This window comes from Durio zibethinus, chromosome 16 (assembly GCF_047325235.1).
Source record: "Durio zibethinus cultivar Kanyao isolate XHJ-2024 chromosome 16, ASM4732523v1, whole genome shotgun sequence".
In the NCBI taxonomy this organism is placed as follows: domain Eukaryota; kingdom Viridiplantae; phylum Streptophyta; class Magnoliopsida; order Malvales; family Malvaceae; genus Durio; species Durio zibethinus.
In genome coordinates, this window is record NC_143177.1 from 15,204,007 (window position 1) to 15,276,095 (window position 72,089).

Genomic DNA, 72,089 nt, shown 5'->3' on the forward strand with positions numbered 1-72,089 from the left:
CCCAAACTTGGTAGACATGATCCTAGTATTTTTGTTGGCATGCACAAAAAAATTCAGCTAAACACTCGAAGTGTACAAGATTTTGTGACCATTTGAAAAAAGTGTGCCCATTTCAGACACTTTAATGGCTACTGGCAGCAAACCTGTAAAATCTCAAAAGCTCTTTAAGGGGGTGTGAGTTCTCGAGGTTTGATGAGGGATAGGGGGCCAATATAAAGGCCAAGTACCAGCACAAATCGTACATCATGTGCGCACACCCCCCACGGCCCCCCGATCGCCGGAACCCCAATGTCGCCGGCAAGGTTCTCCGGCGATGCTTCGGCGATGGTGCCGCGGTGAAGAAAAATACGGCACCAGCACATGCCCGAGCCCAGTATTTGCTGTTGAAACCCTCGGTCCGATCCGATCTTAGACTGGGAATGAACTCCGTAAGCCTAAGCCAATCGACGAAACAAGCGGGCAGACGGGCGGGCACTACGTCGGCCAGAGAGACGGGATGCGCAAGCCATGGATCGATAGGGTGGTAGGTTGGTTTAAGCACATCTTCATATTTATGCATGCCAATGCCATTTTTATTTCTTGTAAATTCATACAATTGTCCCTTAAGCCTTCACGTGATGTTTCATGGCAAGACGACTCGTTTTCTATTTTTCACGATTTTGAAAACTTTTTACGGTTCTAGAGTTTTTAAAAATTTTTCGGAAGGAGTTTTGGCCCCAAACTTGGTAGACGTGATCCTTGTATTTTTGTTGGCATGCAGAAAAAAATTCAGCTAAAAACTCAAAGTGTACAAGATTTTGTGACCATTTGAAAAAAGTGTCCCCATTTTAGGCACTTTAATGGCTACTGGCAGCAAACCTGTAAAATCTCAAATGCTCTTTAATGGGCTGTGAATTCTCGAGGTTTGATGAGGGATAGGGGGCCAATATAAGGGCCAAGTACCAGCACCCATCGCACATCATGTGTGCACACCCCCCCGGCCCCCCCGATCACCGAAGCCCCAATGCCGTCGGTCAGGTTCTCCGACGATGCTCCGACGATGGTGCCCCGGTGAAGAAAAATGCGGCACCAGCACATGCTCGAGCCCAGCATGTGTTGTCGTAACCCTCGGTCATATCTGATCTTAGACTGGGAATGAACTCCATATGCTTAGACTGGGAATGAACCCCGTATGCCTAAGTCAACCCATGAAACGGGCGTGCAGGCGCTTAGCCGGCTAGAGAGGCGGGATGTGCAAGCCGAGGATCGACCGGGTCCCCCCCTACGTGTTGCTAATCTTGCTGCCACAACCCTCAGTCCAGTCTGACCTCAGACTGGGAATGAACTCCGTATGCCTAAGCCAACCGACGAAATGAGCGGGCGGGTGGGCGGGCACAACGTCGGCCAGAGTGACGAGATACACAAGCCGAGGATCGATAGGGTGGTAGGTGGGTTTAGGCACATCATCATATTTCTGCATGCCAATGCCATTTTTATGGCTTGTAAATTCATACAATGGTCCCTTGAGCCTTCACGTGAAGTTTCAAGGCAAGACGACTCGTTTTTTATTTTTCACGATTCTGGAAACTTTTTACGATTCAGAATTTTTTTAAATTTTTTCGAAAGGAGTTTTGGCCCCAAACTTTGTAGACGTGATCCTTGTATTTTTTTTGGCATGCACAAAAAAATTCAGTTAAAAACTCGAAGTGTACAAGATTTTGTGACCATTTGAAAAAAGTGTCCCCATTTCAAACACTTTAATGGCTACTGGTAGCAAACCTGTAAAATCTCAAATGCTCTTTAAGCGGGTGTGAGTTCTCGAGGTTTGATGAGGGACAGGGGGCCAATATAAGGGCCAAGCACCAGCACCCATCGCACATCATGTGCGCACACACCTCCGGCCCCCCCGATCGCCGAAACCCCAATGCCGCTGGTCAGGTTCTTCGACGATGCTCCGACGATGGTGCCCCGACGAAGAAAAATACGGCACCAGCACATGCCCAAGTCTAGCATGTGTTGCTGCAACCCTCGGTCTGATCCGATCTTAGACTGGGAATGAACTCCGTATGCTTAGACTGGGAATGAACTCCGTATGCCTAAGTCAACCCACGAAACGAGCGTGCGGGCGCTCAGCCGACCAGAGGGGCGGGATGCGCAAGTCGAGGATCGGTCGGGTCCCCTTCTATGTGCTACCGATCCTACTGCCGTAACCCTCGATCCGATCTGATCTTAGACTGGGAATGAACTCCGTATGCCTAAGCCAATCGACGAAACGAGCGATCGGGCGGGTGGGCGGGCACTACGTCGGCCAGAGAGACGGGATGCGCAAGCCGTGGATCGATAAGGTGGTAGGTGGGTTTAGGCACATATTCATATTTATGCATGCCAATGCCTTTTTTATGGCTTTTAAATTCATACAATGGTCCATTAAGCCATCACGTGAAGTTTCATGGCAAGACGACTCGTTTTTTATTTTTCACGATTTTTGAAACTTTTTGCGGTTCTAGATTTTTTAAAATTTTTTCGAAAGGAGTTTTGCCCCTTAACTTGGTAGACATGATCCTTGTATTTTTGTTGGCATGCCCAAAAAGTGTATAAGATTTTGTGACCATTTGAAAAAAGTGTCCCCATTTCAGACACTTTAATGGCAGCAAACCTGTAAAATCTCAAATGCTATTTAAGGGGGTGTGAGTTCTCGAGGTTTGATGAGTGATAGGGGGCCAATATAAAGGCCAAGTACCAGCACCCATCGCACATCATTTGCGCACACCCCCCGGCCCCCCCAATCATTGGAACCCCAATGCCGTCGGTCTGGTTCTCCGACGATGTTTCGACGATGGTGCCTCGACGAAGAAAAATACGACACCAACGCATGCCCGAGCCCAGCATATGCTACCGCAACCCTTGATCCAGTTTGATCTTAGATTGGGAATGAACTCTGTATGCTTAGACTGCGAATGAACTCCGTATGCCTAAATCAACCCACGAAACAAGCGTGCGGGCGCTCAGTCGGCCAGAAGGGTGGGCTGCGCAAGCCGGGGATCGATCGGGTCCCCCTCTATGTTCTGTCGATCCTGCTACCTCAACCCTTGGTCCGGTCCATTCTTAGACTGTGAATGAACTCCGTATGCGTAAGCCAACCGACGAAACAAGTAGGCGGGCGGGCGGGCACTATGCCGGCCAGAGAGGCGGGATGCGCAAGCTGTGGATCGATAGGGTGGTAGGTGGGTTTAGGCACATCTTCATATTTCTACGTGCCAATGCCATTTTTATGGCTTTTAAATTCGTACAATGGTCCCTTAAGCCTTCACGTGAAGTTTCATGGCAAGGCGACTCGTTTTCTATTTTTCACGATTTTCAAAACTTTTAGCGATTCGGGATTTTTTAAAATTTTTTCGGAAGGAGTTTTGATCTCAAACTTGGTAGATGTGATCCTTGTATTTTTTTTGGCATGCACAAAACAATTCAACTAAAAACTCAAAGCGTACAAGATTTTGTGAGCATTTGAAAAAAGTGTCCCTATTTCAGACACTTTAATGGCTACTGGCAGCAAACCTGTAAAATCTCAAATGCTCTTTAAGGGGGTGTGAGTTCTCGAGGTTTGATGAGGGATAAGGGGCCAATATAAGGGCCAAGTACCAGTATCCATCACACATCATGTGCGCACAGCCCCCTGATCACCGCAACCCTAATGCTGTCGGTCAGGTTCTCTGGCGATGCTCCGACGATAGTGCCCCAGCGAAGAAAAATGTGGCACCAACACATGCCCGAGCCCAGCATGTGCTGTCGGAACCCTTGGTCCGATCCAATCTTAGACTGGGAATGAACTCCGTATGCCTAAGTCAACCCACGAAATCAGCGTGCGGGTGCTCAACCAGCCAGAGGGGCAGGATACGCAAGCCTGGGATCTATCGGGTCCCCCTCTGCGTGCTGCCGATCTTGTTGCCGCAACCCTCGATTCGGTCTGATCTTAGACTAGGAATGAACTCCGTATGCCTAAGCCAACTGACGAAACGAGCAGGCGGGCGAGCGGGTACTATGCCGGCCAGAGAGGCGGGATGCGCAAGCTGTGGATCGATAGGGTGGTAGGTGGGTTTAGGCACATCTTCATATTTCTATGTGCCAATGCCATTTTTATGGCTTTTAAATTCGTACAATGGTCCCTTAAGCCTTCACGTGAAGTTTCATGGCAAGGCGACTCGTTTTCTATTTTTCACGATTTTCAAAACTTTTAGCGATTCGGGATTTTTTAAAATTTTTTCGGAAGGAGTTTTGATCTCAAACTTGGTAGATGTGATCCTTGTATTTTTGTTGGCATGCACAAAACAATTCAACTAAAAACTCAAAGTGTACAAGATTTTGTGACCATTTGAAAAAAGTGTCCCTATTTCAGACACTTTAATGGCTACTGGCAGCAAACCTGTAAAATCTCAAATGCTCTTTAAGGGGGTGTGAGTTCTCGAGGTTTGATGAGGGATAAGGGGCAAATATAATGGCCAAGTACCAGTATCCATCACACATCATGTGCGCACAGCCCCCTGATCACCGCAACCCTAATGCTGTCGGTCAGGTTCTCTGGCGATGCTCCGACGATAGTGCCCCAGCGAAGAAAATGTGGCACCAACACATGCCCGAACCCAGCATGTGCTGTCGGAACCCTTGGTCCGATCCAATCTTAGACTGGGAATGAACTCCGTCTACTTAGACTGGGAATGAACTCCGTATGCCTAAGTCAACCCACGAAATCAGCGTGCGGGTGCTCAGCCAGCCAGAGGGGCGGCATACGCAAGCCTGGGATCTGTCAGGTCCCCCTCTGCGTGCTGCCGATCTTGTTGCCGCAACCCTCGATTCGGTCTGATCTTAGACTAGGAATGAACTCCGTATGCCTAAGCCAACTGACGAAACGAGCAGGCGGGCGAGCGGGTACTACGTCGGCCAGAGAGGCAAGATGCACAAGCCGTGGATTGATAAGGTGGTAGGTGGGTTTAAGCACATCTTCATATTTCTACGTGCCAATGCCATTTTTATGGCTTGTAAATTCATACAATGGTGCCTTAAGCCTTCACGTGAAGTTTCATGGCAAGACGACTCGTTTTCTATTTTTCACGATTTTTGAAACTTTGTAGGGCTCAGGATTTTTTAAAATTTTTTTGGAAGGAGTTTTGGCCCCAAACTTGGTAGACGTGACATGCCAACAAAAATACAAGGATCACGTCTACCAAGTTTTGGCCCAAAACTTGGTAGACGTGATCCTTGTATTTTTGTTGGCATGCACAAAAAAATTTAGCTAAAAACTCAAAGTGTACAAGATTTTGTGACCATTTGGAAAAAGTGTCCCCATTTCAGATACTTTAATGGCTATTGGCAGCAAACCTGTAAAATCTCAAATGCTCTTTAAGGGAGAGTGAGTTCGTGAGGTTTGATATGGGATAGCGGACCAATATAAGGGCCAAGTACCAGTACCCATCGCACATCATGTGCGCACACCTCCCCCGGCCCCCCCGATCGCCGGAACCCCTAATGCCGCCGGTTAGGTTCTCCGATGATGCTCCGACGATGGTGCCCCGGCGAAGAAAACTGCGGCACCAGTACATGCTTGAGCCCAACATGTGCTGCCGCAATCCTTGGTTTGGTCCGATCTTAGACTGGGAATGAACTTCGTATGCTTTGACTGGGAGTGAACTCCGTATGCCTAAGTCCACCCACGAAACTAGCGTGCGGGCGCTCAGCCGGCCAAAGGGGCGGGATGCACAAGTCAAGGATCGGACGGGTCCCCCTCTACGTGCTGTCGATTCTAATGTCACAATCCTTGGTCCCATACGATCTTAGACTATGAATGAACTCTGTATGCCTAAGCCAACTGACGAAAAGAGCGGGCGGGCGGGCGGGCACCACACCGGCCAGAGAGATGGGATGCGCAAGCCGTGGATCAATATGGTGGTAGGTGGGTTTAGGCACATCTTCATATTTCTGCATGCCAATGCCATTTGTATGGCTTGTAAACTCATACAACGGTCCTTTAAGCCTTCATGTGAAGTTTCATGGCAAGACGACTCGTTTTCTATTGTTCACGACTTTTAAAACGTTTTGTGGTTTAGGATTTTTTAAAATTTTTTCGGAAGGATTTTTAGCCCCAAACTTGGTAGACGTGATCCTTGTATTCTTGTTGGCATGCACAAAAAAATTCAGCTAAAAACTCGAAGTGTACAAGATTTTGTGATCATTTAAAAAAAGTGTCCCCATTTCAGACACTTTAATGGCTTCTGGCAGCAAACCTGTAAAATTTAAAATGCTCTTTAAGGGGGTGTGAGTTCTCGAGGTTTGATGAGGGATAGGGGGACAAATAAAAGGCCAAGTACCAGCACCCATCGCACATCATGTGCGCGCTCCCCCCGGCCCCCTGATCGCCGGAACCCCAATGCCGCCGGTCATGTTCTCCGGCGATGCTCCGATGATGGTGGTCCGATGAAGAAAAATGCGGCACCAGCACATGGCCGAGCCCAGCATGTGCTGCCGCAACACTCGGTCTGATCTGATCTTAGACTGGGAATGAACTCCGTATGCTTAGACTACGAATGAACTCCGTATGCCTAAGTCAACCCACGAAACGAGCGTGCGGGCACTCAGCCGGCCAAAGGGGCGGGATGCGCAAGTCAGGGATCGGTTGGGTCCCCCTCTACGTGCTGCCGAACCCACTACCACGACCCTCTGTCCGGTCCTATCATAGACTAGGAATAAACTCTGTATGACTAAGCCAGACAACGAAACGAACGGGCAGGCGGGCGGATGGGCACTACGTCAGCCAGAGAGATGGGATGCACAAGTCGTGGATCGATAGGGTGGTAGGTGGGTTTAGGCACATCTTCATATTGCTGTGTGCCAATGCCATTTTTATGGCTTGTAAATTCATACAATGGTCCCTTAAGCCTTCACGTGAAGTTTCATGGCAAGACGACTCGTTTTCTATTTTTCACGATTTTCAAAACTTTTTAAGGTTCAAGATTTTGTGACCATTTGACAAAAGTGTCCCCATTCAAACACTTTAATGGCTACTGGCAGCAAACCTGTAAAATCTCAAATGCTCTTTAAGGGGGTGTGAGTTCTCGAGGTTTGATGAGGGATAGGGGGCCAATATAAGGGCCAAGTACCAGCACCCATCGCACATCATGTGCGCACACCCCCCGGGCCCTCCCGATCGTCGAAACCCCAATGCCGTCGGTCAGGTTCTCCGATGATGATCCGGTGATGGTGCCCCGATGAAGAAAAATGCCGCACCAGCACATGCCCGAGCCCAGCATGTGCTGTCAGAACCCTCGGTCCGGTCTGATCTTAGACTGGGAATGAACTCCGTATGCTTAAACTAGGAATGAACTCCGTATGCCTAAGTCAATCCATGAAACGAGTGCGCGGGCACTCAGTCGACCAGAGGGGCGAGATGCGTAAGTCGAGGATCGACTGGGTCCCCCTCTGCGTACTGTCGATCCTACTTCCATGACCCTCGATTTGGTCTGATCTTAGATTAGCAACGATCTCCGTATGCCTAAGCCAACCGACAAAAAGAGCGGGCAAGTGGAAGGGCGGGCCTTACGCAGGCCAGAGAGATGGGATGCGCAAGCCGTGGATCGATAGGGTGGTAGGTGGGTTTAGGCACATCTTCATCTTTCTGCATGCCAATGCCATTTTTATGGCTTGTAAATTCATACAATGGTCCCTTAAGCCTTCTGGTGAAGTTTCATGGCAAGACGACTCGTTTTCTATTTTTCATGATTTTCAAAACTTTTTACGGTTCGAGATTTTTTAAAATTTTTTAGGAAGGATTTTTGGCCCCAAACTTGGTAGACATGATCCTTGTATTTTTGTTTGCTTGCACAAAAAAATTCAGCTAAAAACTCGAAGTGTACAAGACTTTGTGACCATTTGAAAAAAGTGTCCCCATTTTAGACACTTTAATGGCTACTGGCAGCAAACCTGTAAAATCTCAAATGCTCTTTAATGGAGTGTGAGTTCTCAAGGTTTGATGAGGGATAGGGGGCCAATAAAAGGGCCAAGTACTAGCACCCATCGCACATCATGTGCGCAACCCCACCGGCCCCCCCGATCGTCGAAACCCCAATGCCGCCGGTTAGGTTCCCGGTGATGCTCCAGCGATGGTGCCCCGGAGAAGAAAAATGCGACAGCAGCACATGCCCGAGCCCAGCATGTGCTATCGCAACCCTCGATGCGGTCCGATCTTAGACTGTGAATGAACTCCGTATGCTTAGACTGGGAATGAAATCCGTATGCCTAAGTCAACTCACGAAACGAGCGTACGAGCGCTCAGCCGGCCAAAGGGGCAGGATGCGTAAGCCGGGGATCGGTCGTGTCCCACTCTGCGTGTTGCCAATCCTGCTGCCACAGCCCTCAGTCTAGTTTGAACTTAGACTGGGAATGAACTCCGTATGCCTAAGCCAACTGACGAAACGAGCGGGCGGGTGGGTGGGCGGGCACTACGTCGGCCAGAAAGACAGGATGCGCAAGCCGTGGATCGATGGGGTGGTAGGTGGGTTTAGGCACATCTTCATATTTTTACATGACAATGCCATTTTTATGGCTTGTAAATTCATACAATGGTCCCTTAAGCCTTCACGTGAAGTTTCAAGGCAAGATGGCTCATTTTCTATTTTTCACAATTTTTCAAACTTTTTACGGTTTGGGATTTTTTAAAATTTTTTTGGAAGGATTTTCGGCTCTGAACTGGGTAGAGGTGATCCTTGTATTTTTTTTGGCATGCACAAAAAAATTCAGCTAGAAACTCGAAGTGTACAAGATTTTGTGACCATTTGAAAAAAGTGTCCCCATTTCAAACACTTTAATGGCTACTGGTAGCAAACCTGTAAAATCTCAAATGCTCTTTAAGGGGGTGTGAGTTCTCGAGGTTTGATGAGGGATAGGGGGCCAATATAAGGGCCAAGTACAAGCACCCATCACACAACATGTGCACACACCCCCCCGGCCCCCTCGATCACCGGGACCCCAATACCGCCGGTCAGGTTCTCTGACGATGCTCCGACGATGGTGCCCCGACGAAGAAAAATGCGACACCAGCACATGCCCGAGCCCAGCATGCGCTGCCACAACCCTCGGTCTGATCTGATCTTAGACTAGGAATGAACTCCGTATGCCTAAGTCAACCCACGAAATGAGCGTGCGCACACCTACCCCAGCCCCCCTGATCGCCGGAACCCCAATGCCGTCGGTCAGGTTCTCCGGCAAAGCTCTGGTGATTGTGCCCCGACGAAGAAAAATGCGGCACCAGCACATGCCAGAGCCCAGCATATGCTGTCGCTACCCTTGGTCCGGTCTGATCTTAGACTGGGAATGAACTCTGTATGCTTAGACTGGGAATGAAATTCGTATGCCTAAGTCAACTCACATAACGAGCGTACGGGCACTCAGCCGGCCAGAAGGGCGGGATGCGTAAGCCAAGGATCGGCTGGGTCTCACTCTGCATGCTACTGATCCTGCTACCACAACCCTTGGTCCGGTCTGATTTTAGACTCGGAATGAACTCCGTATGCCTAAGACCAATGAAACGAGCGAACGAGCGGGCAGGCGGGCACTACGTCGGCCAGAGAGACAGGATACGCAAGCCGTGGATCGATGGGGTGGTAGGTGGGTTTAGGACATCTTAATATTTTTGCATGACAATGCCATTTTTATGGCTTGTAAATTCATACAATGGTCCCTTAAGCCTTCACGTGAAGTTTCAAGGCAAGGCGACTCATTTTCTATTTTTCACAATTTTTCAAACTTTTTACTGTTTGGGATTTTTTAAAATTTTTTCAGAAGGAGTTTTGGCCCCAAACTTGGTAGCCGTGATCCTTGTATTTTTTTTGGCATGCACAAAAAAATTCAGTTAAAAACTCGAAGTGTACAAGATTTTGTGACCATTTGAAAAAAATATCCCTATTTCAGACACTTTAATAACTACTGGCAGCAAACTTGTAAAATCTCAAATGCTCTTTAAGGGGGTGTGAGTTCTCGAGGTTTGATTAGGGATAGGGGGCCAATATAAGGGCCAAGTACCTGCACCCATCACACATCATGTGCGCACACACCCCCCGGCCCCCCCGATCACCGGAACCCCAATGCCGCCAGTCAGGTTCTCCGATGATGGTGCCCCGGTGAAGAAAAATGCGGCACCAGCACATGCCCAAGCCCAGCATGTACTGCCGCAACCCTCGGTCTGGTCCGATCTTAGACTGGGAATGAACTCTGTATGCTTAGACTGGGAATGATCTCCGTACGCCTAAGTCAACCCACGAAAGGAGTGTGTGGGCGCTCAGCCGGCCAGAGGGGCAGGATGCGTAAGTCGAGGATCGGCAAGGTCCCCATCTACGTGCTGCTCATCCTACTGCCACAACAATCGATCCAGTCCAATCTTAGACTGGGAATGAACTCCGTATGCCTAAGCCAACCAACGAAACGAGCAGGCGGGCGGGCGGGCGGGCACTACGCCGGCCAGAGAGACGGGATGCGCAAGCTGTGGATCGATAGGGTGGTACGTGGGTTTAGGTACATCTTCATATTTCTATGTGCCAATGCCAAATTTATGGCTTGTGAATTCATACAATGGTCCCTTAAGCCTTCACGTGAAGTTTCATGGCAAGACGACTCATTTTTTATTTTTCACGATTTTTGATCCTTTTTACAGTTCGAGATTTTTTAAAATTTTTTCGGAAGGAGTTTTGGCCCCCAACTTGGTAGACATGATCCTTGTCTTGTTGTTGGCATGCACAAAACAATTCAGCTAAAAACTCGAAGTGTACAAGATTTTGTGACCATTTGAAAAAAGTGTCCCCATTTCAGACATTTTAATGGCTACTGGCAGAAAACCTGTAAAATCTCAAATGCTCTTCAAGGGGGTGTGAGTTCTCAAGGTTTGATGAGGGATAGGGGGCCAATATAAGGGCCAAGTACCAGCACCCATCGCACAACATGTGCGCACACCCCCTGGCCCCCCCGATCACCGGAACCCCAATGTCGTCGGTTAGGTTCTCCGACGATGCTCCGACGATGGTGCCCCGGTGAAGAAAAATGCGACACCAGCACTTGCCCGAGCCCAGCATACGCTGCCGTAACCCTCGGTCTGATTCAATCTTAGACTGGGAATGAATTTCATATGCTTGACTAGGAATGAACTCTGTATGCTTAAGTCAACCCACGAAACGAGCGTGCAGGCGCTCAACCGGCCAGAGGGGCGGGATGCGAAAGCCGGGGATCGACCGGGTCCCCCTCTGTGTCCTGGCGATCCTGCTGCTGCAACCCTCAATTCGGTCCGATCTTACACTGGGAATGAGCTCCGAATGCCTAACCCAACTGACGAAACGAGCGGGCAGGCAGGCGGGTGGGCACTACGTCGGCCAGAGAGACAGGATGCGCAAGCCATGGATCGATAGGGTGGTAGGTGAGTTTAGGCACATCTTCATATTTCTGCATGCCAATGCCATTTTTATGGCTTGCAAATTCATACAATGGTCCCTTAACCCTTCACGTGAAGTTTCATGGCAAGATGACTCGTTTTCTATTCTCCACGATTTTTGAACTTTTTATGGTTCGGGATTTTTTAAAAATTTTTTGGAAGGATTTTTGGTCCAAAACTTGGTAGATGTCATCCTTGTATTTTTTTTGGCATGCACAAAAAAAATCAGCTAAAATCTCGAAGTGTACAAGATTTTGTGACCATTTGAAAAAAGTGTCCCCATTTCAAACACTTTAATGGCTACTGGCAGCAAACCTATAAAATCTCAAATGCTCTTTAAGGGGGTGTGAGTTCTTGAGGTTTGATGAGGGATAGGGGGCCAATATAAGGGCCAAGTACCAGCACCCATCGCACAACATGTGCGCACACCCCCTGGCCCCCTCGATCACCGGAACCCCAATGTCATCGGTCAGGTTCTCCGACGATGCTCCGACGATGGTGCCCCAGTGAAGAAAAATGCGACACCGGCACTTGCCCGAGCCCAGCATGCACTGCCGCAACCTTCGGTCTGATCCGATCTTAGACTGGGAGTGAACTTCATATGCTTGACTAGGAATGAACTCCGTATGCTTAAGTTAACCCACGAAACGAGCATGCAGGCGCTCAATCGGCCAGAGGGGCGGGATGCGGAAGCCGGGGATCGACCTGGTCCCCCTCTGCGTCCTGGCAATCCTGCTACTGCAACCCTCAATTCGGTCCGATCTTACACTGGGAATGAACTCCGAATGCCTAAGCCAACTGACGAAACGAGCGGGCGGGCGGGCGGGCATTACATCGGCCAGCGAGACAGGATGCGCAAGTCGTGGATCGATAGGGTGGTAGGTGGGTTTAGGCACATCTTCATATTTCTGCATGCCAATGCCATTTTTATGGCTTGTAAATTCATACAATGGTCCCTTAAGCCTTCACGTGAAGTTTTAATGGCAAGACGACTCATTTTCTATTCTTCATGATTTTTGAACTTTTTATGGTTCGGGATTTTTTAAAATTTTTTTGGAAGGAGTTTTGGTCCAAAACTTGGTAGACGTCATCCTTGTATTTTTGTTGGCATGCACAAAAAAATTCAGCTAAAAACTCGAAGTGTACAAGATTTTGTGACCATTTGAAAAAAGTGTCCCCATTTCAGACACTTTAATGGCTACTGGCAGCAAACCAGTAAAATCTCAAATGCTCTTTAAGGGGGTGTGAGTTCTTGAGGTTTGATGAGGGATAGGGGGCCAATATAAGGGCCAAGTACCAGCACCCATCGCACAACATGTGCGCACACCCCCTGGCCCCCTCGATCACCGGAACCCCAATGTCATCTGTCAGGTTCTCCGACGATGCTCCGACGATGGTGCCCCAGTGAAGAAAAATGCGACACCGGCACTTGCCCGAGCCCAGCATGCACTGCCGCAACCTTCGGTCTGATCCGATCTTAGACTGGGAGTGAACTTCATATGCTTGACTAGGAATGAACTCCGTATGCTTAAGTTAACCCACGAAACGAGCGTGCAGGCGCTCAACCGGCCAGAGGGGCGGGATGCGGAAGCCGGGGATCGACCTGGTCCCCCTCTGCGTCCTGGCAATCCTGCTACTGCAACCCTCAATTCGGTCCGATCTTACACTGGGAATGAACTCCGAATGCCTAAGCCAACTGACGAAACAAGCGGGCGGGCGGGCGGGCATTACATCGGCCAGCGAGACAGGATGCGCAAGTCGTGGATCGATAGGGTGGTAGGTGGGTTTAGGCACATCTTCATATTTCTGCATGCCAATGCCATTTTTATGGCTTGTAAATTCATACAATGGTCCCTTAAGCCTTCACGTGAAGTTTTAATGGCAAGACGACTCATTTTCTATTCTTCACGATTTTTGAACTTTTTATGGTTCGGGATTTTTTAAAATTTTTTTGGAAGGAGTTTTGGTCCAAAACTTGGTAGACGTCATCCTTGTATTTTTGTTGGCAAGCACAAAAAAATTCAGCTAAAAACTGGAAGTGTACAAGATTTTGTGACCATTTGAAAAAAGTGTCCCCATTTCAGACACTTTAATGGCTACTGGCAGCAAACCAGTAAAATCTCAAATGCTCTTTAAGGGGGTGTGAGTTCTTGAGGTTTGATGAGGGATAGGGGGCCAATATAAGGGCCAAGTACTAGCACCCATCGCACATCAGGTGCGCACACCCCCTTAAGCCTTCACGTGAAGTTTCATGGCAAGACGACGAGGTTTGACGAGGGATAAGGGGCCAATATATGGGCCAAGTACCAGCACCCATCGCACATCATGTGCGCACATCCCCCCGGCTACCCCGATCGCTGGAACCTAATGCCGCCGGTCAGGTTCTCCGGTGATGCTCCGACGATGGTGCCCCGACGAAGAGAAATGCAGCACCAGGCACATGCCCGCACCTAGCATGTGCTGTTGCAACCCTCGGTTCGATCCGATCTTAGACTGGGAATGAACTCCGTATGCTTAGACTGGGAATGAACTCCGTAGGACTAAGTCAACACATGAAACGAGAGTGCAGGCGCTCAACCGGCCAGAGGGGCGGGATGCACAAGCCGGGGATTGACCGGGTCCCCCACTACGTGCTGTTGATCCTACTACCACAACCCTCGGTCCGGTCCGATCTTAAACTGGGAATGAACTCCGTATGCCTAAGCCAACTGACGAAACGAACGGGCGGGCGAGCAGGCATTACGCCGGCCAGAGAGACGGGATGCGCAAGCCGTGGACCGATAGGATTGTAGGTGGGTTTAGGCACAACTTCATATTTTTGCATGCCAATGCCATTTTTATGGCTTGTAAATTCATACAATGGTCCCTTAAGCCTTCATGTGAAGTTTCATAGCAAGATGACTCGTTTTCTATTTTTCACGATTTTCAAAACTTTTTACAGTTTGAGATTTTTTAAAATTTTTTCAGAAGGAGTTTTGGTCCAGAACTTCTTAGACATGATCCTTGTATTTTTGTTGGCATGCACAAAAAAATTTAGCTAAAAACTCAAACTGTACAAGATTTTGTGACCATTTGAAAAAAGTATCCCCATTTTAGACACTTTAATGGCTACTGGAAGCAAACCTGTAAAATCTCAAATGCTCTTTAAGGGGGTGTGAGTTCTCAAGGTTTGATGAGGGATAGGGGGCCAATATAAAGGCCAAGTACCAGCACCCATCGCACATCATATGCACACACCCCCCCCGGCCCCCTCGATCGCCGGAACCTTAATGTCACCGGTCAGGTTCTCCATATGCCTAAGCCATCCGACGAAACGGGCGGGCGGGCGGGCGGGCGGGTACTACGTCGGCCAGAGAGATGGGATGCGCAAGCCATGGATCGATAGATTTGTCGGTTGGTTTAGGTACATCTTCATATTTTCTGCGTGCCAATGCCATTTTTATGGCTTGTAAATTCATCCAATGGTCCCTTAAGCCTTCACATGAAGTTTCATGGTGAGATGACTCGTTTTCTATTTTTCATGATTTTCAAAACTTTTTGCGGTTCAGGATGTTTTAAAATTTTTTCGGAAGGGGTTTTGGCCCCTAGCTTGGTAGACGTGATCCTTGTATTTTTGTTGGCATGCACAAAAATATTCAGCTAAAAACTCGAAGTGTACAAGATTTTGTGACCATTTGAAAAAAGTGTCCCCATTTTAGACACTTTAATGGCTACTGGCAACAAACCTGTAAAATGTCAAATGCTCTTTAAGGAGGTGTGAGTTCTCGAGATTTGATGAGGGATAGAGGGCCAATATAAGGGCCAAGTACCAGCACCCATCGCACATCATCTGCGCACACCCCCCGGCCCCCCTGATTACCGAAACCCTAATGCCACCGATCAGGTTCTCCGACGATGCTCCGACGATGGTGCCCCAGCAAAGAAAAATGCAGTACAGCATATGCCCGAGCCCAGCATGTGCTGCCACAACCCTCGGTCCGATCCGATCTTAGACTGGGAATGAACTTCGTATGCTTAGATTGGGAATGAACTCCGTATGCCTAAGCCAACCCATGAAAACGAGCTTATGGGCGCTCAGCCGACCAGAGGGGCTGGATGCGGAAGTTGGGGATCGACCAGGTCTCCCTCTGCGTGCTGTCGATCCTCTGCCCCAACCGTCTGTCTGATCCATTCATAGATAGGGAATGAACTCTATATGCCTAAGCCAACCGATGAAATGAACGGGCGGGCGGGCGTGCGGGCACTACGTCGGCCAGAGAGACGGGATGCGTAAGCCGTGGATCGATAGAGTGGTAGGTGGGTTTAGGTACATATTCATATTTCAGCATGCCAAAGCCATTTTTATGGCTTGTAAATTCATACAATGTTCCCTTAAGCCTTCACGTGAAGTTTCATGGCAAGATGACTCGTTTTCTATTTTTCACGATTTTCAAAACTTTTTCCGGTTTGGGATTTTTTAAAATTTTTTTGGAAGGCGTTTTGGCCCCAAACTTGGTAGATATCATCGTTGTATTTTTTTTGGCATGCACAAAAAAATTCAGCTAAAAACTTGAAGTGTACGAGATTTTGTGACCATTTGAAAAAAGTGTCCCCATTTCAGACACTTTACTGGCTCCTGGCAGCAAACCTGTAAAATCTCAAATGCTCTTTAAGGGGGTGTGAGTTCTCGAGGTTTGATGAGGGATAGGGGGTCAATATAAGGGCTAAGTACCAGCACCCATCGCACATCATGGGCGCACACCCCCCCGACCCCCTCGATCGTCGGAACCCCAAAGCCACTGGTCAAGTTCTCCGACGATGCTCCGACGATGGTGCCCCGACGAAGATAAATACGGCACCAGCAGATGCCTAAGCCCAGCATGCGCTGTCGTAACCCTCGGTCTAATCTGATGTTAGACTGGGAATGAACTCCGTATGCTTAGACTGGGAATTAACTCCGTATGCCTAAGTCAACCCACGAAACGATAGTGCGGGTGCTCAGCCGGCGAGAGGGGTAGGATGCGCAACCCATAGTTCGGTTCGATCTTAGATTGGAAATGAACTCCGTATGCCTAAGCCAACCGATTAAATGAGCGGGCGGGCAGGCGGGCACTACACCAGCCAGAGAGGTGGGATGCGCAAGCCGTGTATCGATAGGGTGGTAGGTGGGTTTAGGTACATCTTCATATTTCTATGTGCCAAGGCCATTTTTATGGTTTGTAAATTCATACAATGGTCCCTTAAGCCTTCATGTTAAGTTTCATAGCAAGACGACTCGATTTCTATTTTTCATGATTTACGAAACATTTTACGATTCAGGATTTTTTAAAATTTTTTTGAATGGATTTTTGGCCCCAAACTTGGTAGACGTGATCCTTGTATTTTTTCTGGCATGCTGAAAAAAATTCAGCTAAAAACTCGAAGTCTACAAGATTTTGTGACCATTTGAAAAAAGTGTCCCCATTCCAAATACTTTAGTGGCTACTGGTAGCAAACCTATAAAATCTCAAATGCTCTTTAAGGGGGTGTGAGTTCTCGAGGTTTGATAAGGGATAGGGGGCCAATATAAGGGCCAAGTACTAGCATCCATCGCACATCATGTGCGCACACCCCCCAACCCCCCCGATCGTCGGAACCCCAATGCCACCAGTCAGGTTCTCCGGTGATGCTCCGACGATGGTGCCCTGGTGAAGAAAAATACGGCACCAGCACATGCCCGAGCCCAGCATGTGCTGTCGCAACCCTCGGTCTGGTTCGATCTTAGACTGGGAATGAACTCCCTATGAATAAGTGAACGCACGAAACGAGCGTGCCAGCGCTCAACCGACCAGAGGGGCGGGATGTGCAAGTCGGGGATCGGTCGGGTCCCCCTCTGCGTGTTGCCGATCCTGCTGCCGTAACCCTCAGTCTGTTCTGATCTTAGACTAGGAATGAACTCTGTATGCCTAAGCGAACCGACTAAATGAGCAGGCAGGTGGGCAGGCAGTATACCGGCCAGAGAGACGGGAAACGTAAGCCGTGGATCGATAGGGTGGTAGGTGGGTTTAGGCACATCTTCATATTTCTGCGTACCAATGCCATTTTTATGGCTTCTAAATTCATACAATGGTCCCTTAAGCCTTCACGTGAAGTTTCATGGCAAGACAACTCGTTTTCTATTTTTCACGATTTTTGAAACTTTTTACGGTTTGAGATTTTTTTAAATTTTTTCGGAAGGAGTTTTGGCCCCAACCTTTTAGATGTGATCCTTGTATTTTTGTTGGCATGCACAAAATAATTCAGCTAAAAACTCAAAGTGTACAAGATTTTGTGACCATTTGAAAAAAGTGTCCCCATTTCAAAAATTTTAATGGCTACTAGCAGCAAACCTGTAAAATCTCAAATGCTCTTTAAGGGGGTGTGAGTTCTTGAGGTTTGATGAGAGATAGGGGGCCAATATAAGGGTCAAGTACCAGCACCCATCGCACATCATGTGCGCACACCCCCCCGGCCCCCCCGATCACCGGAATCACAATGCCGCCGGTCAGGTTCTCTAGCGATGCTCTGGCGATGATGCACCGACGAAGAAAAATGCGGCACCAGCACATGCCCAAGCCCAGCATATGCTGTGCAACCCTTGGTCCGGGTCGATCTTAGATTGGGAATGAACTCCGTATGCCTAAGTCAACCCACGAAACGAGAGTGCGGGCGCTCAGCCGGCCAGAGGGGCGGGATGCGCAAGTCGGGGATCGGTCGGGTCCCCCTCTACGTGCTGCCGATCCTATTGCCGCAACCCTCAGTCCGGTCCAATCTTAGACTGGGAATGAACTCCGTATACCTAAGCGAACCGACGAAATGAGCAAGCGGGTGGGTAGGCAGTACATCGGCCAGAGAGACGGGAAGCGCAAGCCGTGGATCGATAGGGTGGTAGGTGGGTTTAGGCACATCTTCATATTTCTGCATACTAATGCCATTTTTATGGCTTCTAAATTCATACAATGGTCCCTTAAGCCTTCACGTGAAGTTTCATGGCAAGACGACTCGTTTTCTATTTGTCACGATTTTTGAAACTTTTTACGGTTTGAGATTTTTTTAAATTTTTTCGGAAGGAGTTTTGGCCCCAACCTTTTAGATGTGGTCCTTGTATTTTTGTTAGGGTGCACAAAAAATTCAGCTAAAAACTCAAAGTGTACAAGATTTTGTGACCATTTGAAAAAAGTGTCCCCATTTGAAAAATTTTAATGGCTACTAGCAGCAAACCTGTAAAATCTAAAATGCTCTTTAAGGGGGTGTGAGTTCTCGAGGTTTGATAAGGGATAGGAGGCCAATATAAGGGCCAAGTACTAGCATCCATCGCACATCATGTGCGCACACCCCCCGACCCCCCCGATCACCGGAACCCCAATGCCACCGGTCAGGTTCTCCGGTGATGCTCCGACGATGGTGCCCTGGCAAAGAAAAATGCGGCACCAGCACATGCCCGAGCCCAGCATGTGCTGCCGCAACCCTCGGTCCGGTTCGATCTTAGACTGGGAATGAACTCTGTATGAATAAGTGAATGCACAAAATGAGCGTGCGAGCGCTCAACTGGCCAGAGGGGCGGGATGTGCGAGTCGGGGATCGATCGGGTCCCCCTCTGCGTGCTGCCGATCCTGCTGCCGCAACCCTCAGTCTGTTCTGATCTTAGACTGCGCACACCCCCCCGATCGTCGGAACCCCCATGCCGTCTATCAGGTTCTCCGACGATGCTCCAGCGATGGTGCCCCGGTGAAGAAAAATATAGCACCAGCACATGCCCGAGGCCAGCATGTCCTGCCGTAACCCTCGGTCCAATCCGATCTTAGACTGGGAATGAACTCCGTATGCTTAGACTGGGAATGAACTCTGTATGCCTAAGTCAACCCACGAAACGAGCGTGCAGGCGCCCAGTCGGCCAGAGGGGCAGGATGCACAAGCTGGGGATCGACCGGGTCCCCCTCTGTGTGCTACCGATCCTATTGTCGCAACCCTCAGTCCGATTTGATCTTAGACTGGGAATGAACTCCATATGCCTAAGCCGACCGACGAAACGAGTGGGCGGGCGGGTGGGCGGGCACCACGCCGGCCAGAGAGACGGGATGCGCAAGCCGTGGATCGATAGGGTGGTAGGTGGGTTTAGGCACATCTTCATATATCTGCATGCCAATGCCATTTTTATGTCTTGTAAATTCATACAATTGTCTCTTAAGCCTTCACGTGAAGTTTCACGACAAGACGACTCGTTTTCTATTTTTTATGATTTTCAAAACTTTTTATGGTTCAGGATTTTTTAAAATTTTTTCAGAAGGAGTTTTGCCCCAAACTTGGTAGATGTGATCCTTGTATTTTTGTTGGCATGCACAAAAAAATTCACCTGAAAACTCGAAGTGTACAAGATTTTTTGACCATTTGAAAAAGTATCCCCATTTCAAACACTTTAATGGCTACTGGCAGCAAACCTGTAAAATCTCAAATGCTCTTTAAGGGGGTGTGAGTTCTTGAGGTATGATGAGGGATAGGGGGCCAATATAAGGGCCAAGTTCCAGTACCCATCGCACATCATGTGCGCACACCCCCCTGGCCCCCCCGATCGTCAGAACCCCAATGCCGCTGGTCAGGTTCTCCGACGATGCTCCGCCGATGGTGCCCCGATGAAGAAAAATGCGACACCAACAGATGCCCGAGCCCAGCATGTGCTGCCGAAACTGAATGAACTCCGTATTCTTAGACTGGGAATGAACTCTGTATGCCTAAGTCAACCCACGAAACGAGCGTTCGGGTGCTCAACCGGCCAGAGGGGGGATTCGCAAGCCGGGGATCGACCCGGACCCCCTCTACGTGCTGCCAATCTTGCTGCCACAACCCTCAGTCCGGTCCAATCTTAGACTGGGAATGAAGTTCGTATGCCTAAGCCAACTGACAAAATGAGCGGGCAGGCGGGCGGGCGGGCAGTACGCCGGCAAGAGAGACGGGATGCGCAAACCGTCGATCGATAGGGTGGTAGGTGGGTTTAGGCTTATCTTCATATTTGTGCATGCCAATTCCATTTTTATGGCTTGTAAATTCATACAGTGGTCCCTTATGCCTTCACGTGAAGTTTCATGGCAAGACGACTCGTTTTTTATTTTTCACGATTTTGGAAACTCTTTGCGGCCTGAGATTTTTTAAAATTTTTTCGAAAGGAGTTTTGGTCCCAAACTTGGTAGACGTGATCCTTGTATTTTTTTTGGCATGCATCAAAAAATTCAGCTAGAAACTCAAAGTTTACAAGATTTTGTGACCATTTAAAAAAAGCGTCCCCATTTCAGACACTTTAATGGCTACTGGCAGCAAACCTGTAAAATCTCAAATGCTCTTTAAGGGGGTGTGATTTCTCGAGGTTTGATGAGGGATAGGGGGCCAATATAAGGGCCAAGTACCAGCACCCATCACACATCATGTGCGCACACCCCCCCGGCCCCTCGATCACCGGAACCTCAATGCCACCGGTCGGATTCTCCGATGATGCTCCGGTGATGGTGACTCGGTGAAGAAAAATACGGCACCAGCACATGCCCGAGCCCAGCATGTGCTGCCGTAACCCTCGGTCTGGTCCGATCTTAGTCTGGGAATAAACTCCGTATGCTTAGGTTGGGAATGAACTCCGTATGCCTACGTCGACCCATGAAACGAGCGTGCGAGCGCTCAGCTGGCCAGAGGGACGGGATGCGCAAGACGGGGATCGGTCAGCTCCCCCTCTATGTGCTATCGATCCTGCTACCGCAACCCTCGGTCCAGTCTCATCTTAGACCGGGAATGAACTCCGTATGCATAAGCCAACCGACGAAACGAGCGATTGGGCGGGCAGACGGGCTGGTACTACGCCGGCCAGAGAGACGAGATGCGCAAGCCGTGGATCGATAGGGTGGTAGGTGGGTTTAAGCACATCTTCTTATTTCTATGTGCCGATGCCATTTTTATGGCTTGTAAATTCATACAATGGTCCCTTAAGCCTTCACGTGAAGTTTCATGGCAAGACGACTCGTTTTCTATTTTTCATGATTTTCAAAACTTTTTACGGTTCAAAATTTTTTAAAATTTTTTCGGAAGGCATTTTGGCTGGTAGACGTGATCCTTGTATTTTTGTTGGCATGAACAAAAAAATTCAGCAAAGAACTCGAAGTGTACAAGATTTTATGACCATCTGAAAAAAGTGTCCCCATTTCAGACACTTTAATGGCTACTGGCAGCAAACCTGTAAAATCTCAAATGCTCTTTAAGGGGGTGTGAGTTCTCAAGGTTTGATGAGGGATAGGGGGCCAATATAAGGGCCAAGTACTAGCACCCATCGTACATCATATGCGCACACCCCCCGACCCCCCTATCGTCGGAACCCCAATGCCGTCAGTCAGGTTCTCCGACGATGGTGCCCCGGTGAAGAAAAATATGACACCAGCACATGCCCGAGCCTAGCATGTGCTGTCGCAACCCTCGGTCCGGTCCGATCTTAGATTGGGAATGAACTCCGTATGCCTAAGTCAACCTACGAAACGAGCGTGCGGGGGCTCAGTCGGCCAGAGGGGCGGGATGCGGAAGCTGGCGAACGACCGGGTCCCCCTCTGCTTGCTGCCAATCTTGCTACCGCTTCCCTCGGTCTGGTCTGATCTTAGACTGGGAATGAACACCGTATGCCTAAGCCGACTGATGAAACGAGCGGGCGGGCAGGCGAGCGGACGGGCAGTACGCTGGCCAGAGAGACGGGATGCGCAAGCCGTGGATCGATAGGGCGGTGAGTGGCTTTAGGCACATCTTTATATTTCTATGTGCCCATGCCACTTTTATGGCTTGTAAATTCATACAATGGTCCATTAAGCCTTCACGTGAAGTTTCATGGCAGGACGACTCATTTTCTATTTTTCACAATTTTCAAAACTTTTTACGGTTCAGGATTTTTTAAAATTTTTTTGGAAGAATTTTTGGCCCCAAACCTCATAGACGTGATCCTTGTATTTTTTTTGGCATGCACAAAAAAATTCAGCTAAAAACTCGAAGTGTACAAGATTTTGTGACCATTTGAAAAAAGTGTCCCCATTTCAGACACTTTAATGGCTACTGGCAACAAACGTGTAAAATCTCAAATGGTCTTTAAGGGGGTGTGAGTTCTCGAGGTTTCATGAGGGATAGGGGGCAATATAAGGGCCAAGTACCAGCACCCATCGTACATCATGTGCGCACACCCCCCGACCCCCCCAATCATCGGAACCCCAATGCTGCCGATCAGGTTCTCCAGTGATGCTCCGATGATGGTGCCCCGGTGAAGAAAAATGTGGCACCAGCACATGCTCAAGCCTAGCATGTGCTGTCGCAACCCTCGGTCCGGTCCGATCTTAGACTGGGAATGAACTCCATATGCTTAAACTAGGAATGAACTTCGTATGCCTAAGTCAACCCACGAAACGAGCATGCGGGTGCTCAGCCGGCCAAAGGGGAGGGATGCGCAACCGGGGATCGATCGGGTCCCCCTCTGTGTGTTGCCGATCCTGCTACTGCAACCCTTGGTCTGGTCCAATCTTAGACTGGGCAGGCAGACGGGCGGGCAATACGTCGACCAGAGAGACAGGATGCGCAAGCCGTGGATCGATAGGGTGGTAGGTGGGTTTAGGCACATCTTCATATTTCTGCATGCCAATGCCATTTTTATGGCTTGTAAATTCATACAATTGTCCCTTAAGCTTTCACGTGAAGTTTCATGGCAAGACGACTCATTATCTATTTTTGATGATTTTCGAAACTTTTTGGGCTCGGGACTTTTTAAAATTTTTTTGGAAGGATTTTTGGCCTGAAACTTGGTAGACGTGATCCTTGTATTTTTGTTGGCATTCACAAAAAATTTCAGCTAAAAACTCGTAGGGTACAAGATTTTGGGAGCATTTGAAAAAAGTGTCCACATTTCAAACACTTTAATGGCTTCTGGCAACAAACCTGTAAAATCTCAAATGCTCTTTAAGGGGGTGTGAGTTCTCGAGGCTTGATGAGGGATAGGGGGAGAATATAAGGGCCAAGTACCAGCACCCATCGCACATCAGGTGCGCACACCCCCCCGACCCCCCCGATCGTCGGAACCCCAATGCCGCCGGTCAGGTTCTCCGACGATGGTGCCCCATCAAAGAAAAATACGGCACCAGCACATGCCCGAGCCCAGCGTGTGCTGCTACAACACTCGGTCCGGTCCAATCTTAGACTGGGAGTTAACTCTGTATGCCTAAGTCAACCCACAAAACGAGCGTGCGGACGCTCAGCCGACCAGAGGGGGGATGCACAAACCGGGGATCGGTCGAGTCCCCTTCTACGTGCTGCCGATTCTTCTGCCGTTACCCTCGGTCCGCTCTGATCTTAGACAGGGAATAAACTTCGTATGCCTAAGTCAACCCACGAAACGAGCGTGCGGGCACTCAGTCGGCCTGAGAGGCAGGATGCGCAGTCGAGGATCGGTCGGGTCCGCCTTTGTGTGCTGCCGATCCTGCTACCGCAACCCTCGGTCTGGTCCAATCTTAGACTGGGAATGAACTCTGTATGCCTAAGCCAACCGACGAAACGAGTGGGCGGGCGGACGGGCGGGCACTATGCCGGCCAGAGAGACGGGATGCGCAAGCCGTGGATCGATAGGGTGGTAGGTGGGTTTAGGCACATCTTCATATTTCTGCATGTCAATACCATTTTTATGGCTTGTAAATTCATACAATGGTCCCTTAAGCCTTCACGTGAAGTTTCATGGCAAGACGACTCATTTTCTATTTTTCAAGATTTTTGAAACTTTTTGGGGTTAGGATTTTTTAAAATGTTTTTGAAAGGAGTTTTGGGCCCAAACTTGGTAGACGTGATCCTTGTACTTTTCTTGGCATGCACAAAAAAATCAGCTAAAAACTCAAAGTGTACAAGATTTTGTGACCATTTGAAAAATGTGTCCCCATTTCAGACACTTTAATGGCTACTGGCAGCAAACCTGTAAAATCTCAAATGCTCTTTAAGGGGGTGTGAGTTCACGAGGTTTGATGAGGGATAGGGGACCAATATAAGGGCCAAGAACCAACACCCATCACACATCATGTGCGCATACCCCCCCGACCCCCCCGATCGTCGGAACCCCAATGCCGTCGGTCAGGTTCTTCGACGATACTCCGACGATGGTGCCTCGACAGAGAAAAATGCGGCACCAGCACATGCCCAAGCCCAGCATTTGCTGCAACAACTCTCAGTCTGATCTGATCTTAGACTGGGAATGAACTCCGTATGCCTAAGTCAACCTACGAAACGAGCGTGCGGGCGCTCAGCCGGCCAGAGGGGCGGGATGCGCAAGCCGGGGATCGACCATGTCCAACTCTACATGCTATCGATCTTGCTGCCGCAACCCTCCATCCGGTCCAATCTTAGACTGGGAATGAACTCCGTATGCCTAATCCAACCGATGAAACGAGTGGATGGGCGGGCGGGCACTATGCCGGCCAGAGAGACGGGATGCGCAAGCCGTGGATCGATAGAGTGGTAGGTGGGTTTAGGCACATCTTCATATTTCTACGTGCCAATGCCATTTTTATGGCTTGTAAATTCATACAATGGTCCCTTAAGCCTTCACGTGAAGTTTCATGGCAAGACGACTCGTTTTCTATTTTTCACGATTTTCAAAACTTTTTGCGGTTCAAGATTTTTTAAAATTTTTTCGAAAGGATTTTTGGCCCTAAACTTGGTAGACATGATCCTTGTATTTTTGTTGGCATGCACAAAAAATTTTAGCTAAAAACTCGAAGTGTACAAGATTTTGTGAGCATTTGAAAAAAGTGTCCCCATTTCAGACACTTTAGTGGCTACTGGCAGCAAACCTATAAAATCTCAAATGCTCTTTAAGGGGGTGTGAGTTCTCGAGGTTTGATGAGGGATAGGGGGTGAATATAAGGGTCAAGTACCAGCACCCATCGCACATCATGTGCGCACACCCACCCGGACCCCCCGATCGCCGGAACCCTAATTCTGCCGGTCAGGTTCTCCGGTGATGCTGCCTCGACGAAGAAAAATGCGGCACCAGCGCATGCCCGAGCCCAGCATGTGCTGCCGTAACCCTCGGTCAGGTCCAATCTTAGACTGGGAATGAACTCCGTATGCTTAGACTGGGAATGAACTCCGTATGCCTAAGTCAACCCACGGAACGAGCGTGCGGGTGCTCAGCCGGCCAGAGGGGCAGGATGCGCAAGCCGAGGATCGGTCGGGTCTCCCTCTGCGTGCTGCCGATCCTGCTGCCACAACCCTCGGTCCGATCTGATCTTAGACTGGGAATGAACTCCATATGCTTAGACTGGGAATGAACTCCGTTTGCCTAAGTAAACACACGAGACGAGTGTGCGAGCGCTCAGCCAGCTAGAAGAGCGGGATGCGTAAGCCAGGGATCGATCGGGTCCCTCTCTGCGTGCTGCCGATCCTGCTACCGGAACCCTCGGTCTAGTCCGATCTTAGACTGGGAATGAACTCTGTATGCCTAAGCCAACCGACGAAACGAGCGGGCGGGCACAATGCCGGCCAGAGAGACGGGATGCGCAAGCTGTGGATCGATAGGGTGGTAGGTGGGTTTAGGTACATCTTCATATTTCTGCCTACCAATGCCATTTTTATGGCTTATAAATTCATACAGTGGTCCCTTAAGCCTTCACGTGAACTTTCATGGCAAGACGACCCATTTTCTAGTTTTCACGATTTTTGAAACTTTTTACGGTTTGGGATTTTTTAAAATTTTTAGGAAGGAGTTTTGGCCCCAAACTTGGTAGTGTGATCCTTGTATTTTTGTTGGCATGCACAAAAAAATTCAGCTCAAAACTCGAAGTGTACAACATTTTGTGACCATTTGAAAAAAGTGTCCCCATTGTAGACACTTTAATTGCTACTGGCAGCAAACCTGTAAGGGATAAGGGGCCAATATAAGGGCCAAGAACCAGCACCCATCACACATCATGTGCGCACACCCCCCGGCCCCCCTGATTGCCGGAACCCCAATGCCGCCAGTCAGGTTCTCCAGTGATGATCCGACGATGGTGCCCCGACGAAGAAAAATACGGTACCAGCACATGCCCGAGCCCAGCATGAGCTACCATAACCCTCGGTCCTGTCCGATCTTAGACTGGGAATGAACTCTGTTTGCTTAGACTGGGAATGATCTCCGTATGCCTAAGTCAACCCACGAAATGAGCGTACGGGCGCCCAGCCGGCCAGAGGGGCGGGATGCGCAAGCCGGGGATCGGCCAGGTCCCCCTCTGCGTGCTGTCAATCCTGCTATCGCAACCCTCAGTCTGGTCCAATCTTAGACTGGGAATGAACTCCGTATGCCTAAGCTAACTGACGAAACGAGCGGGCGGGCGGGCACTACACCGGCCAAAGAGACCGGATGCGCAAGCCGTGGATTGATAGGGTGGTTGGTGGGTTTAGGCACATCTTCATATTTCTATGTGCCAATGCCATTTTTATGGCTTGTAAATTCATACAATGGACCCTTAAGCCTTCACGTGAAGTTTCATGGCAAGATGACTCGTCTTCTATTTTTCACGATTTTTGAAACTTTCTGCGGTTCGGGATTTTTTAAAATTTTTTCGGAAGGAGTTTTGGCCCCAAACTTGGTAGACGTGATCCTTGTATTTTTTTTGGCATGCACAAAAAACTTCAGCTAAAAACTCGAAGTGTACAAGATTTTGTGACCATTTGAAAAAAGTGTCCACATTTCAGACACTTTAAAGGCTACTGGCAGCAAACCTGTAAAATCTCAAATGCTCTTTAAAGCGGTGTGAGTTCTCGAGGTTTTATGAGGGATAGGGGGCAAATATAAGGGCCAAGTGCCAGCACCCATCGCACATCATGTGCGCACACCCCCCGGCCCCCCCGATCGTCGGAACCCTAATGCCGCCGGTCAGGTTCTCCGGCGATGCTCAGACGATTTTGCCCCGGTGAAGAAAAATGCGGCACCAGCACATGCCCGAGCCCAGCATGTGCAGCCGCAACCCTTGGTCTGGTCCGATCTTAGACTGGGAATGAACTCCATATGCTTAGACTGGGAATGAACTCCGTATGCCTAAGTCAACCCACGGAACAAGCGTGCGGGCACTCAGCCGGGCAAAGGGGCGGGATGCACAAGCCGGGGATCGGTCGGGTTCCCCTCTGCGTGCTACCGATCCCGCTGCTGCAACCCTTGGTCTGATCCGATCTTAGACTGGGAATGAACTCCGTATGCCTAAGCCAACCGATGAAACGAGCAGGCGGGCGGACGGGCGGGCACTACGTCGGCCATAGAGACAGGATGTGCAAGCTGTGGATCTATAGGGTGGTAGGTGGGTTTAGGCACATCTTCATATTTTTGTGTGCCAATGCCTTTTTTATGGCTTGTAAATTCATACAATGGTGCCTTAAGCCTTCACATGAAGTTTCATGGCAAGACGACTCGTTTTCTATTGTTCACAATTTTCCAAACTTTTTGTGGTTCAAGATTTTTTAAAATTTTTTCGGAAGGAGTTTTGGCCCCAAACTTGGTAGATGTGATCCTTGTATCTTTGTTGGTGTGCGCAAAAAAATTTAGCTAAAAACTCGAAGTGTACAAGATTTTGTGACCATTTGAAAAAAATGTCCTTATTTTGAACACTTTAATGGCTACTGGCAGCAAACCTGTAAAATCTCAAATGCTCTTTAAGGGGGTGTGAGTTCTCGAGGTTTGATGAGGGATAGGGGCCAATATAAGGGCCAAGTACCAGCACCCATTGTACATCACGTGCGCACACCCCCCTCGGCTCCCCCGATCACCGGAACCCCAATGCCGTCGGTCAGGTTCTCTGGCGATGCTCCGACGATGGTGCCCTGACGAAGAAAAATGTAGCACCAGCACATGCCCGTGCCCAGCATGCGCTGCAGCAACCCTCGGTCCGATCTGATCTTAGACTGGGAATGAAATCCGTAAGCTTAGATTGGGAATGAACTCCGTATGCCTAAGTCAACCCATGAAACAAGCGTGCGGGCGCTCAGTAGGCCAGAGGGGCGGGATGCGCAAGCTGGGGATCGACCGGGTCCCCCATTGCGTGCTGCCGATCTTGCTACCACAACGTTTGGTCTGGTCTGATCTTAGACTGAGAATGAACTCCATTGAATAAGCCAACCGAGAAAATGAGTTGGCGGGCGGACGGGTGGGCACTACGCCAGCCAGAGAGACGGGGTGCGCAAGCCGTGGATTGATAGGGTGGTAGGTGGGTTTAGGCACATCTTCATATTTCTGTGTGTCAATGCCATTTTTATACCTTGTAAATTCATACGATGGTCCCTTAAGCCTTCACGTGAAGTTTCATGGCAAGACGACTCATTTTCTATTTTTCACGATTTTTGAAACTTTTTGCGGTTAAGGGTTTTTTAAAATTTTTTTGGAAGGAGCTTTGGAACCAAAAGTACAAGATTTTGTGACCATTTGAAAAAAGTGTCTCGATTTCAGACACTGTAATGGCTACTGGTAGCAAACTTGTAAAATCTCAAATGCTCTTTAAGGGGGTGTGAGTTCTCGAGGTTTGATGAGGGATAGGGGGCCAATATAAGGGCCAAGTACTAGCACCCATCGCACATCATGCGCGCACACCTCCTCGGCCCCCCCGATCGTCGGAACCCCAGTGCCGCCGGTCAGGTTCTCTGGGATGCTCTGGCGATGGTGCCCCGACGAAGAAAAATGTGGCACCAGCACATGCCCGAGCCCAGCATGTGCTCCCGTAACCCTCGGTCCGGTCTGATCTCAGACTGGGAATGAACTCCGTATGCCTAAGTCAACCCACAAAACGAGCATACGGGCGCTCAGCCGACTAGAGGGGTGGGATGCACAAGTCGGGGATCGATCAGGTCCCCCTTTGTGTGCTACCGATCCTACTACCGTAACCCTCGATCTGATCCGATCATAGACTAGGAATGAACTTCGTATACTTAGGCCAATCGATGAAACCAGCGGGCGAACGGGCGGGCGGGCACTACGTCGGCCAGAGAGATGGGAGCGCAAGCCGTGGATCGATAGGATGGTAGGTGGGTTTAGGCATATCTTTATATTTCTGCATGCCAATGCCATTTTTGTGGCTTGTAAATTCATACGATGGTCCCTTAAGCCTTCACGTGAAGTTCCATGGCAAGACGACTCATTTTCTATTTTTCCCAATTTTTGAAAATTTTTACGGTTCAGGATTTTTTAAAATTTTTTTGGAAGGAGTTTTGGACCCAAACTTGTTAGCCGTGATCCTTGTATTTTTGTTGGCATGCACAAAAAAACTCAGCTAAAAACTCGAAGTGTACAAGATTTTGTGATCATTTGAAAAAAGTGTCCCCATTTCAGACACTTTAATGACTACTGGCAGCAAACCTGTAAAATCTCAAATGCTCTTTAAGGGGGTGAGAGTTCTTGAGGTTTGATGAGGGATAGGGGGCCAATATAAGGGCCAAGTACCAGCACCCATCGCACATCATGTGCGCACACCCCCCGGCCCCCCCGATCACCAGAATCCAAATGTCGTCGGTCAGGTTCTCCGGTGATGCTCCGATGATGGTGCCCCGGGGAAAAAAAATACGGCACCAGCACATGCTCGAGCCTAGCTTGTGCTGCCGTAACCCTCGATCTGGTCCAATCTTAGATTGGGAATGAACTCCGTCTGCTTAGACTGGGAATGAACTCTGTATGCCTAAGTGAACCCACGAAACAAGCGTGCGGGCGCTCGACCGGTCAGAGGGGCAGGATGCGTAAGCCGGGGATCGGTCGGGTCCCCCTCTGCATGCTACCAATCTTGCTATCAGAACCCTCGGTCCAGTCTGATCTTAGACTGGGAATGAACTCCGTATGCCTAAGCCAACTGATGAAACAAGCGGGCAGGAGGGCGGGCAGGCACTACGTCGGCCAGAGAGACGGGATGCGCAAGCCGTGGATCGATAGGATGGTAGGTGGGTTTAGGCACATCTTCATATTTCTGCATGCCAATGCCATTTTTATGGCTTGTAAATTCGCACAATGGTCCCTTAAGCCTTCACGTGAAGTTTCATGGCAAGACGACTCGTTTTCTATTTTTCACGATTCTCAAAACTTTTTACGGTTCGGGATTTTTTAAAATTTTTTGGAAGGAGTTTTGGCCCCAAACTTGGTAGACGTGATCCTAGTATTTTTGTTGTCATGCACAAAAAAATTCAGCTAAAACCTCGAAGTGTACAAGATTTTGTGACCATTTGAAAAAAGTGTCCCCATTTCAGACACTTTAACAGCTACTGGCAGCAAACCTGTAAAATCTCAAATGCTCTTTAAAGGGGTGTGAGTTCTCGAGGTTTGATGAGGGATAGGGGGCCAAGTACCAGCACCCATCGTACATCATGTACGCACACCCCCCGCCCCCCCGATGGCCAAAACCCCAATGCCGCCGGTCAGGTTCTCCGACGATGCTCCGGTGATTGTGCCCAGGCGAAGAAAAATGCAGCACCAGCACATGCCTGAGCCTAGCATGTGCTGTCGCAACCCTCGGTCCGGTCTGATCTTAGACTGGGAATGAACTCCGTATGCCTAAGTCAACCCACAAAACGAGCGTGCGGGCACTCAGCCGGCCAGAGGGGCGGGATGGGCAAGCCGTAGATCGATAGGGTGGTAGGTGGGTTTAGGAACATCTTCATATTTCTGTATGCCAATGCCAATTTTATGGCTTGTAAATTCATACAATGGTCCCTTAACCTTCACGTGAAGTTTCATGGCAAGACAACTCGTTTTTTATTTTTCACGATTTTTGAAACTTTTTACGGTTTGAGATTTTTTAAAATTTTTTCGAAGGGGTTTTGGGCCCAAACCTGGTAGACGTGATCCTTGTATTTTTGTTGGCTTGCACAAAACAATTCAGCTAAAAACTCAAAGTGTACAAGATTTTGTGACCATTTGAAAAAAGTGTCCCCATTTCAGACACTTTAATGGCTACTGGTAGCAAACCTATAAAATCTCAAATGCTCTTTAAGGGGGTGTGAGTTCTCGAGGTTTGATGAGGGATAGGGGGCCAATATAAGGACCAAGTACCAGCACCAATCGCATATCATGTGCGCTTACCCCCCCACGCCCCCTAACCGCCAGAACCCCAATGCCGCCGGTTAGGTTCTCCGGCGATGCTTCGACGATGGTGCCCCAACGAAGAAAAATGCGGCACCAGCAAATGCCCGAGCCCAGCATGTGCTGCCGCAACCCTCGATCCGGTCCGATCTTAGACTGAGAATGAACTCCGTATGCTTAGGCTAGGAATGAACTCCGTATGCCTAAGTCAACCCAGGAAATGAGCGTGCGTGCGCTCAGCCGGCCGAGGGGCGGGATGCATAAGACGGGGATCGGTCGAGTCCCCCTCTGCGTGCTACTGATCTTGCTGCCCCAACCCTCGGTCTAGTTTGATCTTAGATTGGGAATGAACTCCGTATGCCTAAGCCAACCGACGAAATGAGCGGGCGGGCGGAAAGGTACTACGTCGGCCAAAGAGACGGGATGCGCAGTCATGGATCGATAGGGTGGTAGGTGGGTTTAGGCACATCTTCATATTTCTGCATCCCAATACCATTTTTATGGCTTGTAAATTCATAAAATGGTCCCTTAAGCCTTCACATGAAGTTTCATGGCAAGACGACTCGTTTTCTATTTTTCATGATTTTTGAAACTTTTTACGGTTTGAGATTTTTTAAACTTTTTTCGGAAGGAGTTTTGGCCCCAAACTTGGTAGACGTGATCCTTGTATTTTTGTTGGCATGCACTAATAATTTCAGCTAAAAACTCGAAGTGTACAAGATTTTGTGACCACTCAAAAAAAGTGTCCCCATTTCAGACACTTTAATGGCTACTGGCAGCAAACCTGTAAAATCTCAAATGCTCTTTAAGGGGGTGTGAGTTCTTAAGGTTTGATGAGGGATAGGGGGCCAATATAAGGGCCAAGTACCAACACCCATCGCACATCATGTGCGCACACCCCCCCGAGTCCCCCGATCGTCGGAACCCCAATGCCGCCGGTCAGGTTCTCCGATGTTGCTCCGACGATGGTGCCCCGATGAAGAAAAATGTAGCACCAGCACATGCCCGAGCCCAGCATGTGTTGCCGCAACCCTCGGTCCATTTTTTATGTGATACTGGGAATGAACTCTGTATGCTTAGACTGGGAATGAACTCTGTATGCCTAAGTCAACTCACGAAACGAGCGTGCAGGCGCTCAGCTGGCCAGAAGGGCGGGATGCGCAAGCCGGGGATCGCTCGGGTCCCCCTCTGTGTGTTTTCGATCCTGCTATCGCAACTCTTGATCCCGTCTGATCTTAGACTAGGAATGAACTCCGTATGCCTAAGCCGACTGACGAAACGAGCGGGCGGGCGGGCGGGCACTATGTTGGCCAGACAGACGGGATGCGTAAGCCGTGGATCGATAGTGTGGTAGGTGGGTTTAGGCACATCTTCATATTTCTGCATGCCAATGCCATTTTTATGGCTTGTAAATTCTTACAATGGTCCCTTAAGCCTTCACGTGATGTTTCATGGCAAGACGACTCATTTTCTATTTTTCATGATTTTCAAAACTTTTTGTAGTTTGAGATTTTTTAAAATTTTTTCAGAAGGAGTTTTGTCCCCAAACTTGGTAGATTTGATCCTTGTATTTTTGTTGGCATGCACAAAAAAAAGCAGCTAAAAACTCAAAGTGTATAAGATTTTGTGACCATTTGAACAAAGTGTCCCCATTTTAGACACTTTAATGGCTACTGGCAGCAAACCTATAAAATCTCAAATGCTCTTTAAGGGGGTGTGAGTTCTCGAGGTTTGATGAGGGATAGGGGGCCAATATAAGGTCCAAGTACCAGCACCCATCGTACATCATGTGTGAACACCCCCCTCGGCCCCCCCGATTGCCAGAACCCCAATGTCGCCGGTCAGGTTCTCCGGCGATGCTCCGGCGATGGTGGCTTGGCGAAGAAAAATGCGGCACCAGCACATGCCTGAGCCCAGCATGTGCTGCCACAACTCTTGGTCTGATCCGATCTGAGATTGGGAATGAACTCTGTATGCCTATGTCAACCCATAAAACGAGCGTGTGGGCGCTCAGTCGGCCAGAGGGGCGGGATGTGCAAGCCGGGGATCGATCGGGTCCCCCTCTGCATGCTACCGATCCTGCTGCCACAACCCTTGGTCTGGTCTGACCTTAGACTGGGAATAAACTCCGTATGCCTTAGCCAACCGATGAAGCGAGAGGGAGGGCGGGTAGGCGGGCACTACGCCGGCCAGAGAGACGGGATGCGCATGCCGTGGATCGATAGGGTGATGGGTGGGTTTAGGCACATCTTCATATTTCTTCATGCCAATTCCATTTTTATGGCTTGTAAATTCATACAATGGTCCGTTAAGCCTTCACGTGAAGTTTCATGGCAAGACGACTCGTTTTGTATTTTTCACGATTTTTGAAAATTTTTGTGTTTCGAGATTTTTTAAAATTTTTTCGAAAGAAGTTTTGGCCCCAAACTTGGTAGACGTGGTCCTTTTATTTTTTTTTGGCATGCACAAAAAAATTCAGCTAAAAACTCGAAGTGTACAAGATTTTGTAACCATTTGAAAAAAGTGTCCCCATTTTAGACACTTTAATGGCTACTGGCAGCAAACCTGTAAAATCTCAAATGCTCTTTAAGGGGGTGGAAGTTCTCAAGGTTTGATGAGGGATAGGGGGCCAATATAAGGGCCAAGTACTAGCACCCATCGCACATCATGTGCGCACACCCCCCCCGGCCCCTCCGATCGTCGGAACCCAATGCCGTCGGTCAGGTTCTTCGACAATGCTCCGACGATGGCGCCCCAGCGATGAAAAATGTGGCACCAGCACATGCCTGAGCCCAGCATGTGCTGCCACAACCGTCAGTCTGATCCGATCTTAGACTGGGAATGAACTCCGCATGCTTAGACTGGGAATGAACTCCGTATGCCTAAGTCAACCCACAAAACGAGCGTGCAGGCGTTCAACCGGCCAGAGGGGCGGGATGCATAAGCCGAGGATCAGTCGAGTCCCCCTCCGCATGCTATCGATCTTGTTGCCACAACTCTCGGTCTGTTCTGATCTTAGACTAGGAATGAACTCTGTATGCCTAAGCTAACCGATGAAACGAGCGGGCGGACGGGCGTGCGGTCACTATGCCGACTAGAGAGACAGGAGGTGCAAGCCGTGGATCGATAGGGTGGTAGGTGGGTTTAGGCATATCTTCATATTTCTGCATGCCAATGCCATTTTTATGGCTTGAAATTCATACAATGGTCCCTTAAGCCTTCACGTCAAGTTTCATGGCAAGGCGACTCGTTTTTTATTTTTCATGATTTTCAAAACTTTTTGCTGTTCGGGATTTTTTAAAATTTTTTTGGAAGGTATTTTTGAGCCAAACTTGGTAGACATGATCCTTGTATTTTTGTTGGCATGCACAAAAAAATTCAGCTAAAAACTCGAACTGTACAAGATTTTGTGACCAATTGAAAAAAGTGTCCCAATTTCAGACACTTTACTGGCTACTGGCAGCAAACCTGTAAAATCTCAAATGCTCTTTCAGGGGGTGTGAGTTCTTGAGGTTTGATAAGGGATAGGGGGCCAATGTAATGGCCAAGTACCAGCACCCATCGCACATCATGTGCGCACACCACCCCCTGGCCCCTCCGATCGTCGAAACCCAAATACCGTCGGTCAGGTTCTCCGATGATGCTCCGATGATGGTGCCTCGGTGATGAAAAATGCAGCACCAACAGATGCCCAGCCCAGCATGTGCTGCCGTAACCCTCGGTCCGATCCAATCTTAGACTGGGAATGAACTCCGTATGCCTAAGTCAACCCACGAAATGCGCTTGTGGGCGTTCAGTTGGCCAGAGGGGCGGGATGCGCAAGTTGGGGATCGACGGGGTCCCCCTCTGCATGCTACCGATTCTACTACGACAACCCTTGATCCGTTCTGATCTTAGACTGGGAATGAACTCCGTATGCCTAATCCAACCGACAAAACGAGCGGGGGGCGGGCGTGCAGGCACTACGTCGGCCAGAGAGACGGGATGCGCAAGCCGTGGATCGATAGGGTGGTAGGTGGGTTTAGGCACATCGATAGGGCTTGTAAATTCATACAATGGTCCCTTAAGCCTTCACGTGAAGTTTCATGGCAAGACGACTCATTTTCTATTTTTTATGATTTTCAAAACTTTTTATGATTCGAGATTTTTTAAAATTTTTTTGGAAGGAGTTTTAGCCCCAAACCTGGTAGACGTGATCCTTGTATTTTTGTTGGCTTGCAAAAAACAATTCAGCAAAAAACATGAAGTGTACAAGATTTTGTGACCATTTGAAAAAAGTGTCCCCATTTCAGACACTTTAATGGCTACTGGTAGCAAACCTGTAAAATCTCAAATGCTCTTTAAGGGGGTGTGAGTTCTCGAGGTTTGATGAGGGATAGGGGGCCAATATAAGGGCCAAGTACCGCAACCCACAAAACGAGTGTGCGGGCGTTCAGCCGGCCAGAAGGGCGGGATGCGCAAGCCGGGATCAGTCGGACGCCCCTCTGCGTGCTGCTGATCCTACTGCTACAACCCTCAGTCCTGTCCCATCTTAGACTGGGAATGAACTCCGTATGCCTAAGTCAACCGACGAAATGAGCGGGCGGGCGGGCAGGCGGGCACTACGCCAGTCAGAGAGACGAGATGCGCAAGCCGTGGATCGATAGGGTGGTAGGTGGGTTTAGGCACATCTTCATATTTCTATGTGCCAATGCCATTTTTATGGCTTGTAAATTCACAAAATGGTCCCTTAAGCCTTCACGTGAAGTTTCGTGGCAAGACAACTTGTTTTCTATTTTTCATGATTTTTGAAACTTTTTACGGTTCGAGATTTTTTACAATTTTTTCAGAAGGAGTTTTGACCCCAAACTTGGTAGACGTGATCCTTGTATTTTTGTTGGCATGCACAAAAAAATTCAGTTAAAAACTCAAAGTGTACGAGATTTTGTGACTATTTGAAAAAAGTGTCCCCATTTCAAACACTTTAATGGCTACTGGCAGCAAACCTATAAAATCTCAAATGCTTTTTATGGGGGTGTGAGTTCTCAAGGTTTGATGAGGGATAGGGGGCCAATATAAGGGCCAAGTACCAGCACCCATCGCACATCATGTGCGCACACCCCCACCGGCCGACCCAATCGTCGAAACCCCAATGTCGTCCGACGATGGTGCCAAACTTGGTAGATGTAATCCTTGTATTTTTGTTGGCATGCAGAAAAAAATTCAGCTAAACACTCGAAGTGTACAAGATTTTGTGACCATTTGAAAAATGTGTCCCCATTTCAGACACTTTAATGGCTACTGGCAGCAAACCTGTAAAATCTCAAATGCTCTTTAAGGGGGTGTGAGTTCTCGAGGTTTGATGATGGATAAGGGGCCAATACAAGGGCCAAGTACCAGCACCTAATGCACATCATGTGCGCACACCCCCCCGGGCCCCCGATCGTCGGAACCCCAATGTCACCGGTCAGGTTCTCCGACGATGGTTCCCCGACGAAGAAAAATACGACACCAGCACATGCCCGAGCCCAGCATGTACTGCCGTAACCTTCGGTCCGGTTCGATCTTAGACTGGGAATGAACTCTGCAAGCTTAGACTGGGAATGAACTCCATATGCCTAAGTCAACCCACGAAACTAGTGTGCGGGCGCTCAGGCGGCCATAGGGGTGGGATGCACAAGCCGGAGATCGGCCGGGTCCCCCTCTTTGTGCTACCGCAACCCTCGGTCCGATTTGAACTTAGGCTAGGAATGAACTCCGTATGCCTATGCCAACCAACGAAACGAGCGGGCGGGCAGGCGGGCACTATGTCGGTCAGAGAGACAGGATGCGCAAGCCGTGGATCGATAGGGTGGTAGGTAGGTTTAGGCACATCCTCATATTTTTGCATGCCAATGCCTTTTTTATTTCTTGTAAATTCATACAATGGTCCCTTAAGCCTTCACGTGAGGTTTCATGGCGAGACGACTCGTTTTCTATTTTTCAAGATTTTTGAAACTTTTTACGGTTCGGGATTTTTTAAAATTTTTTCGGTAGGCTTTTTGGCCCTAAACTTGGTAGACATGATCCTTGTATTGTTGTTGGCATGCACAAAAACATTCAGGTAAAAACTCGAAGTGTGTAAGATTTTGTGACAATTTGAAAAAAGTGTCCCCATTTCAGACACTTTAATGGCTACTGGCAGCAAACCTGTAAAATCTCAAATGCTCTTTAAGGGGGTGTGAGTTCTTGAGGTTTGATGAAGGATAGGGGGCCAATATAAGGGCCAAGTACCAGCACCCATTGCACATCATGTGCGCACACCCCCCGGCCCCCCCAACCGCCGGAACCCCAATGCCGTCAGTTAGGTTCTCTGACGATGCTCTGGCGATCATGCCAGGGTGAAAAAAATGCGGCACCAGCACATGCCCGAGCCCAGCATGTGCTGTCGGAACCCTCGGTCCGATCCGATCATAGACTGGGAATGAACTCCGTATGCTTGATTGGGAATGAACTCCGTATGCTTAAGTCAACCCATGAAACGAGTGTGCGGGCGCTCAACCGGCCAGAGGGGCAGGATGCGAAAGCCGGGGATCGGTCGAGTCCCCCTCTACATGCTGCTGATCCAGCTGCCACAACCCTCAATCCGGTCCAATCCTAGACTGGGAATGAACTCCGTATGCCTAAGCCAACCGACGAAACAAGCGGGCGGGCGAGCACTACGCCGAACAGAGAGACGGGATGCGCAAGCCGTGGATCGATAGGGTGGTAGGTGGGTTTAGGCACATCTTCATATTTATGTGTGCCAATGCCATTTTTATGGCTTGTAAATTCATACAATGGTCCCTTAAGCCTTCACGTGAAGTTTTAGTGCAAGACGACTCGTTTTCTATTTTTTAAAACTTTTTGCGGTTCGGGATTTTTTAAAATTTTTTTGGAAGTAGTTTTGGCCCCAAACTTGGTAGACGTGATCCTTGTATTTTTGTTGGTATGCACAAAAAAATTTAGCTAAAAGCTCAAAGTGTACAAGATTTTGTGACCATTAGAAAAAAGTGTCCCTATTTCAGACACTTTAATGTTTACTGGCAGCAAACCTGTAAAATCTCAAATGCTCTTTAAGGGGGTGTGAGTTCTTGAGGTTTGATGAGGGATAGGGGGCCAATATATGGGCCAAGTACCAGCACCCATTGCACATCTTGTGCGCACACTCCCCCGACCCCCTATCATCGGAACCCCAATGCCGCCGGTCAAGTTCTCTGGCGATGGTGCCCCGGTGAAGAAAAATATGGCACCAGCACATGCCCAAGCCCGGCATGTGCTATCGCAACCTTTGGTTTGGTCCGATCTTAGACTAGGAATGAACTCCGTATGCTTAGACTAGGAATGAACTCCGTATGCCTAAGTCAACCCATGAAACGAGCGTGCGGGCGCTCAACCAGCCAGAGGCACGGGATGCGCAAGTCGGGGATCGACTGGGTCCCCCTCTATGTGCTGCCAATCTTGCTGCCGCAACCCTTGGTCCAGTCCGATCTTAGGCAGGGAATGAACTCTGTATGCCTAAGCCAACCGATGAAATGAGCGGGCTGGCGGGTGGGCGGGCACTATGCCGGCCAGAGAGGCAGGATGTGCAAGCCGTGGATCGATAGGGTGGTAGGTGGGTTTTGGCACATCTTCATATTTCTGCATGCCAATGCCATTTTTGTGACTTGTAAATTCATACAATGGTCCCTTAAGCCCTCACGTGAAGTTTCATGGCGAGACGACTCGTTTTTTATTTTTCATGATTTTTGAAACTTTTTGCGGTTCGAGATTTTTTTAAATTTTTTTGAAAGAATTTTAGCCCCAAACTTTGTAGACGTGATCCTTGTTTTTTTTTTGGCATGCACAAAAAAATTCAGCTAAAAACTCAAAGTGTACAAGATTTTGTGACCATTTGAAAAAAATGTCCCTATTTCAGACACTTTAATGGCTACTGGCAGCAAACCTGTAAAATCTCAAATGCTCTTTAAGGGGCTGTGAGTTCTCAAGGTTTGATGAGGGATAGGGGGCCAATATAAGGGACAAGTACCAGCACCCATCGCACATCATGTGCGCACACCCCCCGACCCACCCGATCATCGGAACCCCAATGCCGTCGGTCAAGTTCTCTGGCGATCCTTCGGCGATTGTGCCCCGACGATGAAAAATGCTTCACCAGCACATGCCCCAGCCCAGCATGTGCTGTCGCAACCCTTGGTCTAGTCTGATCTTAGACTGGGAATGAACTCCGTATGCTTAGACTGGGAATGAACTCTGTATGCCTAAGTTAACCCACGAAACGAGTGTGCGAGCGCTCAGCTGGCCAGAAGGGCGGGATGCGCAAGCCGGGGATCGGCCAGGTCCCCCTCTGCGTGCTGCCCATCCTACTGCCGTAACCTTTGGTCCGGTCTGATCTTGGACTGGGAATGAACTCCGCATGCCTAAGCCAACCGACGAAACGGGCAGACACTTTAATGGCTACTAGCAGCAAACCTGTAAAATCTCAAATGCTCTTCAAGGGGGTGTGAGTTCTCAAGGTTTGATGAGGGATAGGGGGCCAATATAAGGGCCAAGTACCAGCACCCATCGCACATCATGTGCGCACACCCCCCAGCCCCCCTATCGCCAGAACCTCAATGCCGCTGGTCAGGTTCTCCGGCGATGGTGCTCGACGAAGAAAAATACGGTACCAGCACATGCCCGAGCCCAGCATGTGCTGTCGCAACCCTCAGTCCGATCCGATCATAGGCTGGGAATGAACTCCGTATGCTTAGACTGGGAATGAACTCCGTATGCCTAAGTCAACCCACGAAACAAGCGTGCGGGCGCTCAGCCGACCAAAAGGGTGGGATGCGCAAGCCGGGTATCGGCCGAGTCCCCCTCTGCGTGCTACTGATCCTGCTATCCCAACCCTCAGTCTGGTCTGATCTTAGACTGGGAATGAACTCCGTATGCCTGAGCCAATTGACGAAATGAGCGGGCGGGCGGACACTACGTCGGCCAGAGAGATAGGATGCGTAAGTCGTGGATCGATAGGGTGGTAGGTTGGTTTAGGCACATCTTCATATTTTTGTGTGGCAATACCATTTTTATGCCTTCTTAATTCATAGAATGGCTCCTTAAGCCTTCACGTGAATTTTCATGGCAAGACGACTCGTTTTCTATTTTTCACGATTTTTGAACCTTTTTACGGTTTGGGATTTTTCAAAAATTTTTTGAAAACAGTTTTGGTCCCAAACTTGGTAGACGTGGTCCTTGTATTTTTGTTGGCATGCACAAAAAATTTCAGTTAAAAACTCGAAGTGTACAAGATTTTGTGACCATTTGAAAAAAGTGTCCCCATTTCAGACACTTTAATGGCTACTGGCAGCAAACCTGTAAAATCTCAAATGCTCTTTAAGGGGTGTGAGTTCTCGAGGTTTGATGAGGGATTGGGGGCCAATATAAGGGCCAAGTACCAGCACCCATCGCACATCATGTGCGCACACCCCCCGGCCCCCCCGATCGCCAGAACCCCAAAGCCGCCGGTCAGGTTCTCCGGCGATGCTCCGACGATGGTGCCCCGATGAAGAAAAATGTGGCAGCAGCACATGCCCGAGCCCAGCATCTACTGCTGCAACCCTCGGTCTAATCCGATCTTAGACTGGGACTGAACTTCGTATGCCTAAGTCAACCCACGAAATGAGCGTGCGGGCGTTCAGCCAGCCAGAGGGGTGGGATGCGCAAGTCGGGGATCGGTCGGGTCCCCCTCTACGTGCTATCGATCCTGCTACTGTAATGCTTGATCTGGTCCAATCTTAGACTGGGAATGAACTTCGTATGCCTAAGCAAATCGACGAAATGAGCGGGCGGGCGCTACGTCAGCCAAAGAGATGGGATGCGTAAGCCGTGGATCGATAGGGTGGTAGGTGGGTTTAGGCACATCTTCATATTTTTGCATGCCAATGTCATTTTTATGGCTTGTAAATTCATACAATGGTCCCTTAAGCCTTCACGTGAAGTTTCATGGCAGGACGACTCGTTTTCTATTTTTCACAATTTTCAAAACTTTTTATGGTTCGGGATTTTTTAAAATTTTTTTGGAATGAGTTTTTGCCCCAAACTTGGTAGACGTGATCCTTGTATTTTTGTTGGCATGCACTAAAAAATTCAGCTAAAAACTCGAAGTGTAGAAGATTTTGTCACCATTTGAAAAAAATGTGCCCATTTCAGACACTTTAATTGCTACTGGCAGGAAACCTGTAAAATCTCAAATGCTCTTTAAGGGGGTGTGAGTTCTCAAGGTTTGATGAGGGATAGGAGGCCAATATAAGGGCCAAGTACCAGCACCATTGCACATCATGTGCGTACACACCCTCGGCCCCCCCGATTGTCGAAACCCCAATGCTGTTGGTCAGGTTCTCCGGTGATGGTGCCCCGACGTAGAAAAATGCAGCACCAGCACTTGCCCGAGCAAAACATGTGCTGCCGCAACCCTATGTCCGGTTCGATCTTAGATTGGAAATGAACTCCGTATGCTTAGACTGGGAATGAACTCCGTATGCCTAAGTCAACCCAAGAAACGAGCGTGCGGGCGCTCAGCCGGCCAGAAGGGCGGGATGCGCAAGCCGGGGATCAATTTGGTCCCCCTTTGTGTGCTGCTAATCCTGCTACCGCAACTCCCATTCTGGTTCGATCTTAGACTGGGAATGAACTCCGTATGCCTAAGCCAACCGACAAAACGAGTGGGCAGGCGGGCGGGCGGGTACTACGCCGGCCAGAGAGACGGGATGCGTAAGCCGTGGATTGATAGGGTGGCAGGTGGTTTAGGCACATCTTCATATTTCTGCATGCCAATGCCATTTTTATGGCTTGTAAATTCATACAATGGTCCCTTAAGCCTTCACGTGAAGTTTCATGGCAAGACGACTCGTTTTCTATTTTTCATGATTTTTGAAACTTTTTACGGTTCGGGATTTTTTAAAATTTTTTCGAAAGGAGTTTTGGCCCCAAACTGGGTAGACGTGATCCTTATATTTTTGTTGGCATGCAAAAAAAAAATTCAGCTAAAAAGTCGAAGTGTACAAGATTTTGTGACCATTTGAAAAAAGTGTCCCCATTTCAGACACTTTAATGGCTACTGACAGCAAACCTATAAAATCTGAAATGCTCTTTAAGGGGTTGTGAGTTCTCAAGGTTTGATTAGGGATAGGGGGCCAATATAAGGGCCAAGTACCAGCACCCATCGCACATCATGTGCGCACAACCCCCCGACCCCACTGATCACCGGACCCCAACACCGTCGGTCAGGTTCCCCGGCAATGCTCCGGTGATAGTGCGTCGGTGAAGAAAAATGCGGCACCAGCACATGCCTGAGCCCAGCATGTGCTGCCATAACCCTTGGTCTGGTCTGATCTTAGACTGGGAATGAACTCCGTATGCTTATACTGGGAATGAACTCCGTATGCCTAAGTCAGCCCACGAAACGAGCGTGCGGGCGCTTAGCCGACCAGAGGGGCGGGATGCGCAAGTCGGGGATCGGTTGGGTCCCCCTCTATGTGCTGCCGATCCTGCTGCTGCAACCCTCGGACCGATCTGATCTTAGACTGGGAATGAACTCTGTATGCCTAAGCCAACTGATGAAATGAGTGGGCGGGCGGGCGGGCACTACGCCGGCCAGAGAGACGGGATGCGCAAGCCGTGAATCGATAGGGTGGTAGGTGGGTTTTGGCATATCTTCATATTTCTGCATGCCAATGCCATTTTTATGGCTTGTAAATTCATACAATGGTCCCTTAAGCCTTCACGTGAAGTTTCATGGCAAGACGACTCGTTTTCTATTTTTCATGATTTTCAGGACTTTTTGCTGTTCAGGATTTTTTAAAATTTTTTTGGAAGAAGTTTTTGAGCCAAACTTGGTAGACGTGATCCTTGTATTTTTGTTGGCACGTACAAAAAATTTCAGCTAAAAACTTGAAGTGTACAAGATTTTGTGACCATTTAAAAAAAGTGTCCCCATTTCAGACACTTTAATGGCTACTGGCAGCAAACCTGTAAAATCTCAAATGCTCTTTAAGGGGGTGTGAGTTCTCGAGGTTGATGAGGGATAGGGGGCCAATATAAGGGTGAAGTACCAGTACCCATTGCACATCATGTGTGCACAGCCCCCCAGTACCCTCGATCGCCGGAACCCCAATATAATCGATCAGGTTCTCCTCTGCGTACTGCTGATCCTACTGTTGGGGATGCCCGAGCCCAGCATGTGCTGCCACAACCCTCGGTCCGGTTCGATCTTAGACTGGGAATGAACTCCGTATGCCTAGACTGGGAATGAACTCCGTATGCCTAAGTCAACCCATGAAACGAGCGTACGGGTGCTCAGCCGGCCAGAGGAGCGGGATGCGCAAGCCGGGGATTGACCGAGTCCCCCTCTACTTGTTGCTGATCCTACTGCCGCAACCATCGGTCTGGTCCGATCTTAGACTGGGAATGAACTCCGTATGCCTAGGCCAACTAACGAAACGAGCGGGCAGGCGGGCGGGCACTACGTCATTCAGAGAGACGGGATGCGCACGCTGTAGATCGATAGGGCGGTAGGTGGGTTTAGTCACATCTTCATATTTCTGTGTGCCAAAGCCTTTTTTATGGCTTGTAAATTCATACAATGGTCCCTTAAGCCTTCACATAAAGTTTCATGGCAAGACGACTCGTTTTCTATTTTTCATGATTTTTGAAAATATTTACGGTTCGAGATTTTTTAAAATTTTTTCGGAAGGAGTTTTGGCCCCAAACTTGGTAGACGTGATCCTTGTATTTTTTTTGGCATGCACAAAACAATTCAGCTAAAAACTCAAAGTGTACAAGATTTTGTGACCATTCGAAAAAAGTGTCCCCATTTTAGACACTTTAATGGCTACTGGCAGCAAACCTGTAAAATCTCAAATGCTCTTTAAGGGGGTGTGAGTTCTCGAGATTTGATGAGGGATAGAGGGCCAATATAAAGGCCAAGTACCAGCACCCATCACACATCATGTGCGCACACCCCCCTCCCAGCCCCCCCGATCGTCGAAACCCTAATGCCATCGGTCAGGTTCTCTGGCGATGCTTCGACGATGGTGCCTCGACAAAGAAAAATGCGGCACCAGCACATGCCCAAGCCCAGAATGTGCTACCGCAATCCTCGGTCCGGTCTGATCTTAGACTGGGAATGAACTCCGTATGCTTAGACTGGGAAGGAACTCCGTATGCCTAAGTCAAACCACGAAACGAGTGTGCGGGGGCTCAGTCAGCCAGAGGGGTGGGATGCGCAAGCTGGGGATCGATCGGGTCCCCCTCTGCGAGCTGCCGATCCAGCTGCCACAACCCTTGGTCCGGTCCGATCTTAGGTTGGGAATGAACTCCGTATGCCTAAGCCAACTAACGAAACGAGCGGGCGGGCGGGCACTACGCCGGCCAGAGAGACGGGAAGCGCAAGCCGTGGATCGATAGGGTGGTAGGTGGGTCTAGGCACATCTTCATATTTCTGCATGCCAATGCCATTTTTATGGCTTGTAAATTCATACAATGGTCCGTTAAGCCTTCACGTGAAGTTTCATGGCAAGACGACCCGTTTTCTATTTTTCATGATTTTTGAAACTTTTTACAGTTCGGGATCTTTTAAAATTTTTTTGGATGGAGTTTTGGCCCCAAACTTCATAGACGTGATCCTGGTATTTTTTTTGGCATGCCCAAAACAATTCAGCTAAAAACTCAAAGTGTACAAGATTTTGTGACCATTTGAAAAAAGTGTCCCCATTTAAGACACTTTAATGGCTACTAGTAGCAAACCTGTAAAATCTCAAATGCTCTTTAAGGGGGTGTGAGTTCTCGAGGATTGATGTGGGATAGGGGGCCAACATAAGGGCCAAGTACCAGTACCGATCGCACATCATGTGCACACACCCCCCCGACCCCCCCGATCGTCGGAACCCCAATGCTGCCAGTCAGGTTCTCCGACGATGCTCTAGCGATGGTGCCCGAGCGAAGAATAATGCGGCACCAGCACATGCTAGAGCCCAGCATGTGCTGTTGTAACCCTCGGTCTGGTCCGATCTTAGACTGGGAATGAACTCCATATGCTTAGAATGGGAATGAAATCCGCATGCCTAAGTCAACCCACGACATGAGCGTGCGGGCGCTCAGCCGGCCAGAGGGGCGGGATGCGCAAGCCAGGGACCGGTCGGGTCCCCCTTTGCGTGCTGTCGATCCTGCTGCAGCAACCCTTGGTCCAGTCCGAGCTTAGACTGGGAATGAACTCCGCATGCCTAAGCCAACCGACGAAACAAGCGGGCGGGCGGGCGAGCTCTACGTCGGCCAGAGTGACGGGATGCGCAAGCCGTGGATCGATAAGGTGGTAGGTGGGTTTAGGCACATCTTCATATTTCTACGTTTCAATGTCATTTTTATGGCTTGCAAATTCATACAATGGTCCCTTAAGTCTTCACGTGAAGTTTCATGGCAAGACGACTTGTTTTCTATTTTTCACGATTTTCAAAACTTTTTGTGGTTCAGGATTTTTTAAAATTTTTTCGGAAGGAGTTTTGACCCCAAACATGGTAGACGTGATCCTTGTATTTTTATGGGCATGCAAAAAAGAATTCAGCTAAAAACTTGAAGTGTACAAGATTTTGTGACCATTTGAAAAAAGTGTCCCCATTTCAGACACTTTAATGGCTATTGGCAGCAAACCTGTAAAATCTCAAATGCTCTTTAAGGGGGTGTGAGTTCCCAAGGTTAGATGAGGGATAGGGGGCCAATATAAGGGCCAAGTACCAGCACCCAACGTACATCATGTGCGCACACCCCCGGCCCCCCCGATCGACGGAACCCCAATACCGCCGGTCAAGTTCTCCGGTGATGGTGCCCCGTCGAAGAAAAATGCGGCACCAGCACATGCCCAAGCTCAGCATGAGCTGCCGTAACCCTCGGTCTGGTTCGATCTTTGATTGGGAATGAACTTCGTATGCTTAGACTGGGAATGAACTCTGTATGCCTAAGTCAACCCACGAAACGAGCGTGCGGGCGCTGAGCCGGCCAGAGGGGCGGGGTGCGTAAGCCGGGGATAGGCGGGGTCCCCCTTTGCATGCTGCCGATCCTGCTACTGCAACCCTAGGTCCGGTCCGATCTTAGAGTGGGAATGAACTCTGTATGCTTAGACTGGGAATGAACTCCAAATGCCTAAGTCAACCCACGAAACGAGCGTGCAGGCGCTCAGTCGACCAGAGGGGCGGGATGCACAAGCCGGGGATCGATCGAGTCCCCCTCTGCGTGCTGCCAATCTTGCTGCCACAACCCTTGGTTCGGTCTGATCTTAGACTGGGAATGAACGCCGTATGCCTAAGCCAACCAACGAAACGAGCGGGCGTGCGGGCACTATGCCAGCCAGAGAGACGGGATGCGCAAGCCATGGATCGATAGGGTGGTAGGTGAGTTTAGGCACAGGTTCATATTTCTGCGTGCCAATGCCATTTTTATGGCTTGTAAATTCATAAAATGGTCCCTTAAGCCATGTGAAGTTTCATGGCAAGACGACTCGTTTTCTATTTTTCATGATTTTTGAAACTTTTTACGGTTCGAGGTTTTTGAAAATTTTTTGGAAGGAGTTTTGGCCCCAAACATGGTAGACGTGATCCTTGAATTTTTCTTGGCATGCACAAAAAAATTCAACTGAAAACTCGAAGTGTACAAGATTTTGTGACCATTTGAAAAAAGTGTCCCCATTTCAGACACTTTAATTGCTACTGGCAACAAATCTGTAAAGTCTCAAATGTTCTTTAAGTAGGTGTGAGTTCTCGAGGTTTGATGAGGGATAGGGGGCCAATATAAGGGCCTAGTACCAGCACCCATCGCACATCGTGTGTGCACACCCCCCGACCCCCACGGTCATCGAAACCCCAATGCCATCGGTCAGGTTCTCCGACGATGCTCCGGTGATGGTGCCCCGACGAAGAAAAATGCGGCACTAGCACATGCTCAAGTCCAGGATTTTCTATCGTAACCCTCGATCCGATCCGATCATAGACTGGGAATGAACTCCGTATGCCTAAGTCAACGCACGAAATAAGCGTGCGGGCGCTTAACCGGCCAGAGGGCGAGATGCACAAGCCGAGGATCGGTCGGGTCCCCCTCGGCGTGCTGCCGATCCTGCTGCAGCAACCCTCGGTCCAGATTGATCTTAGACTGGGAATGAACTCCCTATGCCTAAGCCACCCGACGAAACGTACGGGCAGACGGGTGGGCATTATGCCGACCAGAGAGACGGGATGCGCAAGCCGTGGATCGATAGGGTGGTAGGTGGGTTTAGGCACATCTTCATATTCTTACATTGCAATATCATTTTTATGGCTTGTAAATTCATAAAATGGTCCCTTAACCCTTCACGTGAAGTTTCAAGGCAAGACGACTCGTTTTCTATTTTTCATGATTTTTGAAACATTTTGTGGTTCAGGATTTTTTAAAATTTTTTCGGAAGGCATTTTGGCCCCAAACCTGGTAGACATGATCCTTGTATTTTTTTTGGCATGCACAAAAAAAATCAGCTAAAATCTCAAAGTGTACAAGATTTTGTGACCATTTGAAAAAAGTGTCCCCATTTCAGACACTTTAATGGCTACTGGCAGCAAACTTGTCAAATCTCAAAAGCTTTTTAAGGGGGGGTGAGTTCTCGAGGTTTGATGAGGGATAGGGGGCCAATATAAGGGCCAAGTACCAGCACCCATCGCACATCATGTGTGCAGACCCCCCGACCCCCCGATCGTCGAAACCCCAATGCTGCCGGTCAGGTTCTCCGGCGATGCTCCGGAGATGGTGCCCCGATGAAGAAAAATGCAGCACCAGCACATGCCCGAGCCCAGCATGTGCTGCTGTAACCCTCGATTAGGTCCGATCTTAGACTGTGAATGAACTCTGTATGCTTAGACTGGGAATGAACTCTATATGCCTGAGTCAACCCACGAAACGAGCGTGTGGTCGTTCAACTGGCCAGAGGGGCGGGATGCGCAAGCCGGGGATCGGCTGGGTCCCCCTCTGCGGGCTGCCGATCCTGCTACCGCAACCCTCGGTCCGATCCAATCTTCGACTGGGAATGAACTCCGTATGCCAAAGCCAACTGATGAAACGAGAAGGCCGACGGGCGAGCACTACGCCGGCCAGAGAGACGGGATACGTAAGCTGTTGATCGATAGGGTGGTACGTGGGTTTAGGCACATCTTCATATTTCTGCATGCCAATGCCATTTTTATGGCTTGTAAATTCATACAATGGTCCCTTAAGCCTTCACGTGAAGTTTCAGGGCAAGACAACTCATTTTCTATTTTTCACGATTTTCAAAATTTTTACGGTTTGGGAAGGAGTTTTGGTCCCAAACTTGGTAGACGTGATCCTTGTATTTTTGTTGGCACGCAAAAAAAAATTCAGCTAAAAACTCAAAGTGTACAAGATTTTGTGACCATTTGAAAAAAGTGTCCCCATTTCAGACACTTTAATGGCTACTGGCAACAAACCTATAAAATCTCAAATGCTCTTTAAGGGGGTGTGAGTTCTTGAGGTTTGATGACGGATTGGGGGCCAGTATAAGGGCCAAGTACCCGCACCCATCGTACATCATGTGCGCACACCCCCCGACCCCCCAATCGTCGGAACCCCAATGCCGCCGGTCAAGTTCTCCGACGATGGTGTCCCGGCGAAGAAAAATACGACACCAACAAATGCCCGAGCCCTGAATCTGTTGCCGCAACCCTTGGTCCGGTCCGATCTTAGACTGGGAATGAACTCAGTATGCTTAGATTGGGAATGAACTCCGTATGCCTAAGTCAACCCACAAAACGAGCGTGCGGACGCTCAGTCGGCCAGAGGGGCGGGATGCGTAAGCCGAGGATCGATCGGGTCCCCCTCTGCGTGCTACCAATCCTGCTACCGCAACCCTCGATTCGGTCTGATCTTAGACTGGGAATGAACTCCGTATGCCTAAGCCAACCGATGAAACGAGCGGGCGGGCATTACGTCGGCTAGAGTGACGGGATGCGCAAGTCGTGGATCGATAGGGTGGTAGGTAGGTTTGTGACCATTTGAAAAAAGTTTATAAGCTTGCGAGCGCTCAGTCAGCCAGAGGGGGGGATGCGCAAGTCGGGGATCGATCGGGTCCCCCTCTGCGTGCTATCGATCTTGCTACCACAACCCTCAGTCCGGTTCGATCTTAGACTGGGAATGAACTTCGTATGCCTTTAAGGGGGTATGAGTTCTCGAGGTTTGATGAGGGATAGGGGGCCAATATAAGGGCTAAGTACCAGCACCCATCGTACATCATGTGCGCACACCCCCCGACCCCCCGGATCGTCGGCCAGAGAGACTGGGAATGAGCTCCATATGCCTAAGCCAACCGATTAAATGAACAGGCTGGTGGGCAGGCAGGCACTAAGCCGGCCAAAGAGACGGGATGTGCAAGCCATGGATCGATAAGGTGGTAGGTGGTTTTAGGCACATCTTCATATTTCTTCATGCCAATGCCATTTTTATGGCTTGTAAATTCATACAATGGTCCCTTAATCCTTCACGTGAAGTTTCATGGCAAGACGACTCGTTTTCTATTTTTCATGATTTTTGAAACTTTCTACGGTTTGGGATTTTTTAAAATATTTTCAGAAGGATTTTTGGCCCCAAACTTTTTAAACGTGATCCTTGTATTTTTGTTGGCATGGACAAAAAAATTCAGCTAAAAACTCGAAGTGTACAAGATTTTGTGACCATTGCAAAAAAGTGTCACCATTTCAGACACTTTAATGGCTACTGGTAGCAAACCTATAAAATCTCAAATGCTCTTGCTCTTTAAGGGGTGTGAGTTCTTGAGGTTTGATGAGGGATAGGGGGCCAATATAAGGGCCAAGTACCAGCACCTATCGCACATCATGTGCGCACACCCCCGGCCCCCCCGATCGTCGGAACCCCAATGCCACCGGTCAGGTTCTCCGACAATGCTCCGGCGATGGTGCCTCGACGAAGAAAAATACCTCACCAGCACATGCCTGAGCCCAGCATGTGCTGCCGCAACCCTCGGTCTGGTCTGATTTTAGACTGAGAATAAACTCCGTGTGCCTAAGTCAACCCATGAAACGAGCGTGCGGGTGCTCAGCCGGCCAGAGGGAAGGGATGCGCAAGCCAGGGATCGGTCGGGTCCCCCTCTGTGTGCTGTCGATCCTGCTACCGTAACCCGTGGTTCGATCCGATCTTAGACTGGGAATGAACTCCATATGCCTAAGGCAACCGATTAAACGAGCGGGCGGGTGGGCAGGCGGGCACTGCATCGGCCAGAGAGATGGGATGCGCAAGCCGTGGATTAATAGGGTGGTAGGTGCGTTTAGGCACATCTTCATATTTCTGCATGCCCATGCCATTTTTATGGCTTGTAAATTCATACAATGGTCTCTTAAGCCTTCACGTGAAGTTTCGTGGCAAGACGACTCGTTTTCTATTTTTCACAATTTTTGAAACTTTTTACGGTTCGGGATTTTTTAAAATTTTTTTGAAAGGAGTTTTCACAACAAACTTGGTAGATGTGATCCTTGTATTTTTGTCAGCATGCACAAAAAATTCAGCTAAAAACTTGAAGTGTACAAGATTTTGTGACCATTTGAAAAAAGTGTCCTCATTCCAGACACTATAATGGCTACTGGCAGCAAACCTGTTAAATCTCAAATGCTCCTTAAAGGGGTGTGAGTTCTCGAAGTTTAATGAGGGATAGGGGCCAATATAAGGGCCAAGTACCAGCACCCATCACACATCATGTGCGCACAACCCCCCCGGCCCCCCCGATCGTCGGAACCCCAATGCCACCGGTCAGGTTCTCTAGCGATGCTCCGATGATGGTGCCCCGGCAAAGAAAAATGCAACACCAGCACATGCCCGAGCCAAGCATGTGCTGCCGTAACCTTCGGTCCAGTCCAATCTTAGACTGGGAATGAACTCCATATGCCTAGACTACGAATGAACTCCGTACGCCTAAGTCAACCCATAAAACGAGCGTGCGGGTGCTCAGCCAGCCAGAGGGGCGGGATGCGCAAGTCAGGGATCGATCGGGTCCCCCTCTGTGTTCGATCGATCCTACTGCTACAACCCTCAGGCTGGTCTGATCTTAGACTGAGAATGAACTCCGTATGCCTAAGCCAACCGACGAAACGAGCGGGCGGGCGGGCGGGCGGGCGGGCACTATGTCAGCCAAAGAGACTGGATGCGCAAGACGTGGATCGATAGGGTGGTAGGTGGGTTTAGGCATATCTTCATATTTCTGCATGCCAATGCCATTTTTATGGCTTGTAAATTTATACAATGGTCCCTTAAGCCTTCACGTGAAGTTTCATGGCAAGATGACTCGTTTTCTATTTTTCACGATTTTTGAAACATTTTGTGATTGGGGATTTTTTAAAATTTTTTCAGAAGGAGTTTTGGCCCCAAACTTGGTAGACATGATCCTTGTATTTTTGTTTGCATGCACAAAAAAATTCAGCTAAAAACTCAAAGTGTACAAGATTTTGTGACCATTTGAAAAAAGTGTCCCCATTTCAAACACTTTAATGGCTACAGGTAGCAAACCTGTAAAATCTCAAATGCTCTTTAAGGGGGTGTGAGTTCTCAAGGTTTGATGAGGCATAGGGGGCCAATATAAGGGCCAAGTACCAGCACCCATCACACATCATGTGCGCACACCCCCCGGCCCGCTCGATCACCGGAACCCCAATGCCGCCGGTCAGGTTCTCCGGTGATGCTCCGACGATGGTGCCCCGACGAAGAAAAATGCGACACCAACACATGCTCGAGCCAAGCATGTGCTGCCACAACCCTCGGTCTGGTCCAATCTTAGACTAGGAATGAAATCCGTATGCTTACACTGGGAATGAACTCCGTATGCCTAAGTCAACCCATTAAACGAGCCTGCGGGTACTCAGCCAGCCAGAGGGGCGGGATGCGCAAGCCGGGGGTCGGCCGGGTCCCCCTCTGTGTCCGGTCGATCCTGCTGCTACAACCCTCGGTCTGGTCTGATCTTAGATTGGGAATGAACTCCGTATGCCTAAGCCAACCAACGAAACGAGCGGGCGGGCGGGCGGGCACTACGTCAGCCAGAGAGACAGGATGCGCAAGACGTGGATCGATAGGGTGGTAGGTGGGCTTAGGCATATCTTCATATTTCTGCATGCCAAAGCCATTTTTATGGCTTGTAAATTCATACAATGGTCTCTTAATCCTTCACGTGAAGTTTCATGGCAAGACGACTCGTTTTCTATTTTTCATGATTTTTGAAACTTTCTATGGTTTGGGATTTTTTAAAATATTTTTGGAAGTATTTTTGAACCCAAACTTTTTAAACGTGATCCTTGTATTTTTGTTGGCATGCACAAAAAAATTCAGCTAAAAACTCAAAATGTACAAGATTCTGTGACCATTGGAAAAAAGTGTCACCATTTCAGACACTTTAATGGCTACTGGCAGCAAACCTGTAAAATCTCAAATGCTCTTTAAGGGGTGTGAGTTCTCAAGGTTCGGTGAGGGATAGGGGCTAATATAAGGGCCAAGTACCAGCACCCATTGCACATCATGTGCGCACACCCCCCCAGCCCCTCCGATCGCTGGAACCCCAATGCCACCAGTCAGGTTCTCCGACGATGATCCGCCGATGGTGCCCCAACGAAGAAAAATGCGGCACCAGCACATGCCCGAGCCCAACATGTGCTGCCGCAACCCTCCATCCGGTCAGATCTTAGACTGCAAATGAACTCCGTATGCTTAGACTGGGAATGAATTCCGTATGCCTAAGTCAACCCACGAAACGAACGTGCGGGCGCTCAGTCGGCCAGAGTGGCAGGATGCACAAGCCGAGGATCGATCGGGTCCCCCTCTACGTGCTGCCAATCTTGCTGTCACAACCCTCAGTCCGGTCCAATCTTAGACTGGGAATGAACTTCGTCCGCCTAACCCAACCGACGAAACGAGCGGGCGGGCAGACGCGCGGGTGGGAACTACGTTGGCCAGAGAGACGAGATGCGCAAGCCATGGATCGATAGGCTGGTAGGTGGGTTTAGGCACATCTTCTTATTTCTACATGCCAATGCCATTTTTATGGCTTGTAAATTCATACAATGGTCCCTTAAGCCTTCACGTTAAGTTTCATGGCAAGACGACTCGTTTTCTATTTTTCACGATTTTTAAAACTTTTTATGATTCGGGATTTTTTAAAATTTTTTCGTAAGGAGTTTTGGCCCCAAACTTGGTAGACATGATCCTTGTATTTTGGTTGGTCAGCACAAAAAAATTCAGCTAAAAACTCGAAGTGCACAAGATTTTGTGACCATTTGAAAAAAGTGTCCCCATTTCAGACACTTTAATCGCTACTGGCAGCAAACCTGTAAAATCTCAAATGCTCTTTAAGGGGTGTGAGTTCTCGAGGTTTGATGAGGCATAGGGGGCCAATATAAGGGCCGAGTGCCAGCACCCATCGCACATCATGTGTGCACACCCCCGGCCCCCCGATCGCCAGAACCTCAATGCCGCCGGTCAAGTTCTCTAGCGATGCTCTGGCAATGGTGCCCCGGTGAAGAAAAATACGACACCAGCACATGCCCAAATCCAGCATGTGCTGCCGCAACCCTCGATCTAGTCTGATCTTAGGCTGGGAATGAACTCCGTATGCTTAGACTGGGAATGAACTCCATATGCCTAAGTCAACCCACGAAACGAGTGTGCGGGCGCTCAGTCGGCCAGAGGGGAGGGATGCGTAATCCGAGGATCAGTCGGGTCCCCCTCTGCATGCTGCCGATCCTACTACCGTAACCCTCAGTCTGGTCCAATCTTATACTGGCATTGAACTTCATATACCTAGGCCAACCGACGAAAAGAGCGGGTGGGCAGGCGGGCGGGCACTATGTCAGCCAGAGAGACGGGATGCGCAAGCCGTGGATCGATGGGATGGTAGGTGGGTTTAGGCATATCTTCATATTTCTATGTGCCAATGCCATTTTTATGGCTTGTAAATTCTTACAATGGTCCCTTAAGCCTTCACGTCAAGTTTCATGGCAACACGTATCGTTTTCTATTTTTCATGATTTTTGAAACTTTTTACGGTTCGAGATTTTTTAAAATTTTTTCAAAAGGATTTTTGGCCCCAAACTTGGTAGACGTGATCCTTGTATTTTTGTTGGCATGCACAAAAACATTCAACTAAAAACTTGAAGTGTACAAGATTTTGTGACCATTTGAAAAAAGTGTCCCCATTTCAGACACTTTAATGGCTAGTGGCAGCAAACTTGTAAAATCTCAAATGCTCTTTAAGGGGGTGTGAGTTCTCGAGGTTTGATGAGGGATAGGGGGCCAATATAAGGGCCAAGTACTAGCACCCATGCACATCATGTGCACACACTCCCCCCGCCCCTCCGATCGTCGGAACCCCAATGCTGTCGGTCAGGTTCTCCGGTGATGCTTCGACGATGGTGCCCTGGTGAAGAAAAATACGGCACCAGCACAAGCCCGAGCCTAGCATGTGCTGCCATAACCCTCGATCCGGTGCGATATTAGACTGGGAATGAACTCCGTATGCTTAGAATGGGAATGAACTCCGTATGCCTAAGTCAACCTACGAAATGAGCGTGCGAGCGCTCAGCCAGCTAGAGGGGCGGGATGCATAAGTCGGGGATCGGTCGGGGCCCCCTCTACGTGCTATCGATTCTGCTGCCGCAACCCTCGATCCAGTCTGATCTTAGACTGTGAATGAACTTCATATGCCTAAGCCAACCGACGAAACGAGCGGACGGGTGGGCGGGAGGGCGGGCACTATGCCAGCCAGAGAGATGGGATGCGCAAGCCGTGGATTGATAGGGTGGTAGGTGGGTTTAGGCACTTTCAAAACTTTTTACGGTTCAGGATTTTTTAAAATTTTTTCGGAAGGAGTTTTGGCCCCAAGCATGGTAGACGTGATCCTTGTATTTTTGTTGGCATGCATAAAAAAACTCAGCTAAAAACTCGAAGTGTACAAGATTTTGTGACCATTTGAAAAAAGTGTCCCCATTTCAGACACTTTAATGGCTACTGGCAGCAAACCTATAAAATCTCAAATGCTTTTTAAGGAGTGTGAGTTCTCGAGGTTTGATGAGGGATAGGGTGCCAATATAAGTGCCAAGTACCAGCACCCATTGCACATCATGTGCGCATTCCCCCCCGGTCCTCCCGATCGCCGGAACCCCAATGCCGCCCGTCAGGTTCTCCGGCGATGCTCCGACGATGGTGCCCCGACAAAGAAAAATGTAGCACCAGCACATGCCCGAGCCCAGCATGTGGTGCCGCAACCCTCGATCCGGTCTGATCTTAGATTGGGAATGAACTCCGTATGCTTAGATGAGGAATGAACTCCGTATGCCCAAGTCAACCCACGAAACGAGCGTCCGGGCGCTCAGTAGGCCAGAGGGGCAGGATGTGCAAGCCGGGGGTCGGTTGGGTCCCCTTCTACGTGCTACCAATCTTGCTGCCACAACCCTCGATCCGATGCGATCTTAGACTGGGAATGAACTTCGTATGCCTAAGCCAACCGACAAAATGAGCGGGCGGGCGGGCGGGAATTACTCTGGCTAGAGAGACGGGATGCGCAAGCCGTGGATCGATAGGGTGGTAGGTGGGTTTAGGCACATCTTCATATTTCTACTGCCAATGCCATTTTCTATGGCTTGAAAATTCATACAATGGTCCCTTAAGCCTTCACGTGAAGTTTCATGGCAAGACGACCCGTTTTCTATTTTTCATGATTTTGAAACTTTTTAAGGTTCAGGATTTTTTAAAATTTTTTTGAAAGGAGTTTCGGCCCCAAACTTGGTAGACGTGATCCTTGTATTTTTGTTGGCATGCACAAAAAAATTCAGCTAAAACTCAAAGTGTACAAGATTTTGCGACCATTTGAAAAAAGTGTCCCCATTTCAGACACTTTAATGGCTACTGGCAGCAAACCTGTAAAATCTCAAATACTCTTTAAGGGGGTGTAGTTCTCAAGGTTTGATGAGGGATAGGGGGCCAATATAAGGGCCAAGTACCAGCACCCGTCACACATCATGTGCGCACACCCCCTGGCCCCCCCGATCGCCAGAACCCCAATGTTGCTGGTCAGGTTCTCCGGCGATGCTCTGGCGATGGTGCCCAGATCAAGAAAAATACGGCACCAACACATGTCGGAGCCCAGCATGTACTACCGCAACCCTCGATCCGGTCTGATCTTAGACTGGGAATGAACTCCGCATGCTTAAACCAGGAATGAACTCTGTATGCCTAAGTTAACCCATGAAAGGAGCGTGCGGGCGCTCAGCTGGCTAGAGGGGTGGCATGCGCAAGCCGGGGATCGGTCGGGTCCTTCTCTATGTGCTGCCAATCCTACTGCTGAAAACCTCGATTTGATCTAATCTTAGACTGGGAATTAACTCCGTATGCCTAAGCCAACCAACGAAACGAGCGGGTGGGCAGGCGGCCACTATGCCGGCCAGAGAGACGGGTTGCGCAAGCCGTGGATCGATAGGGTGGTAGGTGCATTTAGGCACATCTTCATATTTCTGTGTGCCAATGCCATTTTTGTGGCTTGTAAATTCATACAATGGTCCTTTAAGCCTTCATGTGAGGTTTCATGGCAAGACGACTGGTTTTCTATTTTTCACAATTTTTGAAAGTTTTTGCGGTTTGGGATTTTTTAAAATTTTTTCTGAAGGATTTTTAGCCCCAAACTTGGTAGACGTGATCCTTGTATTTTTGTTGGCATGCACAAAACAATTCAGCTAAAAACTCGAGGTGTACAAGATTTTGTGACCATTTGAAAAAAGTATCCGCATTTTAGACACTTTAATGGCTACTGGCAGCAAACCTGTAAAATCTCAAATGCTCTTTAAGAGGGTGTGAGTTCTCGAGGTTTGATGAGGGATAGGGGGCCAATATAAGGGCCAAGTACCAGCACCCATCGTACATCATGTGCGCACACCCCCCCGATCGTCAGAACCCCAATGCCATCGGTCAGGTTTTCCGGCGATGCTCCAGCAATGGTGCCTCGGCAAAGAAAAATGCGGCACCAGCACATGCTCGAGGCCATCATGTGCTGCCACAACCCTTAGTCCGATCCGATCTTAGACTGGGAATGAACTCCGTATGCCTAAGTCAACCCATGAAATAAGCGTACAGGCGCTCAACCGGCTAGAGGGGCGGGATGCGTAAGTCGGGGATTGATCGGGTCCCCCTCTACGTGCTGCCGATCCTCTTGTCACAACCCTCGGTCCGGTACAATCTTAGACTGGGAATGAACTCCATATGTCTAAGCCAACCAACGAAACGAGTGGGCGGGCGGGCACTATGCCGGCTAGAGAGACAGGATGCGCAGGCCGTGGATCGATAGGGTGGTAGGTGGGTTTAGGCACATCTTAACATTTCTACATGCCAATGCCATTTTTATGGCTTGTAAATTCATACAATGGTCCCTTCAGCCTTCACGTGAAGTTTCATGGCAAGACGACTCGTTTTCTATTTTTCATGATTTTTGAAACTTTTTGTGGTTCGGGATTTTTTAAAATTTTTTTGGAAGGATTTTTGGCCCCAAACTTGGTAGACGTGATCCTTGTATTTTTTTTGGCATTCACAAAAAAATTCAGCTAAAAACTCGAAGTGTACAAGATTTTGTGACCATTTGAAAAAAGTGTCCCCATTTCAGACACTTTAATGGCTATTGGCAGCAAACCTATAAAATCTCAAATGCTCCTTAAGTGGGTGTGAGTTCTCAAGGTTTGATAAGGGATAGGGGGCTAATATAAGGGCCAAGTACCAGCACCCATCGCACATCATGAGTGCAGACCCCCCCGATCGTCGGAACCCCAATACCGTCGGTAAGGTTCTCCGGCGATGCTCTGGCAATGGCGCCCCGGCAAAGAAAAATGCGCCCCGATCTTAGACTGGGAATGAACTCCGTATGCCTAAGTCAACCCAAGAAATGAGCGTACAGGTGCTCAACCAGCTAGAAGGCCGAGTTGTGCAAGTCGGGGATCGGCCGGGTCCCCCTCTACGTGCTGTCAATCTTGCTGTCGCAACCCTCAGTCTGGTCCAATCTTAGACTGGGATTGAACTCCATATGTCTAAGCCAACTGACAAAACGAACGGGCAGACGGGCACTATGCCGGCTAGAGAGACCAGATGCGCAAGCATGGATCGACAGGGTGGTAGGTGGGTTTAGGCACATCTTCATATTTCTGCATGCCAATGCCATTTTTATGGCTTGTAAATTCATACAATGGTCCCTTAAGTCTTCACGTGAAGTTTCATGGCAAGATGACTCGTTTTCTATTTTTCACAATTTTCAAAACTTTTTACGGTTCGGGATTTTTAAAAAATTTTTCGGATGGAGTTTTGGTCCCAAACGTGGTAAACGTGATCCTTGTATTTTTGTTGGTATGCACACAAAAATTCAGCTAAAAAATCGAAATGTACAAGATTTTGTGACCATTTGAAAAAAGTGTCCCCATTTCAGACACTTTAATGGCTACTGGCAGCAAACCTGTAAAATCTCAAATGCTCTTTAAGGGGGTGTGAGTTCTCGAGGTTTGATGAGGGATAGGGGGCCAATATAAGGGCCAAGTACCAGCACTCATCGCACATCATGTGCGCACACCCCCCGGCCCCCTCGATCATCGGAACCCCAATGCCGTCGGTCAGGTTCTCCGATGATGCTCTGGCGATCGTGCCCGGGCAAAGAAAAATGCGATACCAGCATATGCTCGAGCCCAGCATGTGCTGTCACAACCCTCGGTCTGATCCGATCTTAGAATGGGAATGAACTCCGTATGCTTAGACTGGGAATGAACTCTGTATGCCTAAGTCAACCCACGAAATTAGCGTGTAGGCGCTCAGCCGGCGAGAGGGGCGGGGTGCGCAAGTCCAGGATCGGTCGGGTCCCCATCTACGTGTTGCTGATCCTGGTGTCGCATCCCTCGGTCTGGTCCGATCTTAGATTGGGAATGAACTCCGTATGCCTAAGCCAACCGACAAAACGATCGGGCAAGCGGACGGGCGGGCACTACGTCGACCAGAAAGACGAGATGCGCAAGCCGTGGATTGATAGGGTGGTAGGTGGGTTTAGGCACATCTTCATATTTGTGCATGCCAATGCCATTTTTATGGCTTGTAAATTCATACAATGGTCCCCTAAGCCTTCACGTGAAGTTTCATGGCAAGACAACTCGTTTTCTATTTTTCACAATTTTTGAAACTTTTTGAGGTTCGGGATTTTTTAAAATTTTTTCAGAAGGAGTTTTGGCACCAAACTTGGTAGATGTAATCCTTGTATTTTTGTTGGCATGCACAAAAAAATTCAGCCAAACACTCTAAGTGTACAAGATTTTGTGACCATTTGAAAAAAGTATCCCCATTTCAAACACTTTAATGGCTACTGGCAGCAAACCTGTAAAATCTCAAATGCTCTTTAAGGGGGTGTGAGTTCACGAGGTTTGATGAGGGATAGGGGGTCAATATAAGGGCCAAGTGCCAGAACCCATCGCACATCATGTGCGCACACCCCCCCCGGCCCCCCGATCGTCGGAACCCCAATGTCACCGATTAGATTCTTCGGAGGTGCTCCAGCGATGGTGCCCCGACGAAGAAAAATACGGCACCAGCACATGCCCGAGCCCAGCATGTGCTGCCGCAACCCTTGGTCTGATCCAATCTTAGACTGGTAATGAACTCCGTATGCTTAGACTAGGAATGAACTTCCTATGCCTAAGTCAACCCACGAAACGAGCGTGCGGGCGCTCAGCAGGCCATAGGGGCTGGATGCGCAAGCTAGATTGGCTGGGTCCCCCTCTGCGTGCTGCTGCAAACCTTGGTCTGGTCTAAACTTAGACTGGGAATGAACTCCGTATTCCTAAGCCAACCAATGAAATGAGCGGGCGGGTAGGCGGGCACTATGTCGGTCAGAGAGACAGGATGCGCAAGCCGTGTATCGATAGGGTGGTAGGTAGGTTTAGGCACATCTTCATATTTCTGCATGCCAATGCCATTTTTATTTCTTGTAAATTCTTACAATGGTCCCTTAAGACTTCAAGTGAAGTGTCATGGCAAGACGACTCGTTTTCTATTTTTCATGATTTTCGAAACTTTTTACGGTTCGTGATTTTTTAAAATTTTTTCAGAAGGAGTTTTCACCCCAAACTTGGTATACATGATCCTTGTATTTTTGTTGGCATGCACAAAACAATTCAGCTAAAAACTCGAAGTGTACAAGATTTTTTGACCACTTGAAAAAAGTGTCCCCATTTCAGACACTTTAATGGCTACTGGCAGCAAACCTGTAAAATCTCAAATGCTCTTTAAGGGGGTGTGAGTTCTCAAGGTTTGATGAGGGATAGGGGGCCAATATAAGGGCCAAGTACCCGTACCCATCACACATCATTTGCGCACACCCCCCCGGCCCCCCCGATCGCCGAAACCATAATGTCACCGGTCAAGATCTCCGGCGATGCTCCGACGATGGTGCCCCGACGAAGAAAAATGAGGCACCAGCACATGCCCGAGCCCTGCATGTACTGCCATAACCCTCGGTCCGATCCGATCTTAGACTGGGAATGAACTCCGTAAGCCTAAGTCAACCCATGAAACAAGCGTGCGGGCGCTCAGCCGGCCAGAGGGGCGGGATACGCAAGCCAGGGATCGGTTGAGTCCCCCTCTACGTGCTGCAGATCCTGCTGGTGCAACACTCGGTCTGGTCTGATCTTAGACTGGGAATGAACTCCGTATGCCTAAGCCAACCGACGAAATGAGCGAGCGGGCGGGCACTACGCTGGCCAGATAGACAGGATGCGAAAGCCGTGGATCGATAGGGTGGTAGATGGGTTTAGGCACATCTTCATATTTCCGCATGCCAATGCCATTTTATGGCTTGTAAATTCAAACAATGGTCCGTTAAGCCTTCACGTGAAGTTTCATGGCAAGACAACTCGTTTTCTATTTTTCATGATTTTCGAATCTTTTTACAGTTCGGGATTTTTTTTAATTTTTTGGAAGGATTTTTGGCCCCAAACTTGGTAGACGTGAACCTTGTATTTTTGCTGACGTGCACTAAAAAATTCAGCTAAAAACTAAAAATGTACAAGATTTTGTGACCACTCGAAAAAAGTGTCCGCATTTAAGACACTTTAATGGCCACTGGCAGCAAACCTGTAAAATCTCAAATGCTCTTTAAGGGGGTGTGAGTTCTCAAGGTTTGATGAGGGATAGGGGGCCAATATAAGGGCCAAGTACCAGCACCCATCACACTTCATGTGCGCACACCCCCCGGCCCCTCCGATCGTCGGAACCCCAATGCCATCGGTCAGGTTCTCCGGCGATGCTCTGACGATGGTGCCCCGACGAAGAAAAATGCGGCACCAACACATGCCCGAGCCCAACATGTGCTGGTGCAACCCTTGGTCCGGTCTGATCTTAGATTGGGAATGAACTCCGTATGCCTAAGTCAACCCACGAAACGAGCGTACGGGCGCTCAGCCGGCGAAAGGGGCAGGATACGCAACCTGGGGAATGATCGGGGCCCCCTCTGCGTGCTACCGATCCTGCTACTGTAACCCTCGATACTGTCTGATCTTAGACTGGGAATGAACTCCGTATGCCTAAGCCAACCGACGAAACGAGCGGGCGGGCGGGCGGGCACTACGTCAGCCAGAGAGACGGGATGCGCAAGCCGTGGATCGATAGGGTGGTAGGTGGGTTTAGGCACATCTTCATATTTCTACGTGCCAATGCCATTTTTATGGCTTGTAAATTCATACAATGGTCCCTTAAGCCTTCACGTGAAGTTTCTTGGCAAGACGACTCATTTTTTATTTTTCACTATTTTCGAAACTTTTTACGGTTCGGGATTTTTTAAAATTTTTTTGGAAGGAGTTTTGGCCCCAAACTTGGTAGACGTGATGCTTGTATTTTTGTTGGCATGCATAAAAAAATTCAGCTAAACCTATACAAGATTTTGTGACCATTTCAAAAAAGTGTCCCCATTTCAGACACTTTAATTGCTACTGGCAGCAAACCTGTAAAATCTCAAATGCTCTTTAAGGGGGTGTGAGTTCTCGAGGTTTGATGAGGGATAGGGGCCCAATATAAGGGCCAAGTACCAGCAACCATCGCACACGCACACCCCCCGGCCCCTTCGATCGCTGGAACCCCAATGCCGTAGGTCAGGTTCTCCGGTGATGCTCCGGCGATGCTCCGACGATGGTGCCCCTACGAAGAAAAAAGCGGCACCAGCACATGCTCGAGCCCAGCATGTGCTACCGTAACCCTCAGTCTGGTTCGATCTTAGACTGGGAATGAACTCTGTATGCCTAAGCCAACCGATGAAACGAGCCGGCGGACGGGTAGGCGGGCATTACGTCGGCCAAAGAGACGGGATGCGCAAGCCGTGGATCGTTAGGGTGGTAGGTGGGCTTAGGCACATCTTCATATTTCTGCGTACCAATGCCATTTTTATGGCTTGTAAATTCATACAATGGTCCCTTAAGCCTTCACGTGAAGTTTCATGGCAAGACGACTCGTTTTCTATTTTTCACGATTTATGAAACTTTTTACGGTTCGAGATTTTTTAAAATTTTTTCGGAAGGAGTTGTGGCCCCAAACTAGACGTGATCCTTGTTTTTTTTTGGCTTGCACAAAAAAATTCAGGTAAAAACTCGAAGTGTACAAGATTTTGTGACCATTTCGTCGATCACCGGAACCCCCGGCCCCCCGATCACCGAAACCCAAATGTCGCCGGTCAGGCTCTCCGACGATACTTTGACGATGGTGCCGCGGTGAAGAAAAATGCAGCACAAGCACATGCCCAAGCCTAGCATGTGCTGCCGTAACCCTCGGTCTGGTCCGATCTTAGACTGGGAATGAACTCCTTATGTTTAAGCCAACCCACGAAACGAGCGTGCGGGCGCTCAGTCGGCCAGAGGGGCGGGATGCGTAAGCCGGGGATCGGTCAGGTCCCCCTCTGTGTGCTACCGATCATGCGGCCAGAACCCTTGATCCGGTCCAATCTTAGACTGTGAATGAACTTCGTATGCCTAAGCCAACCGAAGAACGGACGGGCGGGCGGGCACTGCGCCGGCCAGAGAAATGGGATGCGTAAGCCATGGATCGATAGGGTGGTAAGTGGGTTTAGGCACATCTTCATATTTCTATGTGCCAATGCCATTTTTATGGCTTGTAAATTCATAAAAGGGTCCCTTAAGCCTTCATGTGAAGTTTAATGGCAAGACGACTCCTTTTCTATTTTTCAGGATTTTTGAAACTTTTTGCGGTTTGGGTTTTTTTAAAATTTTTTCAGAAGGAGTTTTGGCCCCAAACATGGTAGACGTGATCCTTGTATTTTTGTTGCCATCCACAAAAAAATTCAGCTAAAAACTTGAAGTGTACAAGATTTTGTGACCATTTAAAAAAAGTGTCCCCATTTCAGACACTTTAACGGCTACTGGCAGCAAACCTGTAAAATCTGAAATGCTCTTTAAGGGGGTGTGAGTTCTCGAGGTTTGATGAGGGATAGGGGGCCAATATAAGGGCCAAGTACCAGCACCCATCGCACACCCCCCCGGCCCCCCCGATCGTAGGAACCCCAATGCCGCCGATCAGGTTCTCTGGTGATGCCTCGGTGATGGTGCCTCGGCGAAGAAAAATGCGGCACCAGCACATGCCCGAGCCCAGCATGTGCTGTCGCAACCCTCGCTCTGGTCCATCTTAGACTAGGATTGAACTCCGTATGCCTAAGTCAACCCATGAATGAGCGTACGGGCGCTCAGCCAGCCAGAGGGGCGGGATACGCAAGCTGGGGATCGATCGGGTCCCCCTCTACGTGCTGTCGATCCTGCTATCGTAACCCTCGGTCTGGTCTAATCTTAGCCTAGGAATGAACTTTGTATGCCTAAGCCAACCGATGAAACGAGCGGGCGGGCGGGCGGGCACGCACTTCGTTGGCCAGGGAGACGGGATAAGCAAGCCGTGGATCGATAGGGTGGTAGGTGGGTTTAGGCACATATTCATATTTTTGCATGCCAATGCCATTTTTATGGCTTGTAAATTCATACAATGGTCCCTTAAGCCTTCACGTGAATTTTCATGGCAAGACGACTCGTTTTTTTATTTTTCATGATTTTCAAAACTTTTTACGGTTTAGGATTTTTTAAAATTTTTTTGGATGGAGTTTTGGCCTGGTAGACATGATCCTTGTATTTTTTTTGGCATGCACAAAAAAATTCAGCTAAAAACTCGAAGTGTACAAGATTCTGTGACCATTTGAAAAAAGTGTCCCCATTTCAGACACTTTAATGGCTACTGGCAGTAAGCCTATAAAATCTCAAATGCTCTTTAAGGGGGTGTGAGTTCTCGAGGTTTGATGAGGGATAGGGGCCCAATATAAGGGCCAAGTACCAGCAACCATCTGACACGCACACCCCCCGGCCCCCCCGATCGTCGAAACCCCAATGCCACAGGTCAGGTTCTCCGGCGATGCTCCGACGATGGTGCCCCTACGAAGAAAAATGCCGCACCAGCACATGCCCGAGCCCAGCATGTGCTGCCGCAACCCTCGGTCTGGTCTGATCTTAGATTGGGAATGAACTCCGTATGCCTAAGTCAACACATGAAACGAGCGTGCAAGCACTCAGCCGACCAGAGAAGCGGGATGCTCAAGTTGGGGATCGACCGGGTCCCACTCTGTGTGCTGTCGATCCTGCTGTCGGAACCCTCAGTCCGGTCTGATTTTAGACTGGGAATGAACTCCGTATGGCTAAGCCAACCGACGAAACGAACGGGCGGGTGGGGGGCGGGCACTACGCCAACCAGAGAGACGGGATGTGCAAGCCATTGATCGATAGAGTGGTAGGTGGGTTTAGGCACATCTTCATATTTCTGCATGCCAATGCCATTTTTACGGCTTGTAAATTCATACAATGGTCCCTTAAGCCGTCACGTGGAGTTTAATGGTAAGACGACTCGTTTTCTATTTTTCATGATTTTTGAAACTTTGTACGGTTCGGGATTTTTTAAAATTTTTTCAGAAAGAGGTTTGGCCCCAAACTTGGTAGACGTGATCCTTGTATTTTTGTTGGCATGCACAAAAAAATTCAGCTAAAAACTCAAAGTGTACAAGAAATTTGTGACCATTTGAAAAAAGTGTCCCCATTTTAGACACTTTAATGGCTACTGGCAGCAAACCTGTAAAACTCAAATGCTCTTTAAAGGGGTGTGAGTTCTCGAGGTTTGATGAGGGATAGGGGGCCAATATAAGGGCCAAGTACCAGCACCCATCGCACATCATGTGCGCACACCCCCCGACCCCACCGATCGCGGGAACCCCAATGCCACCGGTCAGGTTCTCTGGAGATGGTGCCCCGACGAAGAAAAATACGGCACCAGCACATGCCTGAGCCTAGCGTGTGCTACCGCAACCCTCGGTCCGGTCCGATCTTAGACTGGAAATGAACTCCGTATGCTTAGACTGGGAATGAACTCCGTATGCCTAAGCCAACCGAGGAAACGAGTAGGCGGACAGGCGGGCGGGCACTACGCCAGCCAGAGAGACGGGATGCGCAAGCCGTGGATCGATAGGGTGGTAGGTAGGTTTAGGCACATCTTCATATTTCAGCATGCCAATGCCATTTTATTGGCTTGTAAATTAATACAATGGTCCCTTAAGCCTTCACGTGAAGTTTCATGGCAAGACGACTCGTTTTCCATTTTTCACGATTTTCGAAACTTTTTGCGGGTCGGGAATTTTTAAAATTTTTTCAGAAGGTGTTTTGGCCCCAAACTTGGTAGACATGATCCTTGTATTTTTGTTGCTATGCATAAAAAAATCAGCAAAAAACTTGAAGTGTACAAGATTTTGTGACCCTTTGAAAAAAGTGTCCCCATTTCAGACACTTTAATAGCTACTGCCAGCAAACTTGTAAAATCTCAAATGCTCTTTAAGGGGGTGTGAGTTCTTGACGTTTGATGAGGGATGGAGGGCCAATATAAGGGCCAAGTACCAGCACCCATCACACATCATGTGCGCACACCCCCCCGGCTACCCCGATCGTCAGAACCCAAATGTCGCTGGTCAGGTTCTCCGGCGATGCTCCGGCGATGCTCCGACGATGGTGCCCCGGTGAAGAAAAATACGGCACCAGCACATGCCCGAGCCCAGCATGTACTGTCGCAACCTCGGTCTGGTCCAATCTTAGACTAGGAATGAACTCCGTCTGCCTAAGCCAACCAACGAAATGAGCGGGTGGGCGGTCAGGCGGGCACTACACCGGCGAGAGAGACGGGATGCTAAGCCGTGGATTGATAGGGTGGTAGGTTGGTTTAGGCGCATCTTCATATTTCTGTGTGCCGATGCCATTTTTATGGCTTGTAAATTCATACAATGGTCCCTTAAGCCTTCACGTGAAGTTTCACGGCAAGACGACTCGTTTTCTATTTTTCATGATTTTCAAAAGTTTTTGCGATTGGGGATTTTTTAAAATTTTTTTGGAAGGAGTTTTGGCTTCGAACTTGGTAGACGTGATCCTTGTATTTTTATTGGCACGCACAAAAAAATTCAGCTAAAAACTCAAAATCTACAAGATTTTGTGACCATTTGAAAAAAGTGTCCCCATTTCAGACACTTTAATGCCTACTGGCAGCAAACCTGTAAAATCTCAAATGCTCTTTAAGCGGTTGTGAGTTCTCGAGGTTTGATGAGGGATAGCGGGCCTATATAAGGGCCAAGTACCAGCACCCATCACATATCATTTGCGCACAGCCCCCCTCGGCCCCCCCCGATCGCCGGAACCCAATGTCGCCGATCAGGTTCTACAACGACGCTCTGGCGATGGTGCCCCGACGAAGAAAAATGTGGCACCAGCACATGCTCGAGCCCCGCATGTGCTGCCGTAACCCTCGGTCTGGTCTGATCTTAGACTGAGAATTAACTCCGTATGCCTAAGTCAACCCACGAAATGAGCGTGCGGGCGCTCAGCTGGCCAGAGAGGCGGGATGTGCAAGCCGGGGATCGATCGGGTCCCCCTCTGCATGCTACCAATCCTGCTATCGCAACCCTCGATTCGATCTGATCTTAGACTGGGAATGAACTCTGTATGCCTAAGCAAATCGATGAAACGTGCGGGTGGGCGAGTGGGCGAGCACTACGTCGGCTAGAGAGACGGGATGCGCAAGCCGTGCATCGATAGGGTGGCAGGTGGGTTTAAGCACATCTTCATATTTCTGCATGCCAATGCAATTTTCATGGCTTGTAAATTCATACAATGGTCCCTTAAGCCTTCAGGTCAAGTTTCATGGCAAGATGACTCATTTTCTATTTTTCACAATTTTTGAAACTTTTTACAGTTCGGGATTTTTGAAAATTTTTTCGGAAGGAGTTTTAGCCCCAAACATGCTAGACGTGATCCTTGTATTTTGTTTGGCATGTACAAAAAAATTCAGCTAAAAACTCGAGGTGTACAAGATTTTGTTCGAGGTGTACAAGATTTTGTGACCATTTGAAAAAAGTGTCCCCATTTCAGACACTTTAATGGCTACTGGCAGCAAACCTTTAAAATCTTAAATGCTCTTTAAGGGGGTGTGAGTTCTCAAGGTTTGACGAGGGATAGGGGGCCAATATAAGGGCCAAGTACCAGCACCCATCGCACATCATGTGTGCACACCCCCCCGACCCTCCGATCGCAGGAACACCAATAGCGCCGGTCAGGTTCTCCGACGATGCTCCAACGATGGTGCCCCAGCGGAGAAAAATGTAGCACCAGCACATGCCCAAGCCCAGCATGTGCTACCGCAACCCTCGATCTGATCCGTTCTTAGACTGAGAATGAACTCCATATGCTTAGACTGGGAATGAACTCTGTATGCCTAAGTCAACCCATGAAACGAGCGTGCGGGCGCTCAGTCGGCCAGAGGGGTGGGATGCGCAAGCCGGGGATTGATCGGGTCCCCCTCTGCGTGCTGCCGTAACCCTCGGTCCGGTCCGATCTTAGACTGGGAATGAACTCCATATGCCTAAACCAACCGACGAAACGAGTGGACGGGCGGGCGGGCACTACGTCGGCCAGAGAGATGGGATGCATAAGCCGTGGATCGATAGGGTGTTAGGTGGGTTTAGGCACATCTTCATATTTCTGCATGCCAATGCCATTTTTATGGCTTGTAAATTCATACAATGGTCCATTAAGCCTTCACGTGAAGTTTCATGGCAAGACGACTCGTTTTCTATTTTTTATGATTTTGAAACTTTTTCTGGTTCGGGATTTTTTTAAATTTTTTCAGATGGAGTTTTGGCCCCAAACTAGGTAGACGTGATCCTTTTATTGTTTTTTGGCATGCATAAAAAAATTCAGCTAAAAACTCAAAGTGTACAAGATTTTGTGACCATTTGAAAAAAGTGTCCCAATTTCAGACACTTTAATGGCTACTAGCAGCAATCCTGTAAAATCTCAAATGCTCTGTAAGGGGGTGTGAATTCTTGAGGTTTGATGAGGGATAGGGGCCCAATATAAGGGCCAAGTACCAGTACCCATCACACATCAAGTAAGCACCCCCCGGCCCCCTCGATCATCGGAACCCTAATACCACCGGTCAGGTTCTCCAACGATGCTCCGACGATGGTGCCTCGGTGAAGAAAATACGGCACCAGCACATGCCTGAGCCCAGCATGTGCTGCTGCAACCCTCAATCCGATCCGATCTTAGATTGGTAATGAACTCCGTATGCTTAGACTGGGAATGAACTCCGTATGCCTAAGTCAACCCATGAAACGAGCATGCGGGTGCTCAACCGGCCAGAGGGGCGTGATGCGCAAGCCGGGGATCGGCTGCGTCCCCCTCTACGTGCTGCCACAACTGTTGGTCTGATCTGATTTTAGACTGAGAATGAACTCCGTATGCCTAAGCCAACCAACGAAACGAGCGGGCGGGAGTGCGGGCAGGCACTACGTCGGCTAGAGAGGCGGGATGCGCAAGCCGTGGATCGATAGGGTGGTAGGTGGGTTTAGGCACATCTTCATATTTCTGCATGCCAATGCTATTTTTATGGCTTGTAAATTCATACAATAGTCCCTTAAGCCTTCACGTGAAGTTTCATGGCAAGACGACTCATTTTCTATTTTTCACGATCTTCGAAACTTTTTACGGTTCGGGATTTTTTAAAATTTTTTCGGATGGAGTTTTGGCCCCAAACTTATTACACGTGATCCTTGTATTTTTGTTGGCATGCACAAAAAAGTTCAGCTAAAAACTCAAAGTGTACAAGATTTTGTGACCATTTGAAAAAAGTGTCCCCATTTCAGATACTTTAATGGCTACTGGCAGCAAATTTGTAAAATCTCAAATGCTCTTTAAGGGGGTGTGAGTTTGTGAGGTTTGATGAGGGATAGGGGGCCAATATAAGGGCCAAGTACCAGCACCCATCGGACATCATGTGCGCACACCCCCTGGCCACCCCGATCGTCGGAACCCCAATGCTGCCGATCAGGTTCTTCGGCGATGTTCCAACGATGGTGCCCCGACGAAGAAAAGTGCGGCACCAGAACATGCCCAAGCCCAGCATGTGCTGCCGCAACCCTCGGTCCGATCCGATCTTAGACTGGGAATGAACTCTGCATTTCTAAGTCAACCCACAAAACGAGTGTGCGGACGCTCAGCCGGCCAGCGGGGCGGGATGCCCAAATCGGGGATCGGACGGGTCCCCCTCTGCGTGCTGCCGATTCTGCTACCACAACCCCCGATCTGATCTGATCTTAGACTGGGAATGAACTCCTTATGCCCAAGCCAACCGACAAACGAGCGGGCGGGCGGGCGGGCGGGCACTACGCAAGCCAGAGAGACGGGATGCGCAAGCCGTGGATCGATAGGGTGGTAGGTTTGTTTAATCACATCTTCATATTTCTATGTGCCAATCCCATTTTTATGGCTTGTAAATTCATACAATGGTCCCTGAAGCCTTCACGTGAAGTTTCATGGCAAGATGACTCGTTTTCTATTTTTCATGATTTTTAAAACTTTTTGCGGTTCAGGATTTTTTAAAATTTTTGGGGAAAGAGTTTTGCCCCAAACTTGGTAGACGTGATCCTTGTCTTTTTGTAGGCATGCACAAAAAAATTCAGCTAAAAAATCGAAGTGTACAAGATTTTGTGACCATATGAAAAAAGTGTCCCCATTTCAGACACTTTAATGGCTACTGACAGCAAACCTGTAAAATCTCAAATGCTCTTTAAGGGGGTGTGACTTCTCAAGGTTTGATGAGGGATAGCGGGCCAATATAAGGGCTAAGTACCAACACCCATCGCACATTATGTCCGCACACCCCCCGATCATCGAAACCCCAACGCCGTCGGTCAGGTTCTCTGGCGATGCTCCAACGATGGTGCCCCGGTGAAGAAAAATGTGGCACCAGCACATGCCCGAGCGCAGCATCTGCTGCCGCATCTCTCTGTCTGATCGAATCTTAAACTGGGAATGAACTCCGTATGCCTAAGTTAACCCACGAAACGAGCGTACAGGCGCTCAACCGGCCAGATGGGTAGGATGCTTAAGTCGGGGATCGGTCGGGTCCCTCTCTGCATACTATCGATCCTGCTACCACAACCCTCAATTCAGTCTGATCTTAGACTGAGAATGAACTAGGTATGCCTAAGACAACCGACGAAATGAGCGGGCAGGGTGGCAAGTGGGCACTACGTCGGCCAGAGAGATGGGTTGCGCAAGCCGTGGATCGATAGGGTGGTAGGTGGGTTTAGGCACATCCTCATATTTTTGCATGCCAATGCCATTTTTATGGCTTGTAAATTCATACGATGGTCCCTTAAGCCTTCACGTGAAGTTTCATGGCAAGACAAATCGTTTTTTATTTTTCACGATTTTCGAAACTTTTTACGGTTTCAGATTTTTTAAAATTTTTTGGGAGGGAGTTTTGGACCCAAACTTGGTAGACGTGATCCTTGTAATTTTTTTGGCATGCACAAAAAAATTCAGCTAAAAACTCGAAGTGTACAAGATTTTGTGATCATTTGAAAAAAGTGTCCCGATTTCAGACACTTGAATGGCTATTGGCAGCAAACCTATAAAATTTCAAATGCTCTTTAAGGGGGTGTGAGTTCCTGAGGTTTGATGAGGGATAGGGGGCCAATATAAGGGCCAAGTAACTGCACCCATCGCACATCATGTGCGCACACCCCCCGGTCCCCATCTGCATGCTGCCGATCCTGCTACCCTAACCCTCGATCTGGTCTAATCTTAGACTAGGAATGAACTACGTATGCCAAAGCCAACCGACGAAATGAGCGGGCAGGCGGGCACTACGTCGGCCAGAGAGACGGGATGCGCAAGCCGTGGATCGATATGGTGGTAGGTGGGTTTAGGCATATCTTCATATTTCTGCGTTCCAATGCCATTTTTATGGCTTGTAAATTCATACAATGGTCCCTTAAGCTTTCACGTGACGTTTCATGGCTAGACGACTTGTTTTCTATTTTTCATAATTTTTGAAACATTTTACGGTTTGGGATTTTTTAAAATTTTTTTGGAAGGATTTTTGGCC